Raw genomic sequence first — 60,948 nt, forward strand, 5'->3', positions numbered from 1 at the left:
AAATATGACTTATTTAACAAATACCTGTTAGTATTATCACTGTGTAAATGTGATTGCCAGCTCTATCATAGGGCATAATATAATTTAGAATGCTACAAACCAGTAACAAACATATGCGATGTCTAATTTCCATCAACAAGTGTGCAAATGCAGTATCGAGACACGATCACAACAGTGAAGAGATCACTTTTCACACTGTACAGTTTTACCTGAAGGTCTGTTACTCAGGGCATTTTGTAGAAAGTCATCTGTGGATGAATAAATCAAAGACTCACAGCTGGGTCATGATGAAGATGGTATCTGACATTTTAGAAATGTAACATTTTTCAGATGCTTTTCTCCAAAGCAACTTAGAACATTAAGCTACTTACAACTATTTACCTGTTTACACAGCTGAGCAATTTTACTGAAGCAATTTAGGGGAAGTACCTTGCTCAAGGGTACTACAGCTGGAGGTGAGACTCCAACCTGCAACCTTTGGGTTCAAAGACAGCAGCTCTAACTACTACAGTACCAGCTGTCCCATTTTTCCATATGCTTGTAAAGTAGTCCCTGCCACCATATGATTTTCTTGATCGAGCAGTAAAATGCAAACTCGCAGAATTGTGCTTCCTCTCATACCAACACATTGCTGTAGGTCCAATTTCCACCAGCAGAATCCATTTGCATAGGGGAACAGTCTGTACCAGCTTTCTGTAATTTCTCCCTTTTTCTTACATCATTTTCTGAAAAACATGTAAAATGTGTACTGATCAAGTGCTCAGTACGATGACTTTGAACTTGTGATCATTCTAATTCTTCCACACAACACAATGTGTCAAAAGGTCAGAAAGATTCACACGGTTTTCAGTCATCAACATATTTATTAAATATTCTTAAAAAAAAAATAGCAAAAGCAGCATGCAAATAAAACCAATTAGCCCTGGTATAATCAAAAAGGACAGAGCTATTAGGACAGATTTTTTTAAATCGGATTTATTTTTCACATTTTAATCATATTTAGGTCGAAAGACACCAAAATACCTTCACCAAATAATAAAATATTCATAAGCAACAATACTGAGCTAAGAAGTTGTCAGCAGAGATAAGTCGATGGTAGATGAGTGCAATCAGAGTAAGCTGGAGACAGGTGAGAACATCTCCTGAAATCATTCAGGGCTTCTGGGCTGGAGCCTCTGACTCCTCCTCCTCCTCATCTTCGTACATCTCCTCTTCGTCCTCCGCCGTAGCATCCTGGTACTGCTGGTACTCGGACACCAGGTCGTTCATGTTGCTCTCGGCCTCGGTGAACTCCATCTCATCCATACCCTCGCCCGTGTACCAGTGCAAGAAGGCCTTGCGGCGGAACATGGCCGAGAACTGCTCGGAGATGCGCTTGAAGAGCTCCTGGATGGCCGTGCTGTTGCCGATGAAGGTGGAGGACATCTTGAGGCCACGGGGAGGGATATCGCACACAGCCACCTTCACGTTGTTGGGAATCCACTCGACGAAGTAGCTGCTGTTCTTGCTCTGGATGGCCAGCATCTGCTCGTCCACCTCCTTCATGGACATGCGGCCACGGAAAACAGTGGCTACGGTGAGGTAGCGGCCGTGGCGCGGGTCACAAGCCGCCATCATGTTCTTGGCATCGAACATTTGCAGTGTAAGTTCAGGTACTGTAAGGGCGCGGTACTGCTGGCTGCCCCTGGCCGTCAGGGGAGCAAAACCGGGCATGAAGAAGTGCAGGCGGGGGAAGGGCACCATGTTGACGGCCAGCTTGCGCAGGTCGGCGTTAAGCTGGCCGGGGAAGCGCAGGGAGGTGGTGACCCCGCTCATGGTGGCAGACACGAGGTGGTTGAGGTCCCCGTAGGTGGGCGTGGCCAGTTTGAGCGTGCGGAAGCAGATGTCGTAGAGCGCCTCGTTGTCGATGCAGTACGTCTCGTCCGTGTTCTCCACTAGCTGGTGGATGGACAGCGTGGCGTTATAGGGCTCCACCACCGTGTCTGACACCTTGGGGGAAGGCACCACGCTGAACGTGTTCATGATGCGATCCGGGTACTCCTCCCGCACTTTACTGATCAACAGGGTGCCCATACCGGAGCCCGTGCCGCCGCCCAGCGAGTGCGTCAGCTGGAAGCCCTGGAGGCAGTCACAGTTCTCGCACTCCTTCCTCACCACGTCCAGCACCGCGTCAACAAGCTCCGCCCCCTCTGTGTAGTGGCCCTTGGCCCAGTTGTTCCCGGCTCCACTTTGGCCTGCAGGGCAACAACAGCCCTGAAATGAGGGTGATTCATCCCGCAAAACATGAAATTCATCACATAAAACTTATGTATCCCTATATATTTCTGGCATGTTCGAGGACTGCACTGTTAATGAGGTACAGATTAATATTAGTGTTAAAAAAAAAAAACAGCATTGACGGTGCCCTGCAGAAATAATATTTTAGATTAAATAAGATGCAAAAAGGAAGAATTTAAAGTTCCTTTACGCATATTTTAATCAAGGCAGAACAAGATCTCATGTCCCTTTTCCTGAGAGCTGTTCTGCAGCGATTTCTTCCTCTATTTAAATTATCTGTGTCACAAACCCTGTGGCTGCAGCTTCTTCCCTGCTCATCCACACAAGCAGCTCAATGTGTGCAAGTGTGGCAGAGGTGGTCAGGAAGGCTGTGCTCCAGCTGTCAGTTATCCAGGGCCAGATGTTGGCGTATGTGATGCCTGCTGTTTCACCACCGCTGACTGTTCTGGTTTACCACTTTGCCCCGGAATACGACAGCGAATGTCATTTACTTCCCCGTTGAACTGAATTCCCTGTACGTTTCATGCATTTGCAGTAAAATTTGCATTTTAGCAATAAAAGGAAGAGACAGCCACATAACCGGTGCAAGTAAACTTCAGGGTTTTGACCCACATCTACACATCTTTCGTTGCTTTTATCCTATCACTTTAGTGGCACTTTTTAACGTTTGCCGTACACAGGAGGAGGTTAATACTTCTGGAAGACATACGGAAAATACTTAGTTTTTTCTAAAATAATTCCGGGTTGTTTCCATGGTTTTAAAATGTCTCTGAGGTCAGAGGAAAGTCTTCTGCTCATCACTCTATGAAGGACAACGGAAAGGACTCCACTGACCAAAGATGAAGTTGTCTGGTCTGAAGAGGTGGCCGAACGCCCCGGAGCGCACGCTGTCCATGGTGCCGGGCTCCAGGTCCACCAGGATGGCTCGTGGAACGTACTTGGAAGCTATGGAAAGGTGCCAAGGACAGGAAGGCAACTGCTCACAGAACATTATTCTTAAATCTTTGGACAGCAGGCATCATCTAAACATTTATCAAACTATAAGATGCCTTTTAAAATTAACTATTAAAATCAGTGTTGCAGAACAGCAGATAAGTATTTTTATAATTAAGAATAAATGTGGTTTCGTAATTAAAACGGCATATTGGATCCTTGTACACAAGTCATGCTCTGCCAAGGTTACACTGCTATCACTGCGACTCACAGGAGGCCTCATTGTAATAGACACTAATCCTCTCCAGCTGCAGGTCAGAGTCGCCAACATAGTTCCCCGCCGGATCGATGCCATGCTCGTCGCTGATCACCTCCCAGAACTGTAGGGCAAACACACCTCGCAAGACTCAAGGGCACAGCTAAACAATGTACAGAACCAGAGTAAAATAAATTAACATGTACAAATCAACAAAGTATAGACTGACAGAGCAGGTCTGCCACAGTTAAGTGTCTGTATGAAACAGATATATATTTGTAAATATTTTATATAGTATCTGTTCCCCCCCCTGCCCACTTTACTTAATAAACAGCTTTGGCACTGCATGAGTTATTGTGACTTACCATCAGTTAAAGAAAAACCCTGGAGGAAGCATGTTCGCCCCCCACCGACAACACAAGGTGTGATGCGCTAAATATTGTAGAGAGAATATGTACAGTGGAGTCCATATGTTCAAATCAGGCTAATTTACTATGAATATGGATACAATTAATCCTTTCCCATAACCGCATTTTACTGGATTCAGCTCTGGACACGGCATCTTCTGTGTGTTCATCTCACACAGAAGATGCCGTGTCAACGGATGCCGCCGATTGCCAACGACAGGAAGGCCAGCGGTCTGCCCTGATGCGACCACCGGAGACGGCACCTCTGGGTGTCTCCTCTGGACAGGACAAGTTCAACATAGCAATCACAACAACGAGAACTTTTCAAGCACTAGTAGATCCATGGTGTCAGGAGCACCCAGCCACAGCAGAGAGAATTTTTGTTGCTGTTCATTTATTTCTGTTTTGATCAGATGAACTGTATATAAATATGAATCCCCTATGATCAGGCAATGCTGCACAGAGGAGCAACTGTGGCCGAGACATTTTGATAGTGTTGCATTTGGTTCTTAAGGAAGATCTTGGTTTTGTTACTTGGGGTCTCAAAGGTTCAGTAACGAGAGCAAAAAGCTGCGACACACTAGAGTATGTCCCCTCGAGGGGTGACCAGGCGTGGGGCGGTTGTGGAAGGCCTTCCAGAAAAACTCCATGTTGACAAGACTCAAGAATGCAAATTAAACAGAAGCACAAACCGAACAACAAACTCCGGAGCCTTCTCAGCTCTTCATCTCTGTTCCTTTAAAAAGGAACTTGTTTCGCTGTTCCGTCAAGAACCCAGTCTGCCTCAATTGAATAATTTACGTTAGAAATAGAGTGCGCTTCGGTCAAATTTTGACCGTTTCTGGCACCGCTTTCAAAAAGCGGAGAAAGAAAGGGGTCTCAGCTTCATTCCCACACTCCTGGATCAGACCTCGCACTTTCAAAATAGTGATTTCAGCAGCACCTTCCAGAGAAAATTTGAGACTAATGATCCAGAAAAAATGGAATGGATGAAAAAGACAGCAGCACTTCAAAATTGTTTTAATGCACGTATTGAATATTAGAAAGAATTTCAGAGCTTAGTTTTCTCTAAGCAAAGCATGTGTTCTGAGGGCAGTTTAGGACAGTCTGTCCCAACACACCCTTTTCAAGCCAAACCACCCTCTTGTTTGCACCCTACAGTGCTTAAACTGTATGAGCTGTGCTGGTATCCATGGTGACCTCAATCTCTTCAGTGAAAATACACTCCAAGGACCTTCTTTAGACAAACAGCTGAGAGAAAGACAGATTCTCCATATGAAGGATGTTCTGTAGCCAACAGCCAACCTCTCCTTCACTCATGTCACGGAGGTGAAATGAACCATAATCTTATCCTAAATATAAACCAATCATTAACTTCCCTGAGCCATGAGAAATATTGCACTCAAAGGGCTTACAAAAACAGCACCGCCTCCAATTTCGGAATATCTCGGATTTAGACAAGAAGGATAGATAGCGTAAACAGGGCTCCGCAAAGGCGGAGCGGGTATCACTGGTGCCTCTCGGCTCCTTGGCAGTGGCTTCAGATATAGATTTGAGCTCAGTTTCGCCGTTTGCATGTTCTCCCCATCTTTGTGTGGGTTTCCTCACACTATCCAAAGGCATGTGTGTCAAGTGGAATGGTACCTAAATGGGCCTTCGTGGGTGTAGAGAGAGAGAGAGAGAGATTGCTCTGCAATAGGCTGGCACCTTGTCTAGGATGCACCCTATGCTTTCAGGATGGGCTCCAAATGACTGCAACCCTGCACTGGACAAGTGGTTGATAAAAATTTAAAACAAACATGTGTTTTGTGGACTTGGAGAAGGCCTATGACCGTGTTCCCCAGGAAATTCTGTGGGAGGTGCTTAGGGAGTATAGGGTACCGGGGCCACTACTGTGGGCCCTTCGGTCTCTCTACATACGGAGCGAAAGCTGTGTCTGCATACTTGGCATTAAGTCGAGCCTGTTCAATGTGAAGTTGGACTCTGCCAAGGTTGTGCCTCGTCGCCACTCCTGTTTGTGGTTTTCATGGACAGGATATCAAGGCGCAGTCGAGGCCAGGAGGGCATTCTTTGTGGGAGTCGGAAGGTGACATCTCTGCTTTTTGCGGATGACGTTGTCCTTCTGGCACCGTCACGTTTGCCTCCAGCACGCACTGGAACGGCTTGCAGCCGAGTGTAAAGTGGTTGGGATGAGGATCAGCACCTCAAAGTCTGAGTCCATGGTTCTCTCACGGAAAAGGATGGTATGCCCCCTCCAGGTAAGGGGAGATGTTTTGCCCCAGGTGGAGGAGTTCAAGTATCTTGGGATCTTGTTCACGAGTGAGGGGAGAAGGGAGCGTGAGATCGGCCACAGACTGGGAGCAGCGGCAGCAGTAATGTGGTCGTTGTACCGGACTGTAGTGGTGAAGGGGGAGCTGAGCCATAAGGTGAAGCTCTCCATTTACCGGTCGATCTACGTCCCTACCCTCACCTATGGTCGTGAACTTTGGGTAATGACCGAAAGAATAAGATCGCGGATACAAGAGGCTGAAATGAGTTTTCTCCGCAGGGTGTTGGGACTTATTCTCCACGACAGGGTGAGAAGTTCGGACATCCGGGAGGAACTCATTAGAGCTGCTACTCCTCCACATTGAGAGGAGCCAGTTGAGGTGGTTCGGGCATCTGATAAGAATGCCCACTGGGCGCCTCCCTTTGGAGGTATACCAGGCACGGCCAACTGGGACAAGGCCCTGAGGTCGGCCCAGGACCCACTGGAGGGATTATATCTCACAGTTGGTCTGGGAACAGCTGGGGATCCCCCAGGCTGAGTTGGAGGAAATTGCGGGGGGACAGGGGCGGCTGGGCCTCTCTGCTCTCCCTGCTGCCACCGCGACCCTTTTAGGACAAGCGGGACAGAAGATGGATGGATGGACGGACAGACAAACAAACATCAATAGCAGCACAAAGAATGAGAACAGCAATATCAAGAAGGCACTTAGGAGCTAGAGGTAATTTGATCCAAGGTAATCCACCATCTCTTGCTCTAAAAGGTATAACTACCATCCCCCACACAAGTCCCACATCCCCAAAACATGCAAGTCATTTAATATGGGTCCCTACTTCAGTAGCCTGTCATATTCCATCTGCAATGTAGGCCATGTTTTGTATAGGTTTGATGGTCTGTCTAAATGGAAGGAAACTAAACCTTCAGGCAGAAGACCCATCACTGGGAAATGTGATCACTGGAGTGTCTCAACAGCCAGGTCACATGTGCCGTCATGATAGTCTCACAAGCAAGGGCACAAGATCAGTGCAAAAGAGGTTGACACTGCATTTCCAGAGGACACAGCAGCATCCTTCATTGTCACGTTGCCAGTGTACCCTCAAACAATTATGCAGAAACTAAAGGGGCAACTGGTAGCACAGTAGTTAGAGCTGCAGCCTTTGGACCCAGAGGTGACAGTTTGAATCCCACTTTTAGCTGTAGACCCGTTGAACAAGGTACTTACCCTAAATTGCTCCAGTAAAATTACCCAGCTGTATAAATGGGTAAATAATTCTAGGTAATTTAACAAAAGTTGCTTTGAAGAAAAAAAAAAAAAGCATCAGCTAAATGGAAAAATGTAAATAATGCCTTTGACTTCCCCCCCCCCTCTCCAGTCAATCTGGTAAACATTTTTTGCAGTTGCTCTTGCAAGCATTAGGAAGAACAGTACTCTCATTTCAGCATTACTAATGGGGATCAAGAGCAGCTACTTCCTCACAGCGGCCCCTGGGCAACGTCCCTGACGGCCAAGCGCTCTTCAGGTTGATCAAAACGGGTCTCACTACTACCACCATGCATGCACTACTAACTGCTTATTAGTTTTCTATTAGAAGCAACCATGTGCCCAGAGGATGCTGGGCAATGTCCCATTTCAAGGCCTTGCCCATGATGCTGCAGGCATGTACAGCATTCATATTCAGCAAAGGAATACGGGGAGTGAGCACCGATCAAGAGTACATCACCACCATCTGTGAAACAATCTGCTCGGCTCTCCTCCGAGAGTCAAAAGAAGCTGAAACAACAGGCTGTTACACTTACGTAATTTCAAATGGCAAATTTTTTTTTTTTTTTTAAAATATGAGTGCAAATACCAAAAGTGTATCACGTTTCTGAAACACTGACCTCAAAATCCAAATTCCTGAGACAACACACTGCATCACACCAACACTAACTGATGACGACGACTGAAGATGCAGGTCACGGGTGACTAGGAGAACAGCATGTATCTGAACTCCAAAATCGCTGTGTAGGACAATGCCAGGCTGCACTTCGTTTCTCCACAATTATGCAGAAACATAAAAGGCACCTACAATAACTGTGAAAGGCAACTGGAACAACATTAAAATGTAATATATCAATTACGCTCAGAATGTTCTGCAGCAGTATACAGACCCAAGACTCTACAGCCTGCAGCGTGTCCACCTTACCGCTTCAGCACCATCTAGCTCTGAGGCCAGAAAACACTCAAACAACATTGAATCTTAGAAATTAATCGCAAGGTGTCCACGAGAGCAAGGGTTGCCCCAAACTGAGACAAGTGGGATGCATCCCCACCTTCACCAGGCATAAGGCTATTAAAGAATTTTTATTTCTAACAGAAGTCAATGCTGAGAGTCATTTCTAATATATATATGTCTATCTCCATCCCCATAGAGGAGTTTATTATTTCAAACAAACCCACAGACTGAGGAGGTCCTGCTGGTCTGCACTGCAGGTTATGCACACATTTCATTTAAATTTTCCTCGCAGGCAGTTCAGCCGCAGCCCTGTGGAGTTCGGCCAGGCTCCTCCTGCGTCACCGCCGCTAACACTTTGTCTGAATTATTGATGTGAATAAAAATTACCACTCCACACGTAGAGTGCTTCGCATACCTCAGCTACAGACACCATATATACATACACAAGACATTGTGTACAAGTGAACGCCCCTAAACGGCGATGCGTTACCAAGTTCTCGGGTTCAGTAACCCTGAATGCGTTCACTCTAGATGAGCAGTTACTGATCGCGATGAGCACTGCGTCAAACAAACGCACACCAGTTATACTGAACACGAATCACTCTGCTCACACCGTGCTCTGGCCCCGCAGATGCGTCAGGCATGTTACCTTTGCTCCAATCTGGTTGCCGCACTGTCCGGCCTGAATGTGCACGATCTCTCTCATCCTCTCTGCCTCCTGTGAGCCTCTCTGCCTCTGGCGAGTGTGAACGAGCAGCGGGACTCCAACCTGCGTCTGCGCAAGCCACCCTTTCTTTTATAGGCCTTTATACCGCGTGCTGCCCCGAGAGGCGAGAATGACATCAGCCCCCTGCGCAACGTGCATAGTGTGGACCAATGAGAGGACAGGAAGCGGGGGGGGGGGGCACGCGCAGCATCAGCACCAGTCCTGGAGAGCAGAGTGTGTGTTCCGTGTTCCTCTTTTTGTCCTTTTTCCAAGGTGATTTACAGTGTTGGGTTTGCACACAGCATTAAGAAACCTTTAGACAACCCAGCATGAATATCTGTACAAATACACAACATTGGCCGAACCCTGTAGACTAGAGACAGTCTAATAACAGGAGAATATGTGGAAAAAGCAAAAACAACAGTTTATGGGCAACGTTTAGCTACCGCTCAAGCTCCAGGCTTCAGAACAGCAAGATACTGTGTGGAAGATCATCATCTCCTCAAGTCACTAATGAGATGATGTAACAGAAGAAAGTGTAAGGCCAGGCATATCTGCTGATCATTGTCTTGTTAACATTTTGTTAGGGATAATTGCAGTTTTGAAATGGTGACGCAAAAAGGGATGCAGCTGATACAATGAGTCAGTATTGCCCAAAAAAGGCCAGAACAGCAGGGGGCCTCACTGCGACCAAGAAAGCATAGGGGGATTGTGGACACTGGGTCAGATGAGGACAGACTGGTGTGCTGATCGAGCCCAGTTTGATTGGATGCGTTTTATTGGGCGATAGTACAGCAATTTGCAAAAAAAGGCAGGAAATTGACTTATTTACCATTTTCAAGACACTAAACAATCCAGTGGGACTGGTTTGATTATGAGCATTGTGCCCTTCGTGCACACAGCACGGTCCGCTTTCAACCGAGAATTTTGTATGAGAATTCTGGATACCTTTGTTCAGCACTTTGCTCCGTTTGTGGTTAATGTGGCCATACAGGCCAGTCACAGGCAGTTCAGTCAGGGTCACTGCGGCCCTGGCGAATCCCTTTTTCAGCATCTGGAATCGGAGCTGCCGTCACGGTTCACTGGTGAAGAGCTGCTTTGTGACACATGGCAGGAAGGCAAGAGAGGCAGCGGCCAGCTTCAAGGTCACCTCACCCCTTGTACGGCAGAAAGAATGGTCAGCAGTGTCGCAGCCCCGCTGGGTCCCAGGCTCGGCGCTGATATACACCCCCCTGCGGCAGTGGAGGAGAGCGCAACGTGTTTTTGCTGAGATGTACGTTGCTTTGCACAAAAGCATCTGCTAAATGAATAAATGTAAATGTTCCAGCCCCAGTCTTTAAACCTGCTTAATAAGTAGTGCCTCAATTTTAAAGCGAAATAATTACAGCTGGACAGAATGGAAAGAAAGCACAAATAGGAAGTCCATTTTACACCACTAGCCTCCTCCCCCCCAAGTGGTTTTCAGTTCATCGTGTAGTTGCATCATTACTTTCCTTGTTTTTTTACAACACTTTGCCAGCGTACCGTTGCATATTCTGCTACCATGTTGTGTGTGGATCATTAATAGCGTATGAAGAAATTGTACCGAATTTCCTCGCAATGTAATTTCACAGGTACATTGAAAGGATTATGCTTTTTATTCTAATAATTGTTTGGCATAATTATGGCAAGCATTTACATCTGGACATTTTACAAGTAGTTTTTGATTAGGCATCCAAGAGCACAGCAGTGAGGCCCATGTTAAGATGTGATCCAGAAAACCTTCAGTCACAAGATATTCCCAATAACAATGTTAAGTATGAAAGATATGCCCGAGTGCATATCGCCTCTTCTAATCACCCCTCACAGCTAAATTTTCCGATCAAAGTCAGAATTAAAAAAAAATAAAACATAGAATCAAGTCAGACCTGAACATGGAAATGATGGTGCTGCTGTTACAATCAGGAGAGACTGAATCCAGCCTGAAGGAGAGTACTGTACTACACTGTACCTGTATTTTGCAAACATTACTCTATTTTTAGCTTTTGCAGTTTCTGTACACGCTTCATGCCAAGAGTAAAAAGTAAAGAACATCACATTAAACTGCACAGAATCTTGCCCCCCTTCCCTTGATCTTATTAAACAGGTTCGTCCAACTGCAGAAGCAGGCAGAGTCTGTTTAACCACGTGCAGCAACACTATCCCTGGGGAATTTCTGCTTTCAAAGTTACATAAATGAATTTTACAGCAATTTGAATTATAGCAGCATATGTTGCCTTTGAAATGGATAAAGGGCACATATATATTTACTTTGTAACATGCCCATAGGTTTCACACGGCACCTCTGCCACATGAAGCTCTCCCTGTGTTGAAGCAGGAAAGATTTTAATTTTGCGCATTTGTTTATCACTGGAAGCAATGAGGTATTTCAAGTACAATTATAAAGTATTTTGATACTGATTAAATGTCAGCATAACTTTTTTTTTTTTTTTTTAAACACTTAAAAGAGAAATGAACACAAGCTGTCACACTTACCTGTAAGATCTACACCAGGAACACACACACACTTTCAGAACCGCTTGTCCCATACGGGGTCGCGGGGGAACCGGAGCCTACCCGGCAACACAGGGCGTAAGGCCGGAGGGGGAGGGGACACACCCAGGACGGGACGCCAGTCCGTCGCAAGGCACTCCAAGCGGGACTCGAACCCCAGACCCCCCGGAGAGCAGGACTGTGGTCCAACCCACTGCGCCACCGCACCCCCCCACACCAAAAATATGTGCCATGAAATTCTGTTATTGTCATGCCCAGCACCACTCCCCAGGCACCTGGTCCTACGCAGCCCAACCAGGTATAAAGGGAGCCAGTCCACCACCGCCCCTTTGCAGAATCTCACCAGAGACAACTGCCACCCCCGTGCCTAAGAAACCTACCACATTCCATGTCCAGTTCCCGTACGCACCTGTTCCTTGTCTCTCTGCTCCCGACCACTCACCTCGTCTCTCGACTTTGTCTTCGGCTCTTCGTTCTCACCTGGATTGCCGATTGCCTGACCATTCGCCCTGTCCCCGAGCACGAGTACCAGCCTAACCCTTCGGATTCCAATAAACAAACTTGCACTTGGGTCCAGCCTCCTTCATGTCCTCTCTTCAATCTGACGATTTTAACCGCCAGTCAAGCATATTTCATCATAACTGGTGAATTTTATAAGGAAAATGTATTTAAAATATATATCTATTTTAAATTTACTACAGAAAGGCATTTTGAAATGTTAAAGACCTATCCAGGTTTTCTGAGACAGCACAGGTTTAGCGGTTCAGTCACAGCAGAACTATTGGTGGGACAGTGACACTGTGACCAGGTCCAAAACGGTCAGAGCAAACATACAGAGCCGGAGTACAAAAAGGAAGCCGTCTCTTCCACGTTTCTTTAGTACACACTTGGTAGTATTAACTTACAATTTCCCCCCAGGTGACTGACATTGTCACAGACTCAGATACACTCAACTAGACTCCCTATAATCATTTGCACATCTGTACAGCGGAACAGTAACACACACGCACATCCCCCCCCACCATACCTGAAATATATATTTTTGGACTATGGGTGGAAACCAGAGCAAACTCCTATGAGCCTGAAGAACATGCAAACCCCACGCAGACTGGGACGGATTTGAACCTATAAATATGTGGTACCGGTGTTACCAGCTGTGCCACTTTGGCACCGGTCTCCTGTAATGACTGTATGCTTTGCCTTTTAATAAAGTATCGTACTTGAACTGTGGCGCAAAAGAGGGACAGAAATGTTGTGGTTCATCAGGGAGCCACACATGTACTGACTTCTATGCTCTAGGAAACAGACATGACAAGTGGTTCGTTAAGGGTCTAGCAGGACCATTAAAAATAGCTAATTTTTCTAGAATATTACTCATGAGACACTGACATACTGGACATGTTTGCGTGGCATGAGCAATCCGTATGCCAGCTTAAGTGCTGAACATTTCTGCTTGGTGCAGTAACAACCGTGGAAATGTGTTTGAACAAGAAGAGGAGGAGGAGACGCTCCTGCTTCCTCAGAGACTCACGGAAAGCAGTTCTGAACACTGGATACAGCAAAAGGACCAAACAAAAAAACTGTTTGTTGATATAAATGTCTCGATTGGTTCCGCTGCATTCCATAAGCACTCACCCAAAATATCGCTGCCTCCCTGGGGGCTGAATTACAGGACACATGAGAGGGGAGCAGGGGGAGGTCCTCCCTGTTGTCCTCTTGTCCACTGAGCTCACAGCCGCAGGAGAGACACTCAAAAGGAACTGCAGACGTACTCAAACCTTGAGCCTTCACGCGAGGACCCGCGCCCAGCGCTGTCTGGGTTTTCGTATGGCGTCCACTGCCGCCGCTTGACGAGCTCCTGTCAACTGGCACTTAGCTGTAGAAAAGGCCCTTGCACACCTGTCTTCGGCTTGAACCGTCAAAGGTACCTCCTGTCGCAGCTACTCGCACAACCACGGCAATGAGCAGAAAGTTCTGAAAGGGTTGGAAGCCACTGGGCACTAGGTGGAGCAGCAGCTGTGCCTTGTGGTCAATGGACCCAGGTTAGAATCCCAGCTTCTTGATCGAGGGCACCGATTCACACACACTTACCTCGCGTTGATACCATAAAAAATTACCGTGCATGATAAATGCAAGTCAATTTGGTGAAACGTATCAATTAAAGAAAAAAGAAAAAAACCACAAATAACCTCACAATCCCGACTCTGCTTTGCTTTCAAAAAACTGCAGTATAGTTACAAATGTTGAGTAAAGGCTTCTTGTATTTGTGGTGACGAGACAAGTGTGTCGATTCACTGCTCCCTGAGAAAAGATTTAAAACCATTATCTACTCCAAGTCCCCAGAACATACAGTACATGGAACAATGACATGATTGACCACAAGAGAAATATTTCAACTGACTGTCCACAGGTGGTTCTAGATGTTCAGACATTTTGCCTTACTGAGATAATCTTTGCCTTGTGAGCATTTTACCAGTATTAAATTAGTCTGTTCAAATATAGCCCAGAATGACCCTTGTCAGACTGCAGGAAGCAACTAATAAATTACCTGTGGTTTCTCTAGCGACAACAGTCATGCCAGTATTATGTGTTAAGATATGCTAGATGTTTCCTAAAGTTTTTTTTTTTTTGGCTTTATAATGTATCCCTTAATTTACTTTTACACAAATGAAGTATCTAAGACGATAGAAGGAATGTTTCCGATGTGCTGCAATAGTCACTGGATCTGAAGAATCTGACGATTACTACGGTCAGCCTGGGACACAGGATACATTTCAGCTCATCGCTGTGCTGAGCTGCACTTCTGTGCACTGAACATGATCATAATCATTTTGAAATGCTCGATTTCTGTTTTGAATGAAAACTGCACTCTGAATGAAGGAAAAAAAAAAAAAAAAAAAAAAAAAAAAAAAAAAAAACTCAAATCGTCTTAAAAACTTATTTTATTTCTGGGCCTTTTCCGAAAGCACACGTTAATTCAAAGGGCCGTGTTTTGGAAGACGGCACAGAACGTTGCTCTAATCCTATTACATTTCTTCCATGATGAAGATGTTGATGTTGATAAAAAGGGATGTAAAATGAGAACATTAAAAACACAAAACTGACACAGGACGATGCTGAATGTTTAACCCATTCAACTGTTCAGTCAACCCCTTTAAATTGATTCTGAGAATATAATTTTTAAAAAAAATAAACAGTAGCAGACATTGTGTAAATCGATACCAAAATCTGTATTCAATTACATGGGAAAGAACAAGTTTTTAATTTATTCAAAAAAAAAAAAAAAAAAAAAAAAAAAGCCATCTTACAGATAGAAATGAGAAAAGTGTGGAAGCGCACACGCACAGTCTACAACCACTTGTCCCAAGCGGGGTTACGGCGAACTGGAGCCTAACCCGGCAACACAGGGCGCAAGGCCCAAGGGGGATGGGACACACCCCGGACAGGATGCCAGTCCACTGCAAGGCACCCCAAGCAGGACTCAAGCCCCAGACCCACTACACAGCAAGCCCGAGTGTAGAAGCACTGAGAAACTACACTGCATCAGTTATTGCACTTGTATTCCTCCATGTCTTCCAATGGAATTCAGTGTGACTCAAACATTCAAGTAACATTTAAACGGCAGAAAGTGTTCAACAGAGTACCATGACGACAACTCAGTTTTTGGGGACTAAAATGCGTTGAACATACAAGTCCTGCTTGACCACTGGGACAGGACTCGGCCCCCTGTTACGCCTATGGTTTCATAGTACGTTCACATGTATTCATTTAGCTGATGCTTTTCTCCAAAGCAACAGGCAACTTACCATCTCAGAGTTATTCACTCATTTCTACAGCTGGGTAATTTTACTGGAGCAATTTAGGGTAAATACCTTGCTCAAGGGCACAACAGCTAAGATCTGAACCTGCACCCTTCGGGTCCAAAGGGCAGCAGCTCTGGCCACTACCCTACAAGCTGTGCCAGTACTACTCAAAGCCTGTGGAACTCACTGGAAATTGTGCGTAGGTGTTTCTCTTATTCCTTACAGTACACTACCTGGGGGGGGGTCATCCTCTATGAACATGAAAACACCACTTTCCGCAGTCATTGCTCTGGAACCACCCCTCTCCTATTGGGTTGGAACTGACCTGTTACTGCCCCAATGCTCCTGACATTTTTTTTTTCCAATTTAAGTTTTTTTGCTGTGCCCCTGGGGCCCCCTACGATTTCCGGTGCGATCAGTCAGTCTGCAGTGTACCTGTGCGCGTCGGCAGGTCGAGGTGTCACCTGCGCTCAAAGCCCAGCTCATCTTCTCGGCGTCTTTCCCCGATTTCATCTCGCCTTCGTAAGGACGGGGCGACAGCGTTTATAAACTTATCCGATCATACCCGGACCCCAAAGCCAAGGCAAGAGAAAGCGCGGAGCGCGCGGGCTTCCGAAGCGCGTTGGACGTGGTCCGCGTGCCCATCCTCCGCGCGCAGCGGCGCATCACCGCGCGGACACGGGGAAGTAGCAGGTGTGGAGCACGAGCTCCTTCAGGGTCCTGCGCAGCTCGCGGCTGCGGTACGCGTAGATGACGGGGTCTATGAGCGAGTTGAGGATGATGAGGACAAGGAAGAGTTGGAAGTGGCCGAAGAAGCACGCGCAGCGCGGGCTTGCGGGGCACGCGAGGATGAGCACGAGGTGCAGGAAGAAGGGGCCCCAGCACGCGACGAAGACGCCCAGCAGGATGCTCAGCGTGACGGCGCCCTTCACGCTCGTCGCCTGGCGGCGGCTCTTGCGGGAGAGGGGCGCGCGCCGCGAGTGCACGTGCGCCAGCAGGAACATGCGCAGGTACAGCGCGGCGGTGAACGCCAGCGTGAAGCAGAAAAAGGCCACGAGGCACACGATCACGGCCACGTCCGTGTGGTAGAGGATGAAGAGAGTGCTGGAAACGGCGCTCACCGTCCAGATGCTCGCGATCACGACTGCGGCGCGCTGCGCGGTCACGATGCTGTGGTAGCGCAGCGCATAGAATATGGTGATGTAGCGATCGGCCGCGATGGCGCACAGGAAGGAGAGCGAGGAAAGCACGGAGCTGCAGATCAAGATGTCTATCACGTCGTCCAGGTGCTGTAGCAGGCGCGGCCGGAAGGCCAGCAGCGCGTGCTCGGTGAGCAGCATGACGAGCGTCTCGAGCACGTTGCTCGCGCTCACGAGCATGTCCGAGATAGCCAGGCAGCAGATGAAGCAGTACATGGGGGAGTGCAGGTTCCTGTTCCTCACGATGGCCCACACGACCAGCACGTTCTCGAGTAGACTGACCAAGCCCAGGGTCAGGAACACCTCGTGCGGGATGATCACCTGCGCGCACGTGGAGCCGTTGGCGCGCGCGGCCGACACGTCGCTGTGATTCTCCGAGGCGCACATGCCGGTGGTCGGAGAGCGCAGAGCGGGCGTCGTTGCCGGTGTGGCTTCCACGTGCTACCCCAGCAAGAAAACGACTCGATTAAAACATCGAGACATCCAAAAACTGGCCAAAGCGGACTGAATGCGGAAGGTGTGTGATCAGTTCCGATGAGAAGTCAGTATCCGTGACACGGCGGGTCGCTGCAGGAGAGAAGAATGTCCCTTCTTCTGTGGACGTTCACGTTGGTCGGACGTGACATGTCCAGGATACAGTCCACGCGCAGCAGCTGGCGCGCGATGAACTCAGACAGCCGAGAAGTAGATGTAACAGCAAAAAGCACACCGTAGTAATAAAATGACCGTGTCCCGGTTTTGGGGGGGAAAAAAATCCCAGCTCTCTCAGACAAGCGCCCCGCGTTCCCGAATCCCGCGAAGTGATCCGACCTGTGTGGCGTCAGTCCGTATCATGATGATGTGCCGAGGACTCCCCGACCGGCGTCATTCTCTCCGTTTGTTTTCCCCCCCATCATCCATGCATGTTCATTTGCATAAATTTCTTGAAGGAGATCTGTTGTTTCTTCGCTCTGTTCCTGCAGCTCCACGTGGACTCCCGCGGGGCTGCGCGGAACACGCGCTGGACGTGCTCTTAAGGGCCCCGGGCTCCTGTAGCTCCTTCAGCTCCTCCCGGATGACAGGGGACAACCGTGGTGTCACGAGACCTCTCGGAACTGTTGTGGTCCAGCGAGACGCGAGTTGAGTGTTCACTCTCGGCTCCTGGAGTGATTTCAGGAGTGACACTTCTTGTGGTTGAAACCGTCAAGTTGAACAAATTATGACCCGATCAGGTTCCACTTCGTGCAAAATCAGAAGACACGAACTGCTGGGTCCTTTAAAGTATTAGGGAATTGCGCAAGGGGAAATTTTTACTCTAGAAGGACAAATTACAAAGGATGCTTTGTGAGATTGAATAGATGTAAATGTTAATGTCACCTACATGATGCTTTTCTGCGAACAACTTACCGTTAACAAATTTACAATTATTTACCCATTACAGCTGGGTAATTTTTTTTACTGGAGTAATTTACGGTAAGCACCTTGCTCAGTATTATTCATAAATGAAAGCTGACCTGCAGCGTTTTCTGTTCTAGATGAAAACCCTAACGGGCCTACCTGAACTTCTTTAAGGTCAACTCAAGATCATCATGTTTTGCCTCATTGTTAAATAAGTAATATGAGCAAAGATATTGCAGTTGCCCAAAGCTAAAAATAAACCAAAGCTGTGCAAATAAGGGGAAACAGGCACTATTTACAGTCACATTGTATATTTAACTGAGGTTTCCCCATGAAAAAGCTCTAAAGCTCAAGCAAAGATACTGAACACAAAGGAAATAACTAAATGAGGGTTGGTCGTGTCAGAAATTATGATCTCTAATTATGACAACTGCTCCAATGCTGGTCGTCGCAAACAATTCTCTCTCTGTTTTTTTTTATGTAAGCAGTTCACTTGCAGTTCTCAGGGCAACAGCCATGAAATACCTTATTGAAGAAATAAAGGTTTAAGTGTGTGGTGCATAAGAACAAGAGGCAGCAGTTTGTACTTGGATATTAAAATAAAAATTAAAAAAAGGCACCAACAGAGAATGACCTCAGACCAGGGTTTGCACAAGATGTGTGAACTGTGGAAATAAAGCTGCTTATGAATTCCCTTTCCTTCAAGGCAACAGATATGTGCGAAGGCAGTGATGAACAGCATGTCAGCAATGAGTGCTTTACTGTACGTGTAGACATTCCAACAGGGTTCTTTACCAGTGTGACAGGAAATATGAATAATCCCTTTGACACCAAAGACTGTCTCAGTATCCACACATGCAGTGTGTGGAACAGCTCTTCGACCATGTGATGCCCAGTGTAACATATAGCTATTTATAAAACCGTACATAAGTTGCAACACAGTAATTCTTTCAAACCCCATTAGCAGTTATGAACTTCTGCATGAAGCACATATTCATTTTACTCAGTGACCGAGGTACACAGCAGAAGTCGCCGATGTGTGTGTGTGTGTATATATATATATATATATATATATATATATATATATATATATATATATATATATATATATATACACACACACACATATATATACATATATACATACACACACACACACACACACACACACACCCCCTACTGCACCATTCCTAGTAACCACTGACATGGCACAATTAAAGTACTAGAAGAGAAGGTGATTTGAAGCAAATGGCTTAGAGCACCATGTGCCGAGACGTTTTCCTTTACCCACTTTTACCTCGGCTTTATCTTCCCGAGATAGGTAGAGCGCATAAATGTAAACATCTGTTATGAATGCAGGGGGCCACAGTGGTGCAGTGGGTTTGGGCAGGCCCTGCTCTCTGGTGGGTCTGGGGTTCTAGTCCCGCTTGGGGTGCCATGTGACGGACTGGCGTCCCATCTTAGGCGTGTCCCCTCCCCCTCCAGCCTTACGCCCTGTGTTGCTGGGTTAGGCATTAGCTTGCCATGACCCTGCTTGGGACAAGTGGTTTCAGTCAGTCAGTCAGTGTGTGTGTTATGAATGTTAATAAAAAAAAAAAAAAAAAAAAAAAAAAATTCAATGTGTTGTAGGGGGCATTGTTGGGATGACAGAAGGTGCAAGAACTTACAGGGGTTTCCTTTCAGCTCCGCTATGGTTGTGGCAGGGAAACTGGTCACCATGCAAAAGACCTTCCCTATGCATCGTCAGTTTCACAGCACTTTGGGGTTATAATTTGAAATTTTAGGTTCCAGACATGGGATTTATTCCCGAGTGAAATCTAACAGCACAATAAGACATCGAAAGCTATTTAAACACGATGATTCCTACAGGGTGCGCAGAACTCTCCATTACTGGGTGTACAGACAGACAGTAGCGTAGTTAGAGCTACTGCCTTTAGATCCAAAGGTTGCTGGTTCAATTCCCAGCCTCCAGCTGTAGTACCTTTGAGTAAGGCATTTACCCTAAATTGCTCCCATAAAATTACCCAGCTCTATAAATGGGTAGGTAATTGTAACCTTAGCAGTATAAGTTGCTTTGGAGGAAAGTGTCAGATGAATACATTTCCACAGGAAGGGGAGCCCTTTGGTTGAAAACCTGTTGCTCTGTACCACCATGCCCAGGTCACTTAAAAGCACAAGTCAAATGACTGTGGAACACTACATGGAAATCTGTTGCGGCTTATAACTGGCAATTTGCTTTGGTGCAATAGACATTCCAATTCTCATTGCCTCATCTACCGTTTATAGTCCAGCGTAATTGCAAATTAGAAGTTGTTTAAGCATTTAACACAGCTGCCGCACACAGTTCGCTAGCGTTACATCCCACTGCTCCAGAACAGATCACTGCAGCCAAAATTTGTTAACACGGTAGTTATAGCATCTAATTCTATCTAAATTGTAGACACCATAAAAAGGAGGCAATAAACTATAGATCAGAGAAGTATTCATTTCAACATTTTCATTGCCTTCGACCTGATCACATTTAAATCATAACCCATAACTGGAAATTCATTTCAAATGAAGTGTCCTTTTTGGAGAAAGTTTGTATTACACAAGGGAAAAGTTTAACCAGGAGAAAACAATCATACACAATGGCCCTTTTGAAGAACTTTGAGAACAAATGAAGCGAAGCATGCTGAGGATTTCACTACTTCCTCATGGCTTTTTTTTAAAGGAGAGCAGCTGATCTGGGAATGACGGCTGGTTGTGCAAATGTTTCCATGAGTCACGGTGGGGTCTGACAACAGGGAGCATCCTGGGGGGCCAACGGAAGTACTTTTGAAAGAAAGGCATGGGGGGCAGAGGGCCCTGAACGTAAACCTGTGCACCGAGGGAGCCGTGACTGAGCCCAGCTTCTCGGGAGAGACCACATAGATGGACACGGCCCACCGTACAGCAGCTGTGCACTGATTGACCCAGTGTGACCCACTGCTGCTTTCAACAGTGTCCTACATCATCACTTAAATCAGAATCAATGACTAATTACACGTCAACTCGTCATTTTCCTTTTTACTTGAAGCACTCGATCTTTGGTTCATTTCTACAAATCAGAAGAAATAACAGATTTCATTTTACACTCCAAAATTGTCTGTGTTTCTGGCACAAGTTAGTTGAGAAAACACCCACATTTCTTTTTTTTTTAAAAGTTTAATATGCCTCAAAAATAAACATGCTTGCCCTGGAGCCAACAGATAGATATGCGAGGTTTGTACCATGTTCCTTTTAACCACTCTCTTTGTAACTGTGCTCAATTATCTGAGTGTTTCAGCATTTTGGTTCTAATTTTCATTGTGAATTTGTGTAATAGAACAAAAGACTAGTGGTGTTGTGGCCATTTTTTTTAAATGGCCTCCCTGGTTTTGCTCCAGACCAAATAATCTTATGTGGATTGGGCATGTGGATACAGTACAGATGGGGGAGGAAAGGGGGGGGAACAGGAGGTCTTTACTCCTCAGTCCCATCAAGCAGGGTTAAATCTGATGTCAGTAAACAGTGAACTACCGACACGTCAGTGTGTCTCACACACACTCACTCACTCACTGGAGATAGACACATGTTGAACAACACAGTGTGAAACTACAGTCTCAGACTGGAACCTCACATTGTCACAATATCATCATACTGCATATACGAGAAGCTATCGCTCTTCCCCTCACTGCAAAGCTGCATCCCAGAGACTTACTCTGGACAGACTGCTGCACTTAAGGGAGGAAGAAGATAAGATGGTACCAGAACACCTCTCCCTTCTCTGGACCGCTGTACATCACGACCATAGGGGAAACACAGAGAGTCCACACTGCATGAACATAGATTCTCACCACTAATCCTTAGGGTCAGATGCTTCTCATTTTGTAGAGCACCCAACAGCATCTTTAATTGTAGTGTGGCATGTAGGAGGTCAGACCACAGTCCAGCTCCTAAACTACCAGGGGCACCTGGGCGGGGATGAGCATCAGGTGTGGCCAATGATACAGGTAGCAAAGTGGACCTGTTATACAGTAGCACTTATTGTTATGAGAAACACTATATTCTGCATTTAGTGTGTGTGACTGCCCTGTGATGAAGTGGCATTCTGCCCAGGCTGAATCCAGCCTCACTTCCTATTCTTCCCAGGACAGGCTCTGGATCGGCATGGGCCTGGCCCTCGATCCCCTCTCCTCCAGGGAGAGGGGTGCGTTTGTATGCAGAGGCTGTTGTGAAGGTGGACCGAAGGGACCGCTCAAAAGTATGCTGCTGCCTGGGGTCCCTGAGGTGGCCACAGACCAGGAGAACCGTAGGACCCGAGAAGTAGCTACAAACAGAAGTGCAGTAGAGTATAGTGCACAAACACTGAGCACCAGGTGAGTATTAGATCCAGGGCTCTTTTATCATCCATCCATCACAAGGCAGAAAGGACGGAGCAAAGTGATGACTAAAGTGAAAATCTGCTCTGTGTTCAAGTGCTATATGAATGGGGAGGTCCAGCAGAACATGAGGGACAGAGTAGTGGTGGCAGAAGCAGGAAGGATAGCGGTTTGGGTGGTCACCTTAGACTGCAAAGGTCGCTGGTTCAAATTCCCATCCTGCTGCAGTACACATGATCGAGGTATTTACTCTGAATTACTCCAGTAAAACAATTCCTTGCTCTCTATGAATGAAAAATGATTATTAAAATACATTGTGCACCGAGCTGAACAAAAGGTGTCCGCTCAGTGGAAGTTAAACTACAGCAATAGTGGGAAGGGTTTCATTCCTTCTGGCGAGACCAAAACCTCAGTGCCATTAAGTTCAATCCACAGATGGACAGACTGACATATCCAACCTGCATGGACAAATGTGCAAAACCACAACATTTAATTGTTCAGATCTTCATTCACGTTGAGCCGTTTCCTCCCATATGTTAACAAGTGGTTATAGGCGACGTTCGGTACATCAGCGACGACTTTACCCAACAAGAAAGGCAGCGGTGCCAGAATGTGCTGACGTCGCAATGGAGTAAATGTGAATTACATGCGGCAGGAACACTTTCCTGAGTTGTGTGGAAAAACCCCCAGACAAGTGTCTAAACTTTGAGAAAGAGACACAACAACAACAAAAACAACACAAACACAAAGGATGCAAGATGTAGTAGTGATGAGTACATGTACTGTATAAATGACTCAGGGGATCGTGTGCAAAAGACTGCATTTGGAACTGAGCCTCAAACACCGCTTCTTACACAAAGTACACAACTCCTACTTGATGTCTTAAGTTAGAAGATATGAAGAAAACGGAAATGAGATGATGTAAAACCTGCACTGTCAGCTTTCCGAAGGAAAATTAAAGAGCTCCCAAAAGAAGGCCAAGAGAAAGATGATTTTCATCATCAAAAGAAGGGACAGCGGACTCGTTCGGGTCACATTTCATTACAGACAGCGCCGCGTGAGGCTCGTAACGTCTCGCCTCCCCTTCATGGCTGCAGCAGTGCCAGCTCACCTCCTCCTACCTTAGACCTTACACCGTGACCCTGGCGCCTCTTCTGGAATCTTCCGCTACAGAGCTTTCTCCGCATGCTCCATCTTCATACTTTTACGTATGTCCCAGACAGTAGAAGAACTTCCACGAGCGATGAGTTCTGGTGCACTTTCATACAATAAAGCAAGCATGGAGTGCAGAAGCTGTACTGTGGAGACACTGGAGGGCAGTAGAGCTTCCTGCTGAACTCCAATAAACACCAAATTGTCCTTGATTAGGATGCAACCCTCATCACTAGGAAACGAATGTTACCACGGAATTTAACGAGCCGAGACAAAGCGCAATCTCAGATACACAATGACAAAAGCTTAGGCTGTCCACTCAGGGCAAGACATTTTCACTGTTGCTATTCAGGTCCAAAAACAACATATTAAACAATATCAAGCCCAGTAATTGGACTTTGGGTTTTATTTGGTTCTCAGTCCTCTCAGTAAATCAATCGATTTTACTTTCCACTTTTAACAATTAGTACGCTGTTAAGCCAAGTAATGAAGGTCAATGAATGAATGTGGCTAAGACACCCCACAGTCACTTTTAATAAGTAATCTGGACAGGGTTAATTACTGGGGCTGTCACTCAGCCCCCTGATTGTCAGGTGCACCGCGGTCAGGACTCCCTGCAGCAGCACCGCCAGCGCTCAGGAGACGGAGCCCTGGACCCGAGGACATGTCCGTCCAGTAAATTCTGCGGAGAGCTCACTTTCCTTTCCTGCTGTCTTCACGGTGGCCTGAAAAGCCCTTTTCTTTGCTCTTCAGTTCTTCTGCAGCTGAGGGACCTTTTGCTCTTCTGCTGTGATTTTCCTTATTGTCAATTTTAATAAATTGTGGAGGGAAAAAAAAAAAACACAAAAGTCCTGTTGCATTCTCACTCTGTGCATGATGCCTTGAATAAGATGCGGTGTCTCGTAACACAGTCAGTTTGCTAAATTGCTTGTGATGAGGAAAATGTGTCATTTTTTTTCTGAGCCAAATGATTGTAGTGATATAACAGTTTTCAAATAAGTGTTTTTTTTTTTAAAAAAAAAACATTATTTTGCAGACAAAATGACTGCTGTTCTCAAGGGTATTTTTCAGTTCTGAGACTTCCCTTATTTAATTTCCAATAAAAAAAAAAAAACTGAAAGTTTTGAAACAATATTATGTACGATGGCATGGTGGTGCAGTGGGGAGAACCTCAGCTCTTGGCCTATGGGTTTGAAGTGTTCATTTCACATTTACGTGTACATTTACAACTGAATCCGGCTCAGACTAGGTGAGTGGAGTTTGCGTGTTCTCTCTGTGTTCACATGGGTTTCCTCTGGGTGCTCTGGTTTCCTCCCACAGTCGGGTGATGTTTTTCTCAGATGAATTGACATGTGTGTTTAATGTGATGGGCTGGTAGAGAGGACCAGGCTCTGGATCACTGTGAACATGCACTAGGACATCAATGAATTTATTATTACTTACAATTAAGTCACCTTTTCAAACGCTGAGCTCAGTAGCTCGGCTGTAACACCATATTCAAACAGCCTCTGGCCAATATCGTGACAAGCAATCATTCGACATTCTATTTACATACAGAGCTGATTGTTGGGATTCCATAAGGCCTGAATGAAGACAGTCACCTACAGTTGATTTCTGTGACACTGCAGTACATTTCAAATTTCAGCTTTTCCTCATTTAAGCCCTTCCACTTGAGCGCTGATGAGAAAACCGTACGAGAGCAACACGGACACTCGGGAGCATGAAGAACCCGGAATGTGACGAGATGACGCGGCGTAGGGTGGGATTTCTACCTGTCCTTCCGGTCAGCCATATGGATGCTGCCTGTGAAGTTCAACGCATTCAGACTGTCCTCTTTATCACACGTCATACTTTAAGCAGGACTCCACCGGTATCTGTGGTACGCCGCCATACTTGGTCACTCACACTGCAAGGTTCTATGCATAACCTTCTGTTCACACTAAGGAAAAGGCATCACCCCACTAGAACAACTGAACAGGACTGAAGCTGCAGGGCCTGCGTGGTGTCGACAGCAACGCAGACTCATCGAAGAGAGTATTCCCCAGGACTGCGAGTGCCCTCTGTCTCACATTCCAACCACGTGTGACCACGCGGCTCCTGGACCGCCATCCTGTCTCGGTCAAATGAGGAAGTGCAACACCTTCACAGTCAATATGAAAATACCTTTACTGTTATTGTGCACGTCTTTCCACGTGGCTTTTTCACGAATGCAAACCAACAGCATCTACCAAACAGTTCAAGGAAGAGAAAGATAAACGAAAGCTGAACTTTACAGTATTTCACGGTATTACACATCAAACCCTGTGTGTTCTTTCAGTCTAAAGCACCTGATACACGGTAGGAGAAGAGGCTTCGTATTGTCGTCTAGCACGTTTTCACACGAGGAGAGACACACACACACACACACACACACACACTCCAGTGCGCGGAGCTGCTCGCAGTCCGACAATCGCTCAGGACCCACGGCTGGCTGCCATTGCCATGCTTCAGAAACTGACTTAGACTTATTGATCACTTAAAAGCATTGCTCTGACAAGGGTGCTGTGAGCGTCAGCAGGATGGCAGCATTTTGTCTCTTTTCTTTCTTTTTGCCTCTATAAATGCGGCCACATGATTACAGTGACGAGGGATGTTTCATGTGGATGGGGACGTCCGAGACCCTCGGCGAAACCGTACGGGCACCAAGGTCCTGAGATTTCTTTTGGCTGTTACTTTAAGCACAATCAACGGTTCCGACAGAACCGTTACGCTCCTCGGCGCCACCACCTGGCTGTCATGAGCAATGCAACTATAATCTCTTCAGGGTGTCTTGCGCAATGAACTCTGACTGGTCAAGTGGACACGATCATCTCTATTTGTTAATTTTGGGCTTGTCAACACACTGGCCAGAGTGTGAATGCCGCGTCTTTTACAGAACGGGACGTTCACCTGCTCAGAGGATTTCTGGAGACGGAAGGAATTGGAAAACGGCTGCCGCAGACAGTGAGCCCAGCAGGAGATGTGCTGCAACCGCACAGAGTAAAGGTGCCCTGGGCAGTCGGAGGGAGGCGGCGCACATCCTGGGTCCTTCAGCAGAGTGCGAACAAATGCAAGGTGACCAACAAAGAGCTCAGCTTCAACCCTCCATTCGGTAACCTTGGCATCTGACTCATTTGGACCCGTACCGAGTTTCGTGCCGATGAAACGCTGGAACCCGTGAACAAGGAAGGCCATAATTGACACTGTTCATATGTGGCTACATGCTGGTTCTCAGCCCTGAGGACCAGGTCACTGTCAGTGACCAAGTGACCAGAGGTGGCCCGCAGCAGTCGTTATGACAGGGCTTCACGGACGGCACGGGTGTTTTACTGTCTGCCTGCAAGCATTCCGTAAAAAAATGCCAGTCGGAGCTGAAATTCTACTTAAAAGTCGAGCTTATCTGCATCATTTATTTATTTTCTCTTAGTACTATTCTTACAGCAATCTATGATGAAAATTTGGCATAATTTCTCTCTGTGGATTTGACGAGTGTGTATGTGTGTGTGTGCGTGCGTGCGCGCTTTTTGACAGAGCAGATTTTGGAGATACGAAGGCTGTTCTGGAACTGCAATCATCCCCAAACAAACTGAATTCATAATCGCAAACAGCAGAGAGGTGCAGCGATGGTGACCACAGGGACACGTTCAACATGAGGACCGTGGGCTCCGGCCATCCGAAGGGGGTTTAGGGACACACACTAACGAAGTTCATGGGAGTGAGAGACACGAGGAGTCTCTAGCCCAGAATTCCCTGGGGAGAAGCTGATGAATGAGCACCGGCTGACTGGAGTCCTGCAAGGATGAAGATGGGCAGGCCTCCCCATAGGTGTTTCCATGGTAACTGCTAAAGTGGCAATGGTGGACCCCCCCTCCCCCCATGCAAAGCGCTCCCTTGCTCCTCCTGTCACTGGGCTTCTCTTCACTCTGGAAGGTTCTAGCGTTTAACAAACAGGAAGGAAGGAAGGAAGGAAGGAAGGAAACACTTAGAAACACAGAACGGAGAGCCAACAAAATGTGAAAATGTATAAATGCATAAATTATATACTAGACTATAAATATTATATATCTCATCTATAGATACTGAACTTGTGCTTATGGGGAGCACCTGAACAGCAGCTGCTCACATGTCATCCTCGAGGTCAGAACTGTGATGGTTCATCTACGGGAGAAGCAGAAGCAAAAGAGTTATACACACACACACACACACTTATATACACATGCAGGAATTACATGGCAGCCAAGAGAATACAAATGAGACCAGATGGAAAGGCTGTCCAATGGAGTACATATATGTTGGCTGCACACACACACACAGACGCACAATTCCACGTCTGCAGTTTTGAATAATGGTCCTGAATAGTTTGAAAGCCACAGCTGTTCTTTTACAACAGACCGCTTGCTCATTTAAAAATCGGTCAACACTTCGGGGGCTTCCAGAGGAAAGTGAGGGACCAGAGAAGCGGGAAGCTCTCAACTCGTTTGATTGCAGCGGTTTTCTGTGTCTCTGTGGGCTGCGCTGCCGAGCAGCATTTCCATGAGGGGCTCAGTCCTCGCTGAGACGACGGGCGGCTGACAAAGGGCAGCGGGTGGGTGAGAGGAGGCGGTCAGAGAGTGAGACACTGTGTCATGGAGACCATGGAGATGGGCGGTCACGATCTTGGCACGGCTCCATACCGTAGCCTGCTCTCCCCCTCGGAGGGAACGCTGTTGAGGGGGCAGCGGCGTCTCCTGCTGGCACCGGCAGGGACCACAAGCACTACTGTGCAACACGGCCCCTCCAACGGGGACCACATACTGTACATATACATAATGTCAGTCTCAAATGCAGCACCGTAAATGTCACATCTCTACTACGAAATCCTTGTTTAATCAATAAAGAGAAGCTTTATATTACCAGACTGCAAAGCTGGTTAGAGGAGTTGATGTATATTGAGCTGAAGTGGCACAGCACACGGGCATTTATATGGATATTAATAAATACCAGACCACACTGTCCATGGTTTCTAATGGAAACTGGCTCTTTGATTGGTTTCCTTGGTAAACAGATTTTTTTCCAACTGATTATAACTACGTGGGGGGGTGCGGTGGTGCAGCGGGTTGGACCGGGTCCTCCTCTCGGTGGGTCTGGGGTTCGAGTCCCGCTTGCGGTGCCTTGTGATGGACTGGCATCCCGTCCTGAGTGAGTCCCCTCCCCCTCCAGCCCTACGCCCTGTGTTGCCAGGTTGGGCTCCGGCTCCCCGCAACCCCGTATGGGACAAGCGGTTCAGACGTGTGTATAACTACGTCATTGCCTAAGGTAATGTACATTAGGGTTTCTGCAAATATATTGATATGTATGCATTTTCTTCTATTTGCAGCACAAAACTTACATTTCTGCACATGAGCTTTCTTTTAAAGAGGAGTCCCGTTTTCATTAGACAATGATGTCACGAGGGAGCAGCCAGCTGCCTGAGGGTTGCAGCCGTCACCTTCAACTCAAAGGAACCACCTATGAATCCCACCTCCTGCTGTAGGCCCCTTGATCAAGGTAAATACCCTAAACTCTATATAATAACTTATACCCTGCTTTATAAATGGGTAAATTGATGTAAGTAGTCTGACATTGTAAGCTGCTTTGGAGAAAAGTTTCAGATAAATAATAAACAGTAATTGAGTGCTGCAGTGTCTCTTGCTGATGCATTATGTGATTTATAGGTATAATAATGCTTATACTAATATTATTAGTTGTAAACTCAGGCAGCGCCATGATGTTGCTCTCATCACCCCCCACAACGACTCCTGTCCTCAAGTGTGTCGTGGAAATCAGTGACGTCAATGGCCTGTCTATGTCTGAGGTGAGGGCTGGTTACCGCTTGCTGTTCGTCGTCGCTCGCCTCCCCTGGCTCTGGGCTCTCCGCATCCCCGTCTCTGTGGGCCCTGCTCCTGGAGCTCTGGGGGCTGGGAGAGCCCTCCGAACTGCTGGCCAAGGTGTTGTGGGGGGAACTTGCCAGACTGCCTCCCCACGCTGGGGGGGACCCTGCAAAACGCACACGCACACAGCAAGAACATGAGGCGGCGTGGTGGGTCGAGCTCCTCGTACGGCCCTGGGCGCCACTGAACACTCAACGGAACATAAAGGAAGGTAAAGTAGTTCAGGTGAACTAACGTCAAGCTGAGCTGAACCACCTTGAATAAAAACACACTCAGGTAAACACTGAAAAGGGAGTGGGGTAAAAACCTCAACCTACTGTGCACTGAATTCACCGCAGAGCATAGCCAGCTGCCTAGTTACACATTTGACTGCCATGTGTGTCTCGGAGACACTCGTCCCCGTACCGTGTTCTGTAACAATGGCTGGTTGTACCTGTCAGCCAGTGTACGGAGCAGGCGGCCGAGGGCAACCGACCTATACTGTGCGTGACGGAGCGCATCTATGTGTCCTTTGTGTCGTGTCCCCGGCACTCGTGCGCGCCGGCCACCGTCAGCGATGAGGGAGACGATGAACAATGACCCGTGCCAACCCCCTCCCATGAAAAATAGAGTGATATCAGATGAAGAAATAGCACCCCCAGCATCAGATGAAGATGTAACACCCCTTGCTTATGAGGAGACTAAAAATGTGCTAATACTGCCGTCTCGCCGTTGACCACTAAGGCAGCGCGGCAGCCCACGTCACGGCAAACTGAGGCCCCAGGGTGGCGCTGCTACGGGCTCTGCTATGTACAGAATGGCTGTAAACAACATTAGTGCTCCTCTGGGGCTACGATCAAGCGTTGGAGCGGGTGTCAAACACGGCATCCGCACTGATGGTCAGTGGGGAGAGTGATCAGCGGGAATATATGTTGAGGATATGGGGGCAGGGCAACGTAGTTAATGAACTCATCCTCCCCACAGAGGAGCTTCCTGCCTACGAAGACAAACTGGAAGACTGAGGGGTTAAAGAGCAGCGGCAGGAGGAGATGGTGAGTGCCATATGTAGTAACGCATTTGTTCACGCCGGGTTAACACACTGCGATTGAGGATTTCCACATTAGATGGAAATGAAGCGCAGGTCAAAGCGTGGACCCCTGCGGAACCAGACTTCCCCCTCCCTCACCGGTGTGGTGGCGCCTCTGTCTGTCCATCCTGTCGAGACTGTCCAGGAGGCCGTCGATCTGTACTTTGATCATCTTCAGTTCTCGCTTTATGGTTTGCAGCTCCTCCATCCTCACTGCAGGGGGGAGCGGAAGAGAGAGAGTGGGGAGGTGATGCCATGTCCCTCGTCGTCACACCTCTGTACCGACTGCCCTCGCTGCAATAAACAAACCCTCTCCCCTCCCTGCCACTCTGCTCTGCTGCCATGTGTGATTTGGCTCCCCAACACAGCCTGTGCACCCTGTATCGCACATGACCCGTGAATAAAACCTACTCCTCTGCAGTGAGTCACTGCTACCCATCCATTACACCAAGTGCACAGTAGAGGTTTGCAGCGCGGCCACGTAAACTGGTCACTAACTGGTGTGATCTGGTGTTTTCTAGCGGACCAGTTGGGATAGAAACACCGAGGAGCTATCTGGGGCCAACAGGTTGTAAGGAAAATCTGTAAAGGACATGCCAAGCCCTCGCAATGTGGCTCTTCTGTGGTTTCTGCCTGATGCCCTGTGTACGTCCCTCTGCAGGGTAACAAAAACCTGGCAGGATGTTTTACTGCAATAACTGCAGAGGCTCCGAAGAGGGCACACATTGTCTGCGTATGTGGACAATGTGTGTACTGGCGATGTGATCGGGATCACTGCCACCAGACCCCAGACTGAGACAAACAGAGCATTAACCCCCCCCCAAGTCTCCTTCAATATCCTCTGGTACCATAGCAACCAGCCCTCCAAGTCCACCCAACCTGACCAAAACACTTACATCTGGCCCTCCGAGAGCTGGATGAACTGGTCCTGGAGCTGCTCTTGGACGGCAGCCTGTCTCTGCTCAGCGGCCTGGTGGAGGACGAGCTGCGGGGTCGTTTGGACAGGCTGGGCGGATGCACCATGGGGGGCACGGAGGCTGGGACACGCTGGTAGTCATACACCCTGTGATGGCAGAAAAAAGGTGCTCTTTGTCACCACACAGTTACCCCCAGCTGCCCACAAGGAAGATCTGGCCGCAGGTTCACGGACCGTGCGGCTGCGGAGCGGCTGAGCGACTCTCGCAAGCGGGCAGCAAACTTACAACGGGAAGTGTTTGGATGTAATTTCCCTGACTAGGAGCAGCAGAGTGAGAGAACCGTGAGCAGCGGATCACTTCTGCATCCACGGGTGAGCACCCGAGACACCGAGCGGACACACACGATGAAACGCTTCCGGGTGACTAAATGACCGAGAGCAACACAGCAGAAGCGTGACTGGTCTTCCTCCAGCCAGTGACCCTCAGAGCACTGAGATGAGTGACATCGCACGATGTTTGCGGACTCGGAAGTGCTCATGTCAAAGCATCGCCTAGACTGCACGAGGCCCCTAGGCGACCAGCGTGTCACTGATGCCTGGTTCCGGTGGCCGACACGGCCACCTCCATCGAGCCATAAATCAAAGAGCTGCTGTCAGCATGAATCGAAAGCATTTTAATAATGTCCCTGGAGGCCACAGTGGGCGATTCACTAGTGCCTTGCGCTGTCATGGAGAGAGAGAGAGAGAGAGAGAGAGTAAGGAACCCACCTGCCCTTGTCTTCTCCTACGACCTGTTTGTGTTCCAGCTATCTATCTGCGTGTGTTAAGGGATTGGCTGAGCCGACAGAAGCGTGCTTCACCGCCTGTATCCCCAAACCTTTGGCCGCCATATTTAATCATCTTATATAAAAGTGCTATCGATCTCTAAGCTGCAGCCAAGGAAAGGAGTTGGTCCACGGAACGGGGTGTGGCGGGGAAAGGGCAGCAGCCTGTCACACAGGAGCACGGTTGCTCGGGTCAAAGCAGCCACATGTCAGATGTGGCAGGAGGCAACGCTGCAAAATCTGCACAGCTTTGTATGGCTTGACCTCCGAAATGTCCCATTTCACATTAGAAAGTGACATCTTCCTTGCACCGAAGAGCACAATTGCGGAACCACAGGAAGTGGACACAAGGGGAGGAACAGTGGACGGAAGAAAGACTACACAGCAAAGAAGCCCTTTAAACTGGAGCCCTGTTAGACTGCACCCACAACTCCTAGCAGCCCCAGGAGCACAATGGTGTTCACAGCGGGTTGGTCTCGCTCCATGAAAAGCAGCGCTGATTTCATGGACCGCAGGCGAATCTCAGAGTGGGCTGCAGGACATGACCTGGGTCAACCTGCCGGCGTTGAAAAACAGGCAGTTCTTCACAGGTCCAAATCCTGCAGACTTATGTCATTTATCAGAAGAAGCAGCAGCAGCAGCAGCAGCACATCAGCCATATTGCGTCACTGAGCATATCTACGGAAGAGTGCGAGGACGAGGTGAAATTCAAAAGCAAGAGCCTTTAAGCTGTTAATCCGCACCGAAGCAGGTGAAAGCAGCTGAACAATTACACAGTGACTGCATTAGGAATCTATGTACATATTAACCTGAGAGCTAATTCATAGATTGCATACAGGCACTAATTTGCATAAATGTATAATTTCCTAAATTGGTTGAATAATTTTCTAAACAGCTGCAAGGTAAGTCAGCAAACTTTTCCCAAGAATTAGTGCAGAGCATCTGCAGCGGAGAAAACACCTTGACAGGGAGCTGCTCTAAAAGCTTTTTTTTTTTTCTTTTTTTTTTTTGGACAGCGCATTGCTCTTTGAAGCACAGCTTTAGAAAATGAAACCTCGGCGAAGACAATGAGAAACACTCTCCAGATTGCGGGGATTTGCATGCGGTAATTCTGTCTCCACGTACGCATTATCAGTTGATGGAAAAGCACGCGCGCGCAAACGCGGACATCGAAGATGGGAGCGCGCTCGGGCTCAGCGCAACCGTGTACCGCGGGCAGGCAAAATTGAAAATCACTCCTTTACATTTTCTGTGGCGCGGAGAAAGAAGACGGCGCTGGAAGATTACCGTGCCAATTTACCCCAGCGCAGCTGGGCTGCTGCTGGGGGAGAGGGTGGGCCCCTGGAGCGCTTATTGCACGGCAGTCCAAAGCGGCGGAACGAGCTCCCGGCTCTCCCCGGGACCGGTCGGCAAAGAGTCACTCCAGGAGCTGTTTCGGCTGTCCGCACACACACCTCGGCCCGCTGAAGCGGCGCCTCACATACAAAGGGTGTTTGTGCCGCGCTTTGTGCCGGACCGCTGGCTCCTCCAGCTGCCGTGCCCAGCGGTGATGCTTGGTGAGCATCTTCTCGGTGCCCCTCGCTAGAATTTGAACCAGCGGAGTCCCCGGCCGGGGCCCGGGGGCACGGATCACGTGCGAGTGGGCTCGAGCGATTAATTTCCACACACGAGAAATGCTAAAGGTGTCCTGGCAATGGAGAACCACACATGTAAACACACACACACACACACACACACCTCACAGAGCCGGATTTTATTAGATGCTATGGTTCATTAGCGTAGGGGGGAGGGGGGCAAGGCCTGCTGCACTAACTGCCTGCAAACAAAAGGCACTGAAGCGCTCACTGCCCTTCAGGGAGACGGAACTGGAGACACAGCGGCTCCCCAGCACAGAAACAGGGTCCTTTCTCAATGCCCCGGGGCACAAACTTGTGGGCAGAACAAGGCGTGGAGAAGCAGGAATATCGCATCAGCAGAGTTTGTACGTATATATATATATATATATATATATATACATACACAGACTTATTACAAGGTTATTGCCTCGGAATCGGGTTTTTTACTGAAACAAGTGTTTGGGCAGTGCTAACATTCTAAGAAAACTATAGTAAATGCACCACAGTTGTGTGTGTGGGGTTCCGTACGCTAACTGCGGTGGGAAGGTGCAGCCTGTAGCTTCCGGACAGGAGTCCGACGCAGACGCGCGTTGCCGTTGCGTCCGAACACGGACGAAGAGTGTAATGACCCCACCAGCAGAGCGTATTTAGAAGCGCGCAGCGCAAATGGTATAGTGTAGAGGTGAAACGATGAAAGCGGGACAAAGAGACACACAGTGTATTCTCACAAAGGTGATGAGTGAAACGTGAATCTGTAAGTAGGATTCGAACACGGAGGTGGAACTCTGGACCGGGACTGGAGCACAAGAGGCAGGAGTAGACAGCATGGGCACTTGGGACCGGAACATAAACACCTGTGGAACGATACTTGGGAAACGGGGAACTACCGATCGCCAAGAGAGCAGAATGAAACGCTGATTAGGAATCCACGATCTATCCTCGGCCGCTTGCTCCTTTTACACCTCCCCTAACCACCAGATTGCGAACAGGTGCACGGGTCTGGGCTAGTGGCACCGAGTGGCGCCTCCTCTGGCCCGTAGGGGTATTGTGCCTGTGGGTCGTGACACAGCCCCTGCTTCAAATTTACTTTTGCTCAGGGATCACAGTCGAGAAAGAGAAATCCGGCATAATGATGTGGCCAAGTTGCACTTCACAGAAAATTTTCTTTGTAGCACAAGCACATGCTGTCACGTCCACGCCCACAGAACAAGCAACAACACCTGACTCCGCACTAACTCACGAGTAATCACTCACCTTATAAAGACCCTCCTCAGCTCCCGTACCCCTGCGGAATCTCGTCAGGGACAACCGCCCTTTCCCGTGACACTTCGTGCACAAGCATCGCTAACTCTTCGTTCGCGTCCTCCGGTTTTTGACTCTTCGCTTCGTTTCCCGACCACGTCCACGGATCCTCGTTCCTGTCCCGTTCGCCGTTCGACCGACCCTTCGCTTGTCCCCGACACCGGAAACTTGCCTCATCCCTCATCTCCGGACGAACAACGCTGCGCTCGGGTTCAGCCATCCCGGCTCCCTGTGTTCCGCGTGACACATGCCATGTGACATGTCCATGCCTCAGAACATATTAATTACCCTTGAAATCAGAAGCAAGGAGCATCTTCACAAGTAAGTGCTGCCAGCTGTCAATAAGATATTAAAAGCTGAACTAGTAACAGGCCACCAGAGCATCTCTTTTTCACTTCCATCACCTCCACTCTTGGATGACAGGAGTGATGTGGTGTCACGGCGAAGGCTGAACAGCCAGACACGCGAAGGGCTGACCTTTGCATGCTCCGCTATGGGCCGTCAGACCACTAAATGCATATAAGGTCTGACTTGACTGCGTTTCCTTGCCTTTTCTCCTTCGAAGGACTGCCGTGTGCTAAGTCGGAAGTTTATTCGTAACCTTTGTGTTTCTTTAATAATTCAGAACTATGGTCAGTGAGAATAAAACGGTACGTGGAGAAGCCACCGTCTCGTTCAAAGCAATACTAGCCGCATGCTGCTTTCCCACAAATATATTCTCGCATTTACACAAACCTGCGCAGACAGCCGTTGGCACCGTAAAGACACATGGAATGTGATGTTATTCAATAACCTTAATTCTCTGGCTTGGCAGCTTTCTGTAGCTGGAACCCAAGCGTTTGCTGGTCAATGCTTCTTTGTCCAAGTCCACTGTGTCTCTTCTCTGAGCTCCTGCATATCCACTCATCTGTTCTCACCTCACCCCTGCTCTATTGTGTCTGTCAGATTTAAGGCACCGCAATGCATCCAAAGCGCCACTAACAGTTCAGTTCAAACAGAAGCTCAAAGCCCTTCGTCTCCATACTTCCCTTTATGAACCGTTTCAATGGCTCTAAAGGGAGTCTCAACAAAAACGTTGCTGGAGCAGATGTTTTGTTCTTCAAAGCTCCTGCGTAGCTTTCTGAAAGCCGCTACACCCAGAGGCCTGACACAGCAGTTAATGAGCAGCCGGAATCGGCCCGCGGTGCGTCGGGGAGCCACCTGGAGACAGAGAAGCCTTTCTGATGTGACACACACCATGAGAGCAAGGAGGAGAAAGCCAGATGAGCTCTGGAACGAGGCCGACGACGCAGGAGTGCGATTACAAGACGCGGGGCCTTTCTTCACGTCCTTTCCCCGGCTTACTCCCGTCTCCATGGTTTACCCTCTCCGGTAGCATTTCCAGGCAGCTGCGGAGCTCTAAGGAAGAGGATGTCTCAAAGAGAAGACCGAGCTCACAGCTGCGCTCAAGGTGACTTCCAAAGGCACAGAGCTGATTGAGGGAGGAGAGTCACCACCACGCCAAACTGCTCCGCGTTTAACCGGTGCCTCGTTGGGTTGCCGGAGAATGCCTCTCTGGCTGTAGTTCAGACACACACTTTTCATTTACAAGACATGAACTTTCCATTTAGGAGAAAAGCTGCCACGTAACTGCTTTCAGACCATTTGTCTATGGGTCCTGAGGCAAATAGATGGTGAAGTGCTGCTGTCCTCCGCCCCGGGAAGCAAACAAGCAGCGCTTTCTGTGGCATTTCACTAGGAACTGGTTCAGAGTGGAAACACATCACCGCGTTACGGGATCAGACCGACAGCAAAGGACCAGACGAGGGAAGGAGATCTAAGCCACGTGCGGGTTTTCGCGCATTTGTTGTCTCGTTTCCAGACCGGCAGCGCAAGGTTAGTAGTGCAGATGAAGGATAATACCTGTCGTAGAAGTTGTCCTGGTAGCAGTCATGGTCCAGGTCATAATCCGATCTGTGGGGATCAGAAGAGGAGGGGACCATGTCAGACTGGTAGGGACCGTACGCATCGCTCGGGCATTTATCATCAATCTACATCCACAGAGTATAGATAAAGTTAACACTAGGTACTCATATACAGTGTGCCAGGGTGTGTGGTCATGCCTGGACAGGCACGCAAGACATACCTAGGTCTCAGACCAGCATCCCTAACCGCTCTTATTCACAAATCAGTTGGGGAACATAAACAGGCACACAAACAGTGTCTGTGTGCATCTGAACAAGTGCATATACTGTATGCTCTTCATAGTACATAACCACAAGGCACACATACAAATGCAATGGATCATCTTTCCTGCTGCAGTGTTTCTCAGACAGTCAGAACAGGCCAAAGTGAGAAGAGATTTTAGAGGTGAAAATAATAAGCCCGGGGGGTACGGCTTCACAAATTGGAAGGCCTTGTTTGGAAGTGGTTTGAGGTCAAGTTCCCAGGGAGGAACACACACACACACGGGGAGGGATTTGTGCGTTGCTGCTCTGAACAACCACGGTTCGAAGCCAATGGCAGGAGCTGTTCGGGAGGTAAGAGGAAAGTCTATTCCACATTCCACTCTTGTTGTTTTTAGAAATCTGCGGCGTGGCTTGCTCGGGCTGCCGGAGAAGGGAGAGGGGAGAGGGAGGTACTCGTCACACCTGGGGCTAATAACCGACCCTATTTCACCCCGTTTCTCCAACAGTGAGGTGAGACGCCGAGCTCGAATAGCCGAGATGGACCCGAGGGAGAGGCGATATGCAAACGTATGAGACCGCACAACGCGTAACAGCACCGGACAGCCCAGCACAGCCCTGCATGCCAGCCGAGAGCACTTTCCCCTGCACCAGTCCTCTCCCCTTTGCCCCTTTTCCCTGGCTGGGACACGTTTGAATAAAAGTTTTTCCAGTCACTCACCGGACACCTTCCGTGTGGTGTGTTACAATATCTTTTTTACATGGAACAAACGCAGATTTACTTGTCTACCTGGGCAGGATATTTGTCGCCACCGTATCCTACGAACTAAACTGCAAAAATCTGAAACGCAGACAATAAATATGCGAGCATAACAGTAGGATATGTAACACGGAACGGAAGCGTTGAATAAATTAATATTTTCACTGGTACACCTGGGGGGGGTTCCCATCTGAAAGAAATACAGTTTTATTCCAAGTCGAGTGGAAAAAATTACTTCCGTGAGTTAAATTTTAGTTTTTTGCTCGTTTTTCGTCTACTGTCATATTCAATCACCAGCTTTGTCAGTCCCCAAAGAGTCCCCTAGTGAATCACGAAACACACGCACACACTTGTGCCTCAAAAAAATACGTACAATATGTGGTGCAGTCAATGAGTTCTAAGACTGGCTGCTTTGCAATACTGCTGTGGTTGCGATACAGGCATGATACCGTAACGTGTAACGCACGCCTGCTGATGGTTTGCGACCGAAGCGGTATTACATGGCAGTCGATCTTAGAGCTTACCGCACGTATGACGTAAAACGCACACGTGTTCTCACACAGAACTCGCAAAGCCGCTGGACGCACCCCCCTCCTTCCACGCAGACGTGCCGACATCCTCGTACGCTCCGTCCGCACCTCCGTCATCATCTGATGAAATGCACCAACACCTTACTCTACAATCTTTGTATTTATTTACGCTATTGTGCTGTGTGTGGAACTGGGCCGCCTGAAATGCTCCAGATCCCACTGGGACTCACACACCTGAAAGGTCAGACTGACATTAAACCCCAGAGCAAACAGCCAGCGCACACTGTCAAGCTCACGCTGTGGGCCTTGTCTGTTTCTCCCATACAGGAGCGACTGCCGTATCGCATCACTGCAGGCCATCCCCTGCAGCGCTCTGACCTCCCGCCCTGGGGGGTCCAGCCCCGTTTACAAGGCACATAGCTCGTCTCCTTGAAGCCTCGGTGCTAATTCAGAGTCGCACAGTTCAGGGTTTTAACGGCTCCTGACATTCAGCCTTCGCCTGACCTGCCCTAGTGCTACATTTGGAAATGTCAGAACTGGCGCTGGAACAGCGGGAAGCAGGCGGCCTGCGGAGTGCAAATGCACCGCGTGTGAACCCCATCGCGAGCTAGAAAGAAAGCACCGGAAAAAGCGAAAAACAAAACCAAAAAATAAACTCAGGCAATTAGAAGGTCAGTGGCCCGGAACTGTCACCTCACCCTGTTGCCCCGGCTGCCCCCGAATGGCAGAGAAACTGCCCCTGGGCAGAGCTGGAGAGGAGCAGAGAGGGTAAGGTGTTCCACAGCATCCTGTGTGTCTCACCTCCCTCAAGAATGACCATGCCAGACGAGGGTATAGCTGAGCACAGTGAGGTCACCATGAATTGGGACCTCAGCAGACGGTCACCTGTGCAGAACAGAGGACATTTTGCACTGGGGGTGCAGCCCAGGGTTAGTATTCTAGAATGAAGCACAAGGCTACAGGAGGCCCAGAAATGTAGACATGGAGCTGGAAATTCCACTTCAATCACCATCATGACATACACAAATGCTTTCTGAACCGCTTCTCCCGTACGGGGTCACGGGGAACCAGAGCGCAACCCGGCAACTCAGGGCGCAAGGCTGGAGGGGGAGGGGACACACCCAGGACGGGATGCCAGTCTGTCGCAAGGCACCCCCAAGTGGGACTCAAACCCAGACCCACCGGAGAGCAGGACCCGGTCCAACCCACTGCGCCACTGCACTCCCCCCCCCACCATCATGACAGTGACTCAGAAAGAAAGTGAAGTCACATTCGCCAAAGTAGATTTGAGCTACACACTTTGATTCATAACTCTCTGTGACCCTACGGTCAACTCCGTGTGCTTGTCCAGGCGTTCATACCCTGGAAATACTGAGCACTATAGAAAGGGGATTCAGAAACTGCTACAGTTCTAGGTCTGGAGCACAGAAAAAGTCTGCACACGTGAGCTCACACACACCATCTCTCACACGCACAAACTAGCAGTAAGTATTAAGTAATTATGCAAGACAGCGAAAATAACCTCAGAAAAGAACCACAACTCCGACCAGCTATGCGTGCAACCTGCTGTGAAACCAGAATCCAACAGAAGACCTCCTTTAGGGCTAAAAGAGCAACAAAGCCAAACATGCTTCTTCCTGCTTGTTACAGTGAAACACACTGAAAACCCATGGCTTTCGCTGCAACTGCTGAGTTACTTTAGTTTCACAGCCTTTGAAAAAAAAATGAAGTATAACGTCAATATTTCCATTTACGATATCTGAAGCAACTAAATGCCGCACGTGCTTTAACCCCCCATAGGAGAGCGCTTCTAGATTCCTGCATGAACTCCGAATCCTTCTTCGTTGAACTGCTGTGCACATTTTGGAGGCAGGCTGAACGTCCCTCTTACCCGGCTCTATCATCTAAACACCGGCCATTAAGGCTGCCGCGCTGATTGCTGTGCTCTTCAACACGCAGGTCAAATGAGGGAGGGAAGGAGAAAGAAGTCATTTTTGGCTATTTTGGGGAGGGGAAGCAAGCACTACTTATGAACACAATTCAGAAAGAATATTCTGGCAGATTACTATTATGACTAGTAATAATGACACAAGCAGGAGGAGTAATGCAGTTTCAGCCGTGGTAAAACACCCATCCATTGAAATCTAAGGCAAAGTGAAAATAAAAATCTGATGATGGTGTGGATATTGGTGCAACTCCTGTTAGACTGTTTGCTTGTGGAAAGCTGCATTGGGAAATGTGGTTCTCTGTCCCTGGAGAGGTGGTATGCTCAGAATTGCAGAGCGACTGCATACAGAGGCCAGAAGAAACCAGAGAAATGGGACTGTCAGGTCTTTGGCACAATGCACGCTCTCTGTTTAAATTGTAATTACCTTCACTCCAAGTTGGCCTGTGTCCGGGGCCAAAGGGTCTCAGTGTCTGAGCTGCCAAGTATGGAGACTTTCTTCAGTGGGACAGCAGAGTCGCCCGAGGCCAGCTCAGCCCTTTTCTTTAAATAATGTCACAAGTGTCAGAGCAATCTGTTAGGCACAGGCTATTATAATTCAATTAATTCCACCAGTCATTCCAAGGTGGGCTGATTCTTGGAGTGCGTGCGTGCGTGCGTTATCATCAGTGCAAACACTAAAAATGTTTGGCGGCACGGTGGAACAGTGAATAGCGCTGCTGTCTCACAGCGCCTTGGTGGTGCGAGAGAATGTGAGTTTGATCCCTGCTCAGCCTGTGTGGAGTTTGCATGTTCTCCCCATGTTTGTGTGGGTTTCCTCCGGGTGCTCTGGTTTCCTCCCACAGTCCAAAGACATGCTGTTCAGGTTCCCCCATAGTGTGTGAGTGTCACGAAGTGTCACGAAGTGAGTGTGTTTCGCTGATGCATGGATGAGTAACCCCTTGTAAGTAGTGTATCTAACAGTGTAAGCCACCTTGGTGAATAAGGTGTGTGGGCTAGTAGCACTACATGGTATCCGTTGTAAGTCGCTTTGGACAAAAGCGTCTGCTAAGTGAATGAATGTAAATGTAAAAATGCCCAGGAATGCATGTCCATAGCAGGGGAGAGTGTACATGGTGCTCACGAGAAGGCCAGTGCTAAGAAATTAACCATAACAGCAAAGCCTGAGGTTGTGTGTCACTGCATGCTCCAGTGCCAGGAGAGTGAGTATTGCATTCAACTACAATTAACTGGAAGAAGGAAAATGACACTTTAATCATTTTTGTAAACAAAAAGCATAATTCTGTGTTTCTGGCCCAAAGAAAATTGTAGAAAGGTGAGTGGTGCACAAGAGAACCCAAACAGCCCATCCACAAAATGCTCCTTCCCATGAGGCCAGTACTCTGCTCAAGGCTCTCTGCCTGATTGTTAAAAGGCTCAGTCGGTGCTTCATTCCCCATGCTGGTAGCACATCCCACAGCTACACTGTTCTTACAGTAATTTTTATTTGGCTTTTACAAAAGCATCACATACTAGAAAAAAAAAAAATCATCGTTCATAAGAAAAATTCATAATGAGCACATTTTGAAGTATAGCATACATAAGAATACTGAATTCTGCAAACTATACTAAGATCAGGAAGACAAAATTTGGCGATTACGAAAAGCATAAATCGGAGCAGAAATACAAAAAAAATTTTAATGTGGGAAAAATTACGAAGCTGAAAGAAAAAGATAAACTTTTCAAAATAGTTGTAATACTCCACTTCGTAATACCAAAGATACAGAATATTTTTAGTTACTGTATCTTCTTGAAGTATTCTATACTTTTAAATACAAACATTATTTTCACTTGATGTATACAACAGTGTAGGTGGACTGGCGCCCCATCCAGGGTGTACCACCCCTTGCCTCGTACTCAGGGATTTGGGGATAGGCTCTGGACCAACACGACCCTAACCAAGACAAGCAGTTCTCGAGAGTGAGTGAGTGAGTGACTGCATACAACACAAACAAAAGGGCAGCTGATCGTGTAGTGGTTCGAGCTGCTGACTTTGGACACCGAGGTTCACACGTTCAAACCTATCTCCAACTATAGTACCCTTGAGCTATAGTACCCTGATACTTACCTTAAACTACTCCAGAAATTACCTAGCTATATAAATAGATAAATAATTGGCTAAATAAATAATAAATGGCTAAACATAAAAATGTTAGATGGGGAAAGCAGTAATGTCTATGTATTTATTGATTATTATTGTATTATTGGGGGGCGCGGTGGCGCAGTGGGTTGGACCGCAGTCCTGCTGTCCGGTGGGTCTGGGGTTCGAGTCCCACTTGGGGTGCCTTGCGGCGGACTGGCGTCCCGTCCTGGGTGTGTCCCCTTCCCCCTCTGGCCTTACGCCCTGTGTTGCCGGGTAGGCTCCGGTTCCCCGTGACCCCGTAAGGGGCAAGCGGTTCTGAAAATGTGTGTGTGTGTGTGTGTGTGTATTGTATTATTACAATAGATCTGTTAAAAATACATGGTTAAAAATCAAGTCGATTTTTGTTTAGCAACAACCCCCGCGCTTGTCCATCCATGACAAAATGGGAACCTTGGGGACATCAGAGATCACTACGATTTTATTTAAGTAGAAACACATATTTTTGATTGAATTATTATTACTGTCATTATTACTATTTGCTCTCCTATTTGCTGTACCATTTCGACTTAGAACACAGACAGCAGATGCGTTTGCGTAGGCTCGCTGTATTGTTACTGCATCAAAGTATATCCGGAAAAATATTCACGTTTGGCATTACCGCAAAATAATGCAATCAGAACTATTTTCAGCCTGGAGGAATGGGTTTACGGATACAGCCGAACAATCCTCCATCGATCTGTCATTCCCATTCAGGAAAACGGAAAACAACTTAACGCATCACATCAGCACTGACAAACAGGAGCGATTATGAAGACTCTTTTCCCATATGGCCAAGTATAGCAGTAAGAGGCTAAAGCGAAGTCATTTTTTTCACAGACGTTCCCTCTAATACTTCCATCCAAGGAAGTTAAAGGTCACCGATGACGGCGGCTGCTCCCTCTATCCGGTCGCTGCCATCTTTCAGACGCGCACTCGCACGCTAAACGGAGCAACTCTGCTTGCCAACTTTTCCTGTGCTCCACACTCTCTTCTGGAGCCTGTTTCAAGATACAGATTGATTTATTCTGAGATAATGTTCACACTCAAAAATGTGCTGCGATGTAATAAATCAGGCTTGCCATGCCGTGACGGGGGTTAATGGGCTGGAAATTTGATTTCCTGCCACTTCAGCTGTTCTCAAATTGAGGGGAGTGAGATTAATGCTGAAATACAACCGCTGACGGTCAGAAACACGCACACAGGACGAGGCGGGAGTGACAAACCTCGACTGCAGCTGCAGAGGTCTAGCCCTGCATCCATCCGCTTCCTCTAATCACTCTCTGCCTCGTTTTCTCATATTCATTTAGAGCACAATTACTATATAATTAACATATAATCCTGGAGGTGCAAAAGATGCTGCGGTAAAGAGCACGGGGGGTGGGGGGGGGACGCTCCATAAAGATATGTTCTGCTTTATACGTGATCACAAGCAAACGTGTAAACGGCGACATTCTAACGTGTCAGCTGCACGTCACACGTGGCGGAGCTGGCGGGGAAAAGAGCTCTGATGACTGAGCCTCTCTCTCTCTAGAGAGCGGCGCCGAACGCGGCCACGCCGAGGGGTTTGATCTCGCAGAAGCACCAGGCGTGGCTCAGAAATCAGCCCCGGCGCTCACAAAGGGAAGCTTGTCAACCCAGAGGCTCATATTGACTGATCTCATTTTGCATGCCTCGACATCACTGCCGCTTTACAGAGCGACGCCTTACTGTCTGTTTTCGACAGGCGAACCTGCGTTCCCCGGGAGGTCGGCCCGGCTCGGCTCCTTCGCCCTCGGCGTTCGTTCCGCGCTACCGACGACGGCACGTCCTCGCAAAGCGGCCGGGAAACGTTCGCCGACTCAGCCGGATGCGGCCGTCGAGCGCGGCGACAGCCTCTCGGCGCCGCCGGTCACCCTCACGGTGCAGGTCGGTGGGTAAAGAGCCTCTGTGTTGAAGTGAGAAGGTTAAATACTCCGCTCACAAAATAGGCAGCTATTAGTTAAAGTGCTGATTCTCCTTTTCTATTGTTACAGGGCTGTGATTGCAGCGTGTTCCTGCACAGAGACATCCTCGGTCACATTCGAGACGCTTGTGCCGTTCGGCGCCCGGCCGCTGCCGGAGCGTGGGCGGAAGGCAAGCGCACCCCGGCTTACGGAACACACGCAGGGATGCCGACACGCACGCTCCTACCAGGAAGCGATAGTCACACTTACACGTTCATGCATACTCTCAGAAAAATTCTTCCAAAGACACAAACGCACACGGTGTATATGCACACACCCCTCGGCCTCACACACACACACACACACACATGCACAAGCAGTCAAACTGCAGACTGCTGCAAGGTGACATAATATTCAGGCACCTTAATTAGTCCAGAAGACAAACTGTGGTGTTTAAAGTAGGAGCTTAACACAGCTTCTTGGCAAAGGAAAGCAGGCAGACAGAGGGAAGCAGTCGCATCAGAGAGTAGCTGTGGCATCACTCATCCGATGTGTCGGCGCGACACCGACGTAGAGCAGTCCTCTTACTGACACGCACGAAAACAGCAACCCCTTTACGGCTCAGTGCTCGACAGAGTACTAAAGGCACCGTGTAGAGCTCTACTCATTTACCCAAAGAGACAGACATGCGGATAGTACATGCTTAACGTCTACAGACGAGCATAAATTAGATCAGATAGATCGACCGATCGATAGATACTTCATTGATTATAGACAAACGGACAGATCTTCCGGGCGATCACAACGAGAGGGCGCAAAGGTATGATTACCCTGCGGAAATACGGCCACGAGACAGGTTTACGCTGCTCCGAATATCCTTGCGCTGCGACCCCTTTGCTGTGCTTGTTTCCCACAGGAAATTATGTCACACTTTCAGCCTTTATTATTGCAAGTCATACATTTAACATCTCCACCCAAGATAATCCCTTACACCTCCCATGCGATCCTTATAAATCCCAGTACTTCTCAGATGGGGGGTGGGCGGCAGAGGCGCAAACCCCCCAGCAAAATGAACGGGTCGACCGTGTAAGACGCAAGCTTGGCCTGCCGATACACGCTCCGACTGGGTTTTGCTGCTTTCTATCGTATTAGCAGCGGGCCATTTTTCACTGCACTCCGTCTGCTCTGATTACACTGACTTATTGCGACCGGGTGCTGCTCGTGCCCAAGGCTGTCGGAAGCAGATCAGGAGCAGAAACACGCTTGATTTCAGTCTCGCCTAGACCTCATAGAGGCGTCGGGGTGTCTCCCACACACACAGGTGGGTCTGTGTGGCCCTTGAAGCAGGTTACCGTACCACTGCAACACACTGAGTTTCTTGCGATGTTCAACAGTGTGGGGATTTTTTCCTCTTTTCAAACTGCAGTTTAGAGCTGCAGCCCGTTTTCCTCACAGTGCAGGTCAAACCCGGGGCGATCGAGTCACAGGAGGACGTCCTGCCTGCAAATCAGAGCTGCGCCACTAAGACCGCGGCCAACCGCACAGGACGCGCCCCCCCTTCTCATGCGACAGAATGTTTACATTTTCTTTTACCGAATAAAACTTGCGCTTTAATGTGTTCAAAAATCCAGTCTTTTTATATCCTGTTTGTGCGGTCTGACTCTGCAAATGTAGCAGTTAATGTCCCTGCGCTGTTTTTCCTGTAGGAAAATACCTCGGCTCTCTCTCTCACTCACTTGCATTAACTGCTTCTCCTGGTCAGGGTCACGGTGGTCTAGGGCCTATCCTGGAATCACTGGTTGTAAGGTTGGGGGTGGCCGTCAGTCCACTGCAGGGTCAAGTCACCTTGACCCTTTGCAAAAAATGCCCCAGAATTACTTTCTTATACATTATACACTGTATATATCGCTATTTTGGTATTATTTTAAGTTTTTTTTTTGCTACATTCACACATTTTAGCATTAAACCCACTCACCGAAAACCCATCTAAGAACCATGTAGAATCGAAGAACATAAATATGAAATCATTTATCCTCCAGCACCAAGTCCAGCATTAACAGATAATTCCCTGCCATTTTTAACAGTCCACATCAGCGTAACAAAGGACAAATTGCAAGATGATAATGAAAAGCTTAAGTTTACCCACATATTTAAATCATTAAGAAGCATTAAGAGCATTAAGAAGAATGTACTGCCCAGCCAGTGTTTCCACGGTCATCCTCCTGCACAAGCTGGGAGGAACAAAAAAACGGGATGAACACCTCTTCCAAAGGACAATGTGTTTTGGAGGCGATACGGAGACAAGCTGCGGGGGGAAGGTCCGAAGGCACGGCCTGGACGAGAGCGCTGCTGAAGAGCTGCCATGTGTCCTCGGAGCAGACAAAAGCCCAGTCGCTCTTGAAAAACCCTCATGAAACGAAAGAGGCGGTTGACGCCACAGTGTCCGCCGTTCTTGCTCAGGCTCCCTATCAATGAGGCTGCGGCCTGTGGAGACGATGCAAGCAGCTGGGTTTCGCGCACTGTCGATGCCTGTCGATGACGCCACGCGCGCCCCAACCGAATGCAGCTGCCCGTAACGCCATCTCATTGATTCCGACACCCTGAAAAGGCTTCTGTGAGCCTCGCAGAGCGGTCGCCAAGAGAACGCCAAAGTTCACAACAGCTCCCGTCCCTCGAAAAATAAGCGCTACTGTGTGTCGTCCGCTGACAAATACTGCCACGAAGCCGGTGACTGAACCACTTTGACGATGGGCCAAGCAAGCAGCTAAGGAAGCCAAAGGACTGCTGCAGCCAAGGTTTTTTTATTTTTTTGTTACGGTCTCCTAATTAAAATGAGTGGCTAGGAGGAAGCAGCTGCAAATTCATCTGCTCTAACTGAAGGTGTCATAGAAACGATGCACTAACACCACATGTTTGAACTCAGGACGTTGAGACTAGTACCACGTTATTACACCGATCCTGGGAACCTTAGGCACTCAGCTGTGGTTGCTGTACTGGATCTATAAGCCAAAGTCTTTTCTTAGGGTTAGAACCTCACCTTAGTCTTAGGGTTAAGATTCAAGCCTTACCTTAGGGTTAGGGTTAGAAGTTCACCCTAGGGTTAGGGTTTGAGGCTTAGGGGTTAGGGTTTGGAGTGAGCTTCACGTAGGCCAAGAGCATCACATTCACAGTGAAGCAGAATAATAAAAACACACACTGATGGCTGAAACTTTCTGGCAGAGAATCTTTGGCTGATGCGGAGCATATTGAAGATGGATATTTAGTGAAGTATCGAATGTGAGCTGTGAGTGGGTGACACCGTTTCTGTGCTGGCGTAGAGGACTGAATGTGTTGGGGAAATTGGATTTTGACGTGCATCTTTTCCAGATATCCATCGGAGTCGTGTGGCACCTGTCTGAGTCGCTTCATGCGCTAATCCATAAACCATCTCTTGATCCCCTCTGCTCCGCCAAAAGACATTCCAACGTCAGAGCACTCGTAAAGTGCCTTATGAGCAACATGAAAACATCCTAAATACCATCCCAATTCTTCGGTGTTTGCTTCTAAACCCTAGATTGTGTGAGGAAGAGAAAAGATACGAATGTCTTGCCTTTTTCCCAAGGACATTTCAATGTCTTCCTACGAAATACCGTAAAGACGATGCTTGAGATTAAGTGAGGGGACATGGAAGCAGGACACATCTGCGCGCCATGTAATGAGGCTTGGAGCCACAATCTGAACCCCTTCCGGGTGGAGAGGGGACGCACAGAGTCAGAGGCAGTGGAAGAAGGCAGTGGATGGGGTTGGCTGGAAACGGCCTCCTGGCAGCGGGGCAGATGGTCAGAGACGTGTAGGGAGAAGAGAGACGGATAATGGCTGTCAGAGAGACAGGGAGCCTGCTGTTCATCAACACACACACACACACACACACACACACACATACAAACGTGCGTAGCCCTTTCCTCAGCACTTTTAAAGTCTCGGGTGCAAGTTAGTCAAATTAATTTAATCATATTTGTTTTAAAACCGCAAGTAAAATAATGTAAGGCACAAGAAAAATCATCTTAAAAATTTTTCTCAAAATATTACTGATTAGCATCCCCCCCCAAAAAAAGTTTTACTGTAAAGAAACTAAATGTACAGATGAGCACATAAATTGTACAACAATAATACTGCATTTTTTGAAAATGCATGATATGTTGCTTTCTGCCTTCCATTAGCCCTCACCACTGCGGTGTGTTTGCCAGGATAAATTATTTTCATAGGCGTCACACCGTAAACGAACCGACCACACCATATTGTGTGTATCCTCTTAATACACTCCACTTATGGAATGCGGAGGTGAAAAGTGTCGGGAAATTGCCGGATAGGTACTTAATGGGGGGTTTGAGTGTATCCACTGTTCTGCTGTCACACAGAGTCTGCAGGTGAATTTCAGTTGAAATGTCCTGCAATTACTAATGAATTGTGGTGTTACATATCCATTTTTTTTTTTAACTTAATGTCTCGGTTAAACAGAAATAATGGACAGTCTGCTCACAAAATGTTTCAGGTTTCAACTGGCTTCACAGCTTTTTCTTAGTTTGCTCTTTGCACCAATAAACCATCGTTTTTTAACCACTTTTCACACACGCCAGTGCAGTGTATCAATTAACTTTTATATGCCGACTAAGTATACTCCCTTCCAAACATCTGCTGCAGAATTCTGCAAAAAGAAATTTAATGTGTTACTTTGCAAAATTGATATATAATGATATATAATATGAAATCCTGTGCCATCCAAAACATCTGTTGGGAAGTATAATAAAAAGTAGTAGTATAATGCATTTTTCTCGAATAACACGCCCACCGCCGTTGATGTGACATCCATTCACCGTCACCATTACTTTATGACTTGAAAGCCGCTCTCGCTGTTCACGCGGAAGGAATCAGGCCCCCAGGACCCTGCTCTGACACAGTAATGCGTTTATAAAACCAGCTACCGCGGTCTACTGGGTGAGGCCTCCACCTGCCCTTCCTCCCAACTCAAAGATGACACGATCAAAAGCACCAAAGAAAATTCATTTCCAAAAAATAACTTATATTCACCGCAGCTAAGAAGAACTCTTTCATCCCGTGGTGATTCTCATCAGTCCTTTCGCCTCCCTCGTGGCGACATACATCCTCTATCTCACCTCCTTTTGTGCTGCTATTATATACTTTAGTGCACTCAGGATTATTCTGCACTGTACTCAGCTATTTCTAATGCTGCTTTCTACAGAAGAGCCATGCATTAGAAAGTTACCGTTCTTTCTGCTCTCCTTGGCTTCTTGCACTGAGACCCAAAGTCCAGCGATGAACTTCGGAGCCCCCAGACAGAAAACTAGCATCATTATGTGGGAGCCACAGACTCATGACCATTCTCCTCATCATCTGATCAAAATAGCCAACAGCCTGTCATGGTCATCAGGGACCAAGAGCCCAACGGTCATGTTACCAGCGTTCACCAAATACCCTGCCCCAGCTAAGTTGTTATTAGACACTTTTAGATACAAGAGTTCTATCCGTATTGCCCTCTTGTAAGACATAATTCTCAGTCTTTCAATATCCTTCCCATCTGTATTTTTAATTTCCTATGCAAACGTCCTAAAGAGTACCTTGGTAAAATCTGATTGTTAATGTGCTATATGAAATACAATTTTATCAAAGTGACTGACAAATTGTTTTTTAAACTGCAATTGTCACCACTGAACACCGTAACATAAAATTAACTGAAAAAGATGCATTTTAGCCTGTCCCCCTAAAAACAAGTTTTGAACAAGTTGTTGAAGGCCAGCCATAGAAGGGGAAAGTGTGCTGCTTTGCTGGACACCCCTGGGGGCAACCGTCCAGTGCTCCACCTAACCACCTAACAGAGGGACATTATGGCAAGTGCTCCAAACACTTGGACTGCAGTGAGGACACATTAGACAGTTTGTGGACACACACACACACACACACACACACACAGCAGCCACGCTGTACGAGTGTAATCCGGCGATGCTGCTATTGCAGTAAAAACAGGAGCTCTCACAGTCGAGATAGAACAGGGAAACCGAGCCTCTCCTCAACTAACACCCTGTCCGCAAAGTGCAGCTGCTCCACGTCAACAGCCCTGATCCCTGAGGTCCCACTCTGCCGGGGACCTTTCAATAATTCCTTCCTGTCATTAAATGTCGCAGCCGAGACATCATCACTCATGAAACAATTTCTGCTGTATGAATTTCCTCTAGCAGAAAAAGTTTACACTCACTCACCCAAACTGAAGCCACTATGTATTATTTGGCCCTTGCACGCCCAAACATTCAGCAGCACGAGGGGTCCAGCGTCCCGGGTACGACTGTCTACGGAACATGCTGGAACCGCAGCCATGGCAACGGGCTCATTGGTGTCAGCTCAGAGCCACTTCACAGCAGATTACACCTGTGACACTTCCAATTAAGTGCCAGCGGATGGATGTGGCCCAGTTCCACACACGGCGAGGACATACGACAAATTAATTCAAAATTTCAAGGGTGGGGGGTTTTTCGGGTACGGCGTTTCTTTTCGCGAGGTGGAATTAGCATGAGAAGCAGATGAGAAAACTGTTTTCCAGGTGTTCTAGACCCATCATCCAACAGCTCCTCTCACCCACACGTCCAGGGCCAGAGTACTTTCTCCACACAACAGTGTGAGCAGGGCCATGACCGTCTCCATCGAGGTTGCCTGCAGGACCTAGATGCTGAGCTGTCAGTCAGGTGGACCTCAGTGCAGATGTGCTTCTACAGCTGACAGGTTTGGACATTTTCCTGGCAGCACGGAGAAGCAATGGAGATGAAAATGGAGATTGAGGGGAGGAGATCTACACTGGATCAAGACACTGCTCTGAGCCTCATCTCTGGACTCATACCTTCCAAGTTTCTTGCATGAGTGAAGGAGATTCCTCCCAAGAGCACCGTGCAACCCTCTAATCTCTTCTCCTTCAACCTCTCCTTTTGATTTACACAGTTGGGTGTGCTGGAGCCAGGCACACACAAAGACACACTTGCACACACACACACACACCAATTAATGATCTATATTTCTGAAAAGCAGCAGCAAAGGTTAAACATCAGTTGCGCTTTAGAACAACAGGTAAGAGGAGGACACTGTCAGGACGCTGACGGCTGCTCCTCAGTTGCAGCTCATCTTCATATTTGACAGCCAGTCTGGTTCTAACCGTGTCTTTCAGCCTTTGCAGACCCCCACGTCAGATGTAAACACTGTGATCCACGGGGCAGAGCACATCAACGGGGTGTTCCGGCTGAAAATGTGTGACACACACGCTGTGCTTTTTGCCTGTTAGGGGTTTAAAGCAGTCAATGGGGCAAAACAGAGCATGTGGAGAGCAGGGCTGATGGGAGGACAGATTGATGAGGGAAGTGCCAGCAAGCCTCACCTTGTGCTCAACGGCACACTTATCTGCAAGCCTCTCAAAAGTCACGAGTGTGTGTCAACACTGACACACATGGCCAGCTAAGTGTGTGTTAATGAACACCCGAATACGGCGGCGGTGCAGGACAGCGGTGCAGAGCCCCCCGAGAGCCCGACAATCTCCAGGACCTCACAGGCCCCTGACTGGGCCTCGAAAGAACAGCCTAGCGTCACGCTATGAGAGGTGATTGACGGGGCAAGAAAGCAGATGTAAAAAGAAACCAAATTCTGGGACTGTGCTAAACCATGCTCCCTATGGCCCAGTGCACCACTGAGCTGACCGCTGGCTACTCTGCTCGACTGTGTGTGAACCAGTATAAACCAGAGTTATGATCCAGCCAGGGATGTTTTGGAAACTCCAGGGATGTGGCAGAAACTGTCCAGGAATGTGGTGGAAACACCCAGCCCCACTCCTGTTTCAGGGCCACGTGAAGGGAAAAGTTGAGGCTAGGGTCAGGATCTGGGCTCCTCGGGGTAGGTCCTGGTTCCGTCTGTGGCCGCGGCCTCAAGTCAGACACCCATGACGCGCGCAGACCTCGATGTTGTGGAAGTTTCGGCTCCAACGCTGCGGTCCAGCGCAGCCTAAATTCGAGGCCTATTTTTAGAGCTCATCGGTGGATTATGGTCCCGATTCCTGGTACGCCACTTTGCAGTTGAATGCCAGGAAGAAGCCTGACATTCCAGAAACATTATTCAAGCCGCTGCCAGTACAGAGAGATCAATTCATTTTCCGACATTCGAATTTGAATAAAAAGCCATGTAGAGATGTTTTTGTTCTTCACCTCAGACCTTGAACATTCGCTGCGCCGGTAATCTCTCGAGCCCCACGGTTGCCAGCGCTCTGAAAGTCTATTGCGTTGTTAGTTTAGCCAACAGCGTTGGCATCCGTCACAGTCATACTGCCCATTTAAAATAGCGGGGCTATTGAACCCCTGTTACTGGGGGGTGTGGCCAAAACCACTGCTCCCCTTCATCCACAGTAACGTATTTGGTGCATCCCAATCACCTGGAGTCATACAAACACGATGTGCGATAAGCACCTGTTGGCGTGCAAGGGGTGTATGTTGATGTCTGGTGCTCGGGTTTGAAGGGAAAGCTCTGATGTCGGCGGTCCTTGCGATTCGGCAAGGAGCGGAACGGGATAAGTCCTGCCACCCGGCCGTACTCTCTCGCTGTGTAACCACCCGTGGATTTTGGAGAGCATCCTGACAATGTGCCCTCCCAGGTCTCAACCATTGACTCATATAGGTCATGGCCCAGAACACAGTGTGACAGGAGTTGCCCCCCCCCCCGAGCTTTCCACCAGGAAGTAAACTGCTGAAAAATATGTTTACGGTTAAGTTGGCCCAAGAACGTTACATGAATGTTGTAAGATAAAGGAGGCAAAGGGTGTGCAGAGAGCACCGCGGGAGGTAATGTGGACCGATTTTAACATTCCCGGGTGTGTGTTCGGCGTGTCCCTCATGGCTCCGGAGGGAGAGAAACATATAACGATGGAGGGTTGGTTCCCATCAGAAACAGGACACGCTCACCACGAGGTCGAGTGCGCAGAGGACAAATGCGGGCTGGATAAGAAGAGGAAAATGATGAAGGAGCGCGGCAAAAATGGAGTTTGAGGGTTTTGAAGGTCTGCCAGCAATTAAATACACTCTTAGTGCAGCCAGTGTGCAGCTCCCACCCAGGGCATTTCATGCAGCTGGGTCAATTAGGGTGGTAAAGTAGACCGAGTGAAGGAGGCCAGACAGCGAAACGCAGAACAGGAGACGTTGAGCTGAAAGTGCTAATCCACCGAATACATTTATAATACGACGTCAGATCACAAGTGCCTTGAGCTTGAAAAATTAATACAAACTCATGTATTGATTAAGAATGTGGGTAATTTCGAGGCAAGAACAAGAGACAAAGCAGGACTCTTGATGTGCAAATAAGTCTTTCTTTCAGTTAACACCTGTGTTTGTGTGTGTGTGTGCGTGCGTGCGTGAGCGCCTCTGCGTTTGTCTGCAGAGGACGGCACCGCACCCTGTACGCCACGGGTGGACGAGAGATCCCACGAGCTGAGCTTCTTCTTCAGACGTTCAATGGCTGTTCGGCTCAATCGCTGCTGACCCGCAATGCGACACTAAGTTGTCATCACACATAGACGCGGTGACGCTAGCATACGGCCACACACACACTCCTGCACGCAAACACACTCTTACGCACGGCGAAGGTGACCGCGGTCTTATCTGTGGTGGCCGCGCCGGTTCGGTCACGCAGGGAGACTCTGAGAACAAACACACCGCCAGCGTGTGTGCGAGACAGATGTGCACAGGTGTGCGTTCCGAACTCACCTGTACATCGCGCTGCCCGGCCTCTTGGACGCCGTCCTGGGACGGCTTGATTTCAGATCTCCGGTCATGCTTATATCTGCAACGCAACACACCGCGGTCAGACTGAGGAAGCGCAAGGAGACTAAAGAAAACTCCTTTCAGAGAGGAGACTCTTGTTTGCAGTGCGATTTGACATCGGTCCTAATAAAGTTTCACGCAATCAGCTTAAACCCATTAAAGTGGTCTTCACACGACTCCCAGCTGAACCAACACCAATTTTAAATGTTTAAAAAGAATACACCCTGAATACAGAATAAACATGGAGCCCAGGCACAGCGAGCAAAATAATTAATTGATCTTTTAAGAGAATAATAAACGGGGGAACAACAAACATTCTCTCGGCCACAATGGAATTCTCTTCATTAGCAGCTTAAGCTAAAACTGTTAACCCTTCATACCACGGCAAAGTCGGGTCACCTCACCAATTTAAGCTTAATACCTTGTCGCTGACATGTGATCGGGAGCAACAGGTGAGGGGAGGGAAAAAAATAGCTCAGCAAAAAGCGAGGGGGCGGTGAACGGGTGCGTGCGGACGCTTCGTCGCAGCGGGCCTGGGCACGCAGCGGGGGTCTGCGTTCCAAGTGCCGCGACATAAACCCCATCGCACGACGGCCCCATCACGTGACCCCTGCACCTGTGTGGTCCAGACGATTTGTCACAAGCAACCTATCCTGCAGGCGAAATGCCGATACACACACACGCACACACGCAGAGGCAAGATCTTATGTAAATTCTGCCACCAGTCCCAGGCAACAGGCCTTACATCTTGTCATATTTAACACATTTGCATGTCGCAATTATGGTCCGGGAATTAAGGAGCTTTTATGCTAAAAGTATATCATCACGGCTATGAAAGAGCTTTAAAAGCCACAGGAGCGGCTGGAACTTGGGAGGGCGAGAGACTATGAAGACGGGGATGGCCAAGTGATGGCATCCGTTCCCTCTGCTCCGGGTGCGAGGACCACCTAGGGGCCAGCGGTCACAGTGGCTTCTTTGCTCGCATCCCAACTATGACCGAGCGCTGAAACCAGAGTCCTCAGCTCACGCAGGAAGTGCGCGTGAAGTGTGTATGAAGGACCACCCTTGCCCCGGCAACCCCGGAGGGACAGCCGAACCGATCTGCCAAACCCTTGTTATCACATCTAGGGGAAAAATTACATCGGCTGCAGTTCTGCTCCGTTTGAGGGGAAAAAATCTTTTTAATTCATTTATCTGGCAGATACGACTTAGTTACTGAGAGCGGCTTACCGGCAGAGCTCAGTACATGTAGACTGCTTGGGAGGAGCAGTAAATCCACACCGACAGCCACATTAAAAGACAAAAGCAGAGAGGAATCCTGCATACGTAAATAAGTTGTGTTTGAAGGTGCCATACAGCAACTGTGAAAGATGATGAGTGTCCGTATCCACGAAGAGGAGCTTCGTAGGAAGTCGATAGCCGCCGGGTCAGTGCTGCAACAAGAGAACCGTAAGCTTGACTAGCTGCGATGCTGAGGGATTTCAGCGTGAAATTTGTCGGGCTAATGTGGCGCGCTGTAAAGACGCTGTGAAGACGCTGCGGAGGACGCGTGCGGGATCATAATGCTGTGTGCGGTGGAAGTAGAGTTTTAAACCACCTCGCCTTTCATTTCAAGTGGGGAACAGATCTTACATCCAGCATTCGCTCTTTCAACGAACGCGTTTTCCGCGCCATTTCCTCTAATATAATGAATCGGTAGGGGATAAACTGAAAGGCGTCGCGGCGAAAAGGAGCAGGTTCGCGGCACCTTTTCCGCGTGTTTCGGCTGTGACAGCAGAGAGCACGAGTGCTGCGGACAGACAACAGCTGTGCTCTGAAATGTTGTGGGTGATGGTTTGGTGACAGCAAGTGGCCTGGCAAGCGCATCACACGAGGGGCCTGACCCCACCGGTCACACACACACACACACACACTCACACACTCTCTCTCCATCAGCCCTCCTCACTGGCAATGTGCTCATACACACAGAGTGAGAGAAAAGCAATTTGAGCTCGAGTGGTTAAAGGAGCCGCTCTCGGGCCCCAGGCGCCTCTGTCATCGTGCCGTGTGGACATGTTAATTAACAGGACAGGGACACCGAGACGCCTCACTCAAATGGCACGCGGTGACGGTGTCACCAGAGCGGACCTCAGCTCCTGGTGCTCCGTGATGCCATCAGCTTTTCTGAACCGAGACAGCTCACGCACATCATGTTAACAGCACCAGCTGGGGGGGGGGGGGGGGCTGCACCGTCCCCCCACCATTTGTTTACTCTGCCCAGTCTGCATGTGACAGTCGCTGTCGCTATGGTGGCGAAGACTGACTCTAGGTCCTTTTCTTCAAGCTTTCGGGAGTGCGGGGGCAAATAAATGGAATGAGATGTTTCACAAATGTGAGACTTAACGGCAGACTCCAGAAATGAGTGCGTTAATATCCGTTCGAAATGCTCATTCAGATGCAAGTGGATCTCAAACTGGCAAACAAACGGTAAAAAACGTAAGTAAATGCATGCTGTCCTGCATTCGCAGAAATGTGACGAACGGCGGGCTGGTGCCGGCACTTGTTTTTGGCAGCGGTGCTCGGCAGAGAGCAGCCATACATCAGCACCACCTGGCACCGAGCGTGATGGCACGGGGGGGTGGGGGCATTGTTTATCGAAAGCACACTCTTATTGAAGTGTTTGTTGTCCTTGCACAGTTTTATGAATATCTGCCATCTGCTTGCCACTCGGCTGCTGTGATTTGTCGGCCTACGGAGCGGGCACGGCAGCACAATAACCACGCGTCCCTGCTGACTGTTCGAGGATCTTGACCTCCTGACTGCATGCAGAAGCCAAGGAACAAAAGCATTAAAGTGACAATGGGGGGGTACCACTGAAGATAATTATGTTACTCTAACAAAGGTCATCACTGTCAGGGTGTGTCTGTCGAGGAAGCAAAGGCCCTGTGCCAGCATCTCATATCGCGCCACTTCCCCTTGAGAATTTCTGCCACTTCTTACCCAAGGAGCCTGTATCGTTACAATCTCCAGTTTAATTTAATATTTTTGATGGATATACTTTGATGGTTTCTCCAGGCTGCAAAATCTCGTGCTGAGACTCGCTGCTCACAGCTCCCGTTTAGCTGTTGAAAAATGACTCTATGCGTGCAGCCCCTACTTTCTTTGAGCTCCGAGTTACGGCCGTTTCGTTGGCAGGATGGACCGGCAAGTCGGCCAAGACGGGAACTCCTGCGCAGCACTGAAAGGATGCCAGTGCATCATTCCTGGGATGTTTATATCACAGCTTTACAGATGTGGAGTACGGCTGAGGCCCGCGGTGAAGAACTTGGCCATGTTCACAATCATCAAAGTTGAGCTTCTTCTTCAGACGTTCAGCGGCTGCTCAACTCAATCACTGCCGACCCATAATATGACATTAAGCTGCTATCACGCATAAAGACACAGGGACACTAGCATACGGCCATACGCACTCCTGCATGCAAACACACAGCAGCACTTTGATAAACCCCGCTCAGGTAAGGAGGTTTCCAAACCAAGGTGGATTGACAGCAAGAGTCCTCCATCCAGCAGTTTTTTCCGCCGATGCCTGTTCAGTGGAGACGTGTGGTCAGGCTCAGGGGATCAGTCGGAGCGGTGTGAGGACGCTGATCTCTGACAGCTTCACCTAGGACCAAAACCCTAAGAACCAACTGGGAAGCTATAGGGAAATGGATGGGTCTGAATGTGTGAAATCAGGAGACCTGCACAGCTCCCGTAACAACATCACCGTGACATTAACACACACTCTTCATCTTACCATGTTCTTCTTAAGCAGCGTGCTTAGGAAACACACTTGAAACACTTTGACAAATGTTTTCAGCCAACAAACTGTTGGTCCCTTTGAAAAGCAAAGACCAAGATGTTCAGCATCTCACATATGTTTTCTATATCCATTACAAAAACAATGACTGAAGAAGGGAGAAAAATGCATGACGACGTATATTTAGGGGTTCGTCGGAAGTCCCATCATTAATATGTAAATTTACATAATTAAGATTCAATGTGAACAACAGATGCACGGAAATGAGCCTCTGTACTGCAGTAAAGCCCTGGATTTGTTCCCAGAGGAGCCACAGAGATCAGAAGTGTCTCAATTCACTCAGGCTGCTACGCCAACTCCGTCTGTCCCCCTGGACACGAGTCACGGTGCCCGGCCATCGAGGGGCCACATCGTCCACCTGGTGCACGGAAAGCCGTGATCCCGGAAGGTTCGCTGGTGAGCAGCAGCAAATCGGAAACGCGGCAGAAAGAGGAGCGAGGAAAAGCCGCTTCGCTCCGTGGCTCAGTGCCCTACAGCACGCGCTCGTGGGAGACTCCCCTCCGTGGCATGTTCCCGTCCACACAGCGCCCACAATGCTCCGCTGTGCAACGTCCAGCTGTTCGGCGTGGCATCGAGAGCCATCCACAGCCGACCAGCTGCTCTGGCTCCAGCCCTTGGCCAGGCTGCTCCAGCTGAGAGAGAGGAGCTCTTCTGGCTCCTGTTCCCAATAGCGCCTCCCACTGACTGTCAGCGCTTCTACTGCCAGCAGACACTGTGCAAGGCCATTCGGTCAGCACCGGCCCCTTAAAGATCAAACCTACACACACAGGTGGGCCACACCACGTCCTTCACGCCACTGGCTGCACTGCCCAGTCGTCCATCCACTCGCCGCAAGAAGCTCCCAGCTGCCAGCAGAGTGAACGGCACTGTAGTCGCCACCCTGCCCTCCCCCTCCCCCTCCCCCGGCCGAGGGCTCGTGTGTCCCGGCAGCTCCAGCTCTTCTGATTCACAAAAGCGAAAGGATTACTGAAAAGAGGAGAGAGAGAGAAAGAAAGAGAGAGAAGCCCTGTAATACCATACTCACATCTGGGGCTGCGGTGCTCACTCTTAAACAGGGTCATCGCAGGGGACGTGAACAAAGGATGAAGCCGACAACAGCAACTGGAACCAGCAGGCGACTGGAATCTACCCTGCGCTCCCTTTCTGTTTTCTCTCTCTCTCTCGCTCTGTTTCTCTCTCTCTCTCTCTCTCTCTCTCTCTCTCGCTCTCTGTCAGCAGCCAGCCGTGAAAGCCAATTGCTCCCTTACTACTGAATCAGTGACAGTCCTCCAAAAAACTGTACCGGCAGGCCGTACCATTTGTCAGCGTGCAGCGGGTGAGTGAGGCCGACCGGGCCGTCCCATCTGAACGACGCGCCACCAGGGAGGGGGAGCGGGAGGCACGGCGGACGCAAACAAGTCAGGCGGCTGCTCTATCGCGGTGTCACCTGGAGCTGCTGCGGGGTTTCCGAGGCACCGCTGATCTCCGTGGCTAAGGCTCTGAGGGTAGGACCAGTCGCAAGCACAGCCCCGGTCAAGATTCGATCTACCCCACCTTCTCTTACTAAACCACAAGCCAAATTGTTTTTCATGAAGTTATGGAGCTGGTTACTCTTGCACACTTGGCAAGCAAATGTATTTCACTCTTACATCCACACCAGAAGGCACCGCCAATAACAGCTTGTCCCGAGCGAGGTGGCGGCAAGCCGGAGCCTACCCGGCAATGCGGGGCGCAAAGCTGAAGGGGGTCACACCCCGGATGGGATGCCAGTCCACCGCGAGGCACCCCAAGCAGGACTCGCACCCCAGACCTGCCACGCAGAGAACACTGGCCAAACTCATTGCACCACCATGCCCTCACGCCAGAAGTTCTTTCTGCAAACATGTGTTTCACCAAAGTGTCTCACTTCCTGCTGCTAGAAAAATGAATATTTCCCCTACACAATAAATTAAACAATTTCAAGCACTGTGAAACTCTCTGGCCTTCTGTCCTTGTGCTCCATCACACGTGCCGATGTATTTGCACGTTCTCGCATTTCCTTTCCTTTGTGTGTGTGCGTGCGCGCTGTTCTGACGCGGCACTCTCCTCTTGTTAATTAATAAAAAAAAAAAACGTGCTCAACAGGACCATGTGGCAAATAAGAAGCAGTGACCCATTCCATGGGTACGTGCTGTACAGGATCACACGGAACAGTGGATGGCGGAGAAGAGCCTTTTCTCTGGAGGCTGGGAATAAGTGGAGTCGAGCAGCCGAGCAGCCCGTGGGCCTGTAAAGCTCGGCGCTCGAGACAAACACATTAGCCTTAATCACCGCGAAGATGACACACCTGCACGGAGAGAAATGAGCTCCTCTTTTGTGCAGAGAGGAACATTAATTAAGGTTTATCTCGAGCCACAGCAGCACTAATGAAATGGGGGAGGAGAGCCACCGTCGCCCCGTCCATCGTCACCGGCTCACTCAATCTCACATCCGTGCACTTATGCTACCCTTAATCAAAGTCTTCACAATCTTTTGTAGCCACCAGGAAATTGGAAGAGGACCTAGCATGAGTCATATGGCAGATCGTACGATCGGCTCTGAAGCATCACTGCAGAGGATGAGGAGTTCAAAGGAGGAGCGCGAAGGACCTCAAAGCTCCATCTCGCCAGCAAGCCG

General features: G+C 48.5%; 3 protein-coding genes across 3 annotated transcripts; all 3 read right to left on the reverse strand.

The window, feature by feature from the left end:
* Positions 1 to 907: 907 nt before the first annotated feature.
* Positions 908 to 9,185, reverse strand: LOC108926323 (tubulin beta-3 chain-like). Its single transcript, XM_018738952.1, has 4 exons — positions 9,005 to 9,185; positions 3,482 to 3,590; positions 3,112 to 3,222; positions 908 to 2,234 (listed from the first exon to the last, which is right to left on the reverse strand). The coding sequence occupies exons 1-4, from the start codon at positions 9,059 to 9,061 to the stop codon at positions 1,153 to 1,155; spliced, it is 1,359 nt and encodes a 452-aa protein (XP_018594468.1). The 5' UTR covers positions 9,062 to 9,185; the 3' UTR covers positions 908 to 1,152.
* A 6,819-nt stretch (positions 9,186 to 16,004) lies between these two features.
* Positions 16,005 to 17,331, reverse strand: LOC108926324 (melanocyte-stimulating hormone receptor-like). The gene has a single exon (XM_018738953.2). It carries the CDS (start codon positions 16,980 to 16,982, stop codon positions 16,062 to 16,064), a length of 921 nt encoding a protein of 306 aa, XP_018594469.2. The 5' UTR covers positions 16,983 to 17,331; the 3' UTR covers positions 16,005 to 16,061.
* Positions 17,332 to 24,653: 7,322 nt separating this feature from the next.
* LOC108926346 (RNA-binding Raly-like protein) lies at positions 24,654 to 59,546 on the reverse strand. The gene is made up of 8 exons (XM_018739012.2): positions 59,339 to 59,546; positions 54,420 to 54,495; positions 37,060 to 37,110; positions 31,396 to 31,562; positions 30,599 to 30,712; positions 29,373 to 29,539; positions 27,610 to 27,682; positions 24,654 to 27,457 (listed from the first exon to the last, which is right to left on the reverse strand). Exons 1-7 carry the CDS (start codon positions 59,373 to 59,375, stop codon positions 27,644 to 27,646), a joined length of 651 nt encoding a protein of 216 aa, XP_018594528.1. The 5' UTR covers positions 59,376 to 59,546; the 3' UTR covers positions 24,654 to 27,457; positions 27,610 to 27,643.
* Between the last annotated feature and the right edge of the window lie 1,402 nt (positions 59,547 to 60,948).

This window comes from Scleropages formosus, chromosome 7, assembly GCF_900964775.1.
Source record: "Scleropages formosus chromosome 7, fSclFor1.1, whole genome shotgun sequence".
NCBI lineage: Eukaryota > Metazoa > Chordata > Actinopteri > Osteoglossiformes > Osteoglossidae > Scleropages > Scleropages formosus.

Bases quoted from the DNA above. Each gene is read 5' to 3' on its own strand.
- LOC108926323 (XM_018738952.1), bottom strand. From the start codon at position 9,061: ATGAGAGAGATCGTGCACATTCAGGCCGGACAGTGCGGCAACCAGATT. The intron at 3,223-3,481 runs GTGAGTCGCAGT...ACCTTTCCATAG, and splicing joins CTATTACAATGAGGCCTCCT to CTTCCAAGTACGTTCCACGA. The intron at 2,235-3,111 runs GTCAGTGGAGTC...GTTGCCCTGCAG, and splicing joins ACCAGACAACTTCATCTTTG to GCCAAAGTGGAGCCGGGAAC.
- LOC108926324 (XM_018738953.2), bottom strand. From the start codon at position 16,982: ATGTGCGCCTCGGAGAATCACAGCGACGTGTCGGCCGCGCGCGCCAAC.
- LOC108926346 (XM_018739012.2), bottom strand. From the start codon at position 59,375: ATGACCCTGTTTAAGAGTGAGCACCGCAGCCCCAGAT. The intron at 30,713-31,395 runs GTAAGTGTTTTG...TCCCCCCTGCAG, and splicing joins CAGCTCTCGGAGGGCCAGAT to TGAGGATGGAGGAGCTGCAA. The intron at 27,683-29,372 runs GTAACCAGCCCT...CTTCTCCCGTAG, and splicing joins GCGACGACGAACAGCAAGCG to ATGAACCATCACAGTTCTGA.